Here is a 72089-nt window from a genome sequence, read left to right as displayed (position 1 = left end):
TCCGACTCTTTGCGACCCCATGAATCACAGCACGCCAGGCCTCCCTGTCCATCACCAACTCCTGGAGTTCATTCAAACTCATGTCCATCGAGTCGGTGATGCCATCCCATATTACTAAGCTATTCCTGAGGGTGCCAATACCTAGTGCCACTCTCAGAGTGAGCAGAGGTGGAATTCCCTCCCAGCAGGGGTAAATCCATGGGCTTCAGATTAATCTCTCAAGGAATTGCTCCCAGATGAGTTTACAGGTTATGGACTCAGGACAACTGACATCACTTCACTGATGTTTTGTGAAGCCCAAATCAAAATTTTTTTCAACTATTTTTATTCTTTCAACCGTTACAGAGTTTTTATCATTGCCTTTGGTAACACTGAGTCCTGATTTTGGAGAAAATAACTTTGTCTTGGATATCTGATTTAGGAGCTGTTGTAGCAGCTTGTTTTCTACCTTTTGCAGGTGGGAGTCAATGCTGTGGTAACCTTGTGTGCCCTGATCAACTCTTTGAACTCCTTAGAGGAAGAGCTCATTTCACTTTGCAGGGCTTGTAGGAGCCACACTCCTCTTGGTGAAAGAAGCCCAGGCTGCAGATACTGAGGGAATGTGACTCTGCCCTGACTGTGCAGTGTGACTCTGGCTGAGACAAAACAGAATGAGAAGTTGGGCAGAATAAATTTAGAGTCTAATTTGGATTTTTAATTCACAAGGGTGAGACAATTTGACTTTAGACTTTACCTACGAGGAAATTTAATTTTGGGATTTTAATCTCTCCCTGGAAATTTAATAATGAAGAGATTTTGTATTTAGATTTGGGGCAGTATTCTTGACTGGAGAATCCCATGGACAGATGAACCTGGCAGCCTATGGTCCACAGGGTTGCAAAAACTGATCACATGACTGAAGTGAACACAACTCATTATATGTTGTGGGCACTTATTACTTAAATACATTAATATTGTCACTGAATTTCATTGCAGAACTTCTAAAAATTTGAATACTTTACAATGCTGTGTTAGTTTAGTCTCTGCTGTGTAGCAAAGTGAATCAGCTCTTGTTGTCCAGTCGCTCAGCTGTGTCTGACTCTTTGCGACCCCATGGACTGCAGCAAGCAGACTTCCCTGTCCTACACAGTCTTCCCGAGCTTGCTCAAATGCATCTCCATTGAGTCAGTGACACAATCCAACCATCTTGTCCTCTGTCGTCCCCTTCTCCTCCTGCCTTCAATCTTTCCCAGCATCAGGGTATTTTCTAATGAGTCAGTTCTTCACATCAGGCGTATACATATATCCTCTGCTTTTTGGATATCCTTCCTAGAATGGACCTAGAGATTTTCATACAGAGTGAAGAAAGTCATTGCAGAACTTTTGATGGAACTATATTTGGATAATATGACTAGAAATAATTTGAATTGGAAACAGTATGGAGTTAATTTTAGACTTGATTGTACTGCCATACAACCCAGCAATCCTACTCCTGGGCATGCACACCGAGGAAAGCAGAATTGAAAGAGACACATGTACTCCAATGTTCATCGCAGCATTGTTTATAATAGCCAGGACATGGAAGCAACCTAGATGTCCATCTGCAGACGAATGGATAAGAAAGCTTTGGTACATATACACAATGAAGTATTTTTCAGCCATTAAAAAGAATGCATTTGAATCAGTTCTAATGAGGTGGATGAAACTGGAGCCTATTATACAGAGCGAAGTAAGCCAGAAAGAAAAACACCAATGCAGTATACTAATACATATATATGGAATTTAGAAAGATGGTAACGATAACCCTGTATGCGAGACAGCAAAAGAGACACAGATGTAAAGAAAAGACTTTTGGACTCTGTGGGAGAGGGCAAGGGTGGGATGATTTGGGAGAATGGCACTGAAACATGTATGTTATCATATGTGAAACGAATCACCAGTCCAGGTTCGATGCATGATACAGGATGCTTGGGACTGGTGCACTGGGATGACCCAGAGGGATGGGATGGGGAGGGAGGTGGGAGGGGGGTTCAGGATGGGGAACACATGTACACCTGGGGCGGATTCATGTCAATGTATGGCAAAGCCAATACAATAAAGTTAAAAAAAATAAAATGGATAATCAACAAGGTCCTACTGTTTAGCACAGGAAACTCTGCTCAATGTTATGTGGCAGCCTGGATGGGAGGGCAGTTTGGGCAGATTGGATACATATGTATGTATGACTAGTTCCTTCTCTGTTCACCTGAAACTATCACTATTATTAATTGGCTATACTCCACTATAAAATAAAAAAAGTTTCTTAAAAAAAATAAAAAGTAAAAAAAATAGACTTGATTGTAGCATGGCCTCATAGTAATTTAATTAATCTATTATTCTGGAGCAAAATCTACATTGATTGCCAGCAGTCATAGGAGAATTTATAAAGGAGCATTGGGGATAGCTGCAGCTCTAGTTGGTCACAGGTGTTTTAGTTGAGCCATATAGATTAAAAGAACAAAAAAATACTGGAAGCAGCATTAGAGGTATGTCCCTGGCCTTACTTTCCTTATTCTCCTCCGTCTCCAGGGGAGGAGTCAGTCATGTCCTGCAGCTAGCTAATCAGGCTCTGTACTCAAGTCTGCATTCAGTGACATCACGCTGGCGTTTGAAAGCAGCCCCAGTGGCAGTATTTAAAGCATGGAAACCAGCAAACACTGCAAACCAGGGGCTTTTGCTCCAGATCACTGGTTTGCCAGCAGTATATCGGTCATCTGCTCTGAAGAAATGACTTGTCCTATTAATGACTGCGATAAGGAACTAAGCATATCTGTGCCAGTGCCTTTTCTCTCCTCTATGTCTGTGTGTGTGTGTTTGTGTGTTGAGACTTGGGTGTGTGTGTGTGCTCAGCTGCTAAGTCGTGTCCAACTCTTTGCGACCCCATTGTCTGTAGCTCACCAGGCTCCTCTGAACTTCAGTTTTCATTCAGATTTCCCTGGTTTCCATACTAATTTCCTTTTTCTGTTCAAGGATTCCATCAAGGAAACCACATTACCTTTAGTCATCACATCTCCTGAATCTCACTGGTCTGTAACAATTTCTGGGTTTTTACTTATGTTTCACCACCTTGACAGTTTTGAGGAGTTCAGTTCAGTTCAGTCGCTCAGTCATGTCCGACTCTTTGCGACCCCATGAATCACAGCACGCCAGACCTCACTGTCCATCACCAACTCCCGGAGTTCACTCAAACTCATGTCCATCGAGTCGGTGATGCCATCCAGCCATCTCATTCTCTGTCGTCCCCGTCTCCTCCCACCCCCAATCCCTCCTAGCATCAGACTCTTTGAGGAGTACTGGTCAGGAATTTTGTAGAAAGTACCTCAGTTTGAGGTTATTTGATGTTTCTTTTCTTATTAGACTGGAGTTGTGGGTTTTTAGGGAAGGTTATTTATTTAAAAATATAAACACAATAGATATGTACATACTTATGTACATTTGTAATATTATTTTAAATTCTAAAAGTTGAATATGAGATGACACTTAAATAGCTCTTATAAGCTGCCTTTTTTTATTCAGTTTTAAGATTTAGCCCTTTTGAAATGCATTTTTTTTGCTATAATGTGATATGTGCATTTCTGAAAATCCTCATGTTCTGCTTAACTGTGCACTAAAAATAGCAGGGCTTGTGGGATAATTAGACCCATAGATAATTAGTGGCAGACCACTCAGAACCTATGCAATGTCAGAGCACTAATATGAACAGTAACAATCCCAATCAAATAATAGCGTGGTGAAGACTTTTCAGACACTCTCACCAGTCTCACAAATCAGTCACACTTTAGGAACCTACAGCCCAAGACTCATATGACTGCCTTTGAGATATGTGTCTCTGAGGATGATCACCTCCAATAGATGTTGGTTTCATAAAAACTTATAATCTGATCCCCAGTGCAACTTTAACTATCAGAAAATGTTTTTCAAAGGAAACAAGAGCTGTATCTTGACAGCTTCTTCATAAGCACCACAATATAGTTGGATGCTATGAAATGTATAGCAGTTTCTAAAGCCACTAAAAATACTACACGCACTAATTGCATTTAGGCAGAACTTTCAGCCTTTTCATTAAGATCTCCGTATCTTATTAAGGATTTTCTTTATTTGTGAGAAAGTGTGGTCTTTATTGTTTCACTACATTAGCCAGTTAAGGAAGATGGCATATGGGTGGATTTAGCTTTATATTATTCTAACACTGTTCTTTTAGTCACCGATCAACTACGGTCTAATTCGCATCCGGACATTTGTATTTGTTGCAGAGCAGAGTGCATACATATCTAACTCATTCTTTTTAACTGAGGCATACCATTTCTTCATATGGGTATGCATTTCCCAACCAGTGGACGTTTGTATTCCTATTTTTTTTTCTCAATTACAAACTACCCTGCAAAAATTTCCTTGCACAGGTCTATTCCTACTTTAATCTGCTTACTGGTTGCCAGTTAGCTATCAATGTGAAGTGGAAACTTGAAAAAATTTAAACTGTGTGTTAAAAATGTTCCTTTTTATGATATAAATATCTTCCAAAATTAAAGTGAAATAAAAAGTGTTTCCTGATTCATTCAAAAAGTTATAAAAAGGAACTTTTTATAGGTTATATTCCTATAAGAATTATTTTGTTCATAGAGTTTGAACACATTTAATGGAATGTATGCAGTAGTTTGGGGAGCACTATACCGTCTTGGGTTTTCCAGAATCTGCCTGCAGTGCAGGAGACACAGGAGACTTGCGTTCGATCCCTGGGTCAGGAAGATCTTCTGGAGTAGGAAATGGACACCTACTCCAGTATTCTTGCCTGGAGAATTCCATGAACAGAAGAGACTGGTGGGCTACAGTCCATGGGTTGCAAAGAATCAGATGCGACTGAGCATAGCACCGTCACAATATTGGGTCAATTGATGGGTATAATGTAGGTACCAATTTATTCATTTTTATATCCTTTAACAATACTTTAATTTTTTTTATATAAAAGTGTTTCACATTTCTATTAGGTTTACCTCCAAATGTTATATGGGTTTTATTGCTTTGTGACTGGGATCTTTTATATGCCGTATTTTCCAATTGATCTCTGCTGTGGGAAACTTCTTAAATGCTTTCTATTATGGTTATCTTATATCAACACAAATGTTGAACTTCTATGGAATCTAATAATTTTTGTGTAGATTTTTTCAGGATTTTAAATATAAACAACCATATGTGTAAGTCACTGTACATCTTTCTTCTTTTCTGACCATCAGATCACTTTTTTTTCTTGTCTTACTGCTTTGTGTTGGACGGTGCAGTGGGCTGATTGTAGGCAACTTTCCATGTCCCTGACTCTAAAGGGAAGCTTCTAAAATTTCATTGTTAAGAATTATATTTGCTCTAGGCTTTTAGTAGCTCCTCTTTTAATTCTTACTTAGGATAAGTAAATGATACATTTTCTAAATTCTCTGGTATCTACTGAAATGGTCTTATGAGGTTGCTTTCGAATCTGTCAAAGTCATATAAATTATAAGTTGTCCTAATTTCAAACTATCCCAAATTTCTGAAGAAAACCCTGGACAGGTAAGTGTTAATTATTTTACTGTGCTCAAGATAACCCTTTGGAGCTGGCTACCCGGAAAATGTGCTGGCCCACTGTAAATCTCCATGGAAACCACTCAGGCAACCAATCCTTATGAATTGTAAGGCTTGAACACCTACTCCTCAGTCACGGCAGCATGGTCTCACCATGGATGTATATATATGACTCACCCTTTCCAAGCTTGAGTTAGAGATTTTTAGCTATGACTACAAGGCTCATCCCCCAGCCCCATCAGGGGAAAAACAACGTCCACTCCAGCCATGAATGCTAAGCTGTCACGCCATATTGCCATTGTGTCACTGACTCATCACACCAGGAGGGAAGCTGGTACTTCTCTAGTCAAGCAGCCTCATAACCCAAGGGTAGGGATCCCTCCTTAGAGTCTGTTGTTTTGCCCTGCCAGGTCTCTGACTGTTGTTCTAGAACATGATGGTTCATGCGGGCACAGTTGTGACTGTGTGTTCCCATAAATGGTGCTTCAGCAGGTGGGAATATTTGAATTTGCTGTTGTTTGCTTAGCAACTCTACCTAGTCATGATGTTTAAAACATTTTTATGTAGTTTAATTTGACTTGCATAATTTTTATTTAAGATTTTTGCATCTATGTTCCTAGATAAGATTAATGTCTCATTTTCTTTTCTTGTACTGTTTTTATTTGGGCTATCATGTTAACTTGTTAAAATAAATCAGGTAGCTTTCTCTTTTCTAAAATTCTCTTTTTCTTCACAGTTTTCATTCTCCCTGTCTTCTTTCCTTTCTTCCTTTCCTCCTTCCTCTCTCCCTCCTTCCCTTTCTCTCTCCCCCTTTCTTTCTTTTGTTCAACATCCGTTGCTTCTTAATCCTTTCTAGGATACACACACACACATATGCACACACAAACACACACACTATTTACAGATTTTTCCAATGTTTCTTCTTTTCCTGAGTATTAAGCTCCTTGAAATTGTTAGGCATGGATCTTTTTTCACACGTCCTGCTTGGTTTGTGATTCTTTCAATCTGACCATGTTTGTCATTCATTCTGGGAAATTTTCTATTATTTCTTTGCTTATTTTTTCTACCTCTAATCCCCAATTTTTCTTTATCTGAAACTCTTGTTTTGAGTATCAAAGTTTTGATTCCCAAGATTTTCTTTCTTTTCTTTGGTCTAGTCTTTATATCCTCTGAGTATCTTAATTATGTTTCTCAACAAATAACTTCTCAATCACTCTTAAATCCTGTTTCCTAAAGCGAGTGTTCCTAAACTTGTTGATTAATGCCTTTTCATGGCATTAATTCTTTCAGCTTGTCTGTAGATGCTGTTACTGTCTTCTGTAGCCTGTCTTCAGGGATTATGAGGAAGGAGCAAAAAGTGCTGGCAAAGCATACCAGTAATCGTTCTTCTGGATGTGAGATTTTCGAGTTTCCTCGTGGGTATCTCCAGCCTCCCAGGTCTAAGAATTCTTACTGCCCAGGTTAAGGGTAATGACTTCTGATGCTTAATGCTTGACTAAGAAGGCAGTGGATGGTGAAATTTCTCCACTACCTTGTTCTACCACTTGCTGCCATTTTCCTTTACTTTGGGGCACTCACTCAGAAACACTTCACATTTTCAGAGCAGCTCTCCCAAGCATATATTTTGGGTTCTAATTTCCTCTATGTATGTGATTTATATCTTTTCTGTCTTTCAGAGATCTCCAATGTTTCTTTCTATTCATGGAACTCTTTTTCTGGTACTATGTGGATTTATTCTTTAAGAAAATTTTCTCTATCATTTGTAGGAGTTGAGATGGGAAGAAAATTCTTGTGCTTGAACTCAGTCCACCATTGATTAAATTTAGCAACTTGGCTTTTCCCCTGTAGCTCCTTCTTACATTCCTTGATTATTTCTTTATCTCTTCACCCCACAACACTATTGAGCTCCAAATCTGTGAAAGGCTCTGTAATAGACTGCCTTTCAATAAGGTGATGCCATTGCCCCCAAATATTAGGGTATGAACTTTCTCTCTTTTTGGACTTTCCAGATGACAGTAGTGGTAAGGAATCTCCCTGCCAATGCAGGAGATACAAGAGATGTGGGTTCAATCCCTGGGTCAGGAAGACCCCCTAGAATAGGAAATGGTTACCCATTCCATTGTTCCTGCCTGGAAAACCCATGGACAGAGGAGCCTGGAGGGCTACAGTCCATGGGGTCACAAAGATACGACTGAGCGCACACATACACATATCTTTTTTTCTAACGAAGATACTGTTGCTGTACCAGTCCACGTGCACAATTTTTCTTGACCTTGGGGTTATCTTTCCTAGATTCCTAACTGAGTTTAAAATTGTAGCGTTTGACCACTGAATAAGGGAAACCAACCAGTCTGTGTACTAACAATCAAACCACCTTGACCTCATTCACATAGCATTTGCCATTAAAGAACACTGCTCTCTATAGCTTTGAATTTGATCCATGTTTCATTTCTATCAATTTTTCCTGCTGACTTGCTTCTCAAATATTTCCCTTTCTCTGTAGTCTTATTGATTCTGCCCTGGTTTTGGTGCCTACTGTCTTTAGCATGACTGTGGTACTATGATGTGTAGTAAGAAGTATGTATTTGATCTTTGTTCCCATTTGTGCCACAACCCTCCTAAAACCCTAGGAGAGTGATGAGGGTCTTTTGTTATGTGAATAGGTAGACTACACCTAAAGACAGAGGCTGGTTACCAGGAGAAACAATCATGTGATTCTAGGGTTGGAACTTTCAGTCCCACCCCCATACCTCCAGGCAGGAAAGGGGAGCTGAAGATTGAGTTCAATCACTAATGGCGAATGATGTAATGAAGCCCCCATAAACACCCAAAAGGTGTTCAGAGTTTCCAAGCTGGTGAACATGTGGGGATGTGAAGAGAGTGGTGTGCTCAGAGATATAGGAGCTCTTCACTTTTCGCCATACCTTGACCTATGCATCTCCTCCATCTGGCTGTTCCTGAGTTATATCCTTTCATAACTAAGGGGTAACCCAGAAAGTAAAATGTTTCTGTGAGCCACTTTGGCAGATTAATCAAGCCCAGGGTGGAGGAGGTTATTGGAATCTCTGCTCTATAGCCAATAGGTCTGCAACACAATCTGAGTTTCAGATTGGCATTTGAAGGGAAGGTGAGGGGGGCAGTCTTGTAAGAATGAATCCTTAACCTGTGGAATCTGATACTATCTTGGAGGAGATAGTATTAAAATTGAATTGTAGGGCATGCAACTGATATTGAAGCATTGTTTGGTGCTGTGAAGACACACACACACACACACACACACACACACACACACACACACACCCTGCTTTGCAACATTGGGATTGGGTCCAGAATGATTTTAAAAACTTTCTAGTTAGCTAGCTTAGTGGCTGATTCCTGGTAAATGTTCTAACACGTGTCTTATTGTACTAATGAACTAAAACCTACCAAGGGGGTCTCCCTATTTACCATCTCTCTCACTCTAATACATCCTGCATCCTGCCACCAATGAAAACTTCAAACACAGGTCTATTATTTTCTTGTTCAAGGAAACTTGAAGCCTCTCACTTATTTTGAAAGACCTCAGGCCCAAATTTTCTATATATTGTTTCATTAGCAAGTTTTTATGAATGGTGTCAACAGAGAGGGACGATAACGCTTCACAAATACAAGTGTGGTTATTTTGCTGGCAGACAGAGCAGCAGTACAAATTGTGACTGGTAAGTGGGAGATATCAGGTGGAGAAGGTGCACTGATGAGCCACTAGAGAGAGTAAATAGGAGAGTGAGCTGGCGCAACGGGTGCAGAGCAAGGACATCTCAGAAGTTTGTCTTGCAAACCAATAAAATCTGGGGACTGAAAAGATATTGATTCACTAAAAGGGACTATCATGCACAGAGAGCTTCAAGTAATGTTTTTGGAGTATGTGAATGAAGCAATAGAAAATGAAGTGTGTGGTGACCATTGCTCATATTATTTTCTTAGTCTGAAAACTCTTGCTTCCCTACCTTTGTCTCAGCTTAAATGCTGCCCCTTCCATAAAAAACCTCTACTCCCCTGGGGTGGGAGGGGGATTCCTGTGGCAAGGATGCTAATTGGATATTTCATTTGGGGGCAAGTAGTAATCAGTTTCAGTTCAGTTCAGTCGCTCAGTCGTGTCTGACTCTTTGCGACCCCATGAATCACAGCACGCCAGGCCTCCCTGTCCATCACCAACTCCCGGAGTTCACTCAAACTCACCTCCATCGAGTTCATCCAGCCATCTCATTCTCTGTTGTCCCCTTCTCCTTCTGCCCCCAATCCCTCCCAGCATCAGTCTTTTCCAGTGAGTCAACTCTTCGCATGAGGTGGCCATATATTGGAGTTTGGACACACAATTTTCAGGGGGATTTCTATTTGTGAAAACTCATTGAAACGTAAATATTACACAACCAACTAAAATAAGTAAAAAGAGGGTATATTGGCTAATAGACTTCACTTCAGAAGACCAGAGCTGAAACTAGAAAGACTAGATTGAGAGACTCAAGCATTGTCCTTGGAGGCTCTGCCATCTCTTGGCTCCACTTGGGGATCAAGGACGGAGAGAGGGGAAAGGGAGGACCGCTTCTATTAGGCAGAGAACTTTAAAACTATTTCACTTTTAAAAAAAACTATGTGCCAGTATTCAAGCATTCTGGCACATAATTGTTGTTCTCAGTTGATGAGAAGTCAAACCAAAATCAATGATTAAATCTGACAAGGAAGAGATTTTTGTTTACGTTCGTTTTCCTGGAGCGGTGGAGGCCAAAGTCTTGTTTGCATGGATTGAGGAGAAAACAGGAGATGGGAAAACAGAGACTGTCAGTACACAAAACCCTTTCCAGGAGTTTTCCAGTAAATGAGAACAGAAACAATGAACAGTAGCTGAAGGGGATGTGGAGTCTTGGAATGCTTGACATGTGGAATCCTTCCTCCCTTCTTTTTTCCTTTCTGTAAAAGATTAAATATATTACAGCATGTTTATCTGGTTTTGGGAATTATTGAGTAAAGATGAAGAAATTAATGATGCAAAAGATAGAATACCGATGGAAGCAAAACTCTGAGTGATTAAGAGGGTCTGGGATCCTTTGCAGAAGTACAAAGGTTGCCCTTAGATATATATGGACAGTTCATCCTTTGTCATAAGAGGGCGGCAGAATATGTAAGTAAAGATTCAGAAACACTGGTAGATTTGGAGATGGGAGGATATGTAAAGATATCAGTTTGGATTTTATAGCAGGAAGACCACATTAATAGTTTTGATTTAACAAAACACAGTATATCTCCTTTAAGTAAATATTGGGGTAGTTGGTCTAGAACTGATGCAGTGGTTCCATAGTCAATTATCTAGGCTCCATCTATCTGCAACCTCAAATGTGCATCTCACCCATGGTGGTCTAGAAGTGATACTCCAGCTCCTATTATCATGTCTGAATTCTAGACAGAAGGCAGGGGGGAAGTGGAAAGGAAGAGCACAAGAGAAGTCTGTAAAGGGCACAACCTGGAAAATGTCCTTATTCCTTCTGTTCATATCTCATTGGCCAGAATGTAATCACATTCTCACTCCTAACTGCAGAGGAGGCTGGGGAGTTTAGTATTTGACTGGGTGACCATGTGCTTAACAAACAGTGCTGTTCTTACTGGATGAGAAGTGGAAAATGGGTATCGTGCAGCTGCCAGAAGCCTCTGCTACAAGAGATACAGTGGCTTTTTTCTGTTTGCTTCTAATTTCTCGATAAACAGCTGTGAATGCTGTGTATAAGAATGGATGAGATTCTGGGGGTTTGAGGAGAAAGGATGAGCTAAATAGTCATCTTGAAGACTGGGTTAAATAGGGATCTACAGTAAGATTGGCTTCCCAGCCAATGCAGGAGATACAAGGGATGTAGATTTGATCCCTGGGTCAGGAAGATATCCTGGAGAAGGAAATAGCAACCCACTTCAGTATTCTTGCCTGGAAAATCCCATGGACAGAGGAGTCCATAGAGATTTTCTGTGGACTATGCATCCATAGGACTGTGGGATGCAATCTATAGAGTCGCAAAGAGTCGGACACAACTGAAGGACTGGCCACATCATCTTGACTCTTCCCTGAACCTTAACATGAAGAAACTCTGACATATGGTACGTTTGTGATCAGACACATGTTTCACTGGACCAGAGATTTCTTTGCAATGAAACTCAGTTGGCTAAGAAAAAAATTGTCCTTGGCTCTGTGGACGACATGTTTGTTTTTGGCGTTTCCCGATTTGTGAACCAGAGGCATCTGAAAAGGGTCGGCAATGATGTTCATCTCCAGGAGCTATCCTCCGTGAAACACCAAGACTTGGGCTGAAGTGGGTGCTAGAGTTGCACTACGATATGTTCTCAGATGGCTATGCTTCTATTAAGATTTTTTTATTATTTCCTCAAGATAAATAGCCAAGTGGAACTCTCGGGGAGCTTCTTCATTTTTCCTGTCACAGAGAACTGGTGATCCCATAGTCACAGGAGCTTGTAATAAATAACCAACATTGATTTCTCTGTTTCAGAATTATTTTGCTTCCCTTCTTTCCAGAGCCCTGACACTTGCTGAGAAAGGTAGCATTGGAAAATCATTTACGTGGTAGCACAGACGCCCCCACTGCCTTGGATATAAATCCAGGCAGGATGGAGCAGGTCTTGAGGCAAAGAATCTAAGACTTCTGGTTGCTGAACTTTTAGCCAAAGACGTCTTCTCCAGAAGGGTGAATCCAGATTCTAGGAGCCTTGGCGGTAGAAACTGACCATGGAGAGGCTGTTGTGGTGTTTCCTGGTCTTGATCAGCTTCTCTAGTGTTTCAGGCCAGACAGGTAGGGGCTACTCCAGGCTGTGCCAAGGATTTGATCTGAGTGATGGGGGTAGGGCCTAAGATTATACAAGGTGAAGTCAGAAGAACACCCAGCATGGGTGATTGTGTGTATGTCTGTGTGTGTATGACACTGAGGAAAAATCAGTCTATTTCTCAATCCCAAACTCTATGCAGGAATAGATCTTTGTGATCTGAGAAACTTCTCATCTCTTCTTTGCTTTCTGTCTCACAGACTTGTATAAGAAGGCCTTCGTGTTTCCCAAAGAGTCGGGGAATTCCTACGTATCCCTGAAAACACAGTTAAAAGAACCACTCAAAGCCTTCACCGTGTGTCTCCATTTCTACACAGAGCTGGCCTCAACCCGCGGCTACAGCATTTTCTCTTATGCCACCAAGCAGCAACCTAATGAGATCCTCATATTTTGGTCTAAGGGTAAAGGCTATACTTTTGGAGTGCGTGGGAAGGAGGTATTATTCCAGAGTCCCGGAAACACTGAAGCTCCAACACACATCTGTGCCAGCTGGGAGTCTGCCTCTGGAATTGCAGAGCTCTGGGTGGATGGGAAACCCCGGGTGAGGAAGAGTCTGGAGAAGGGAGCCTCTCTGGGGACAGATGCTAGCATCATCCTGGGTCAGGAGCAGGATGCGTTCGCTGGGGGCTTTGATAGAAACCAGTGTTTGGTGGGAGACATTGGAGATGTGAACATGTGGGACTTTGTGCTGTCGCCAGAAGAGATTAACACTGTCTATGTTGGTGGGACCCTCAGTCCTAATGTCCTTAACTGGCAGGCGCTGAACTATGAAGCAAAGGGCGAGGTATTCGTTAAGCCTCAGCTGTGGTAGTGAGGTTGGGCTATGGTCCTGGAAGTGCTTCCTGGCAATTCCACCTCGTGGCTCTGGACTTCCTCCACCCCCGCACACACCTCTTCAGGCCTGCTCTGTGAACACAGGCTTTTGCTTCCCTGCTCTACCTTCCTCAGCACCAGCGATGGAATTTTTAAGTATCTGACTTAGGAGATTCGAAATCTTTGTCCAACAGGATCAGGATTGCAGATGCTTTGGGATTTGCATCTGTTTTTTGTTAAGTTGATTATCTTAGATTATTTTAGAGATAATCCCTTACCCTCACTTAGATGAGAAGATTAGGACCCAGCAAGGAGAATTGATTTTTTTTTTTTTAAGTCAAAAGGTGAATCTTTGAGCTGAGTCTCGTATCTAATTTCCTACTAAGAACCCCCTAGAAAGTAGGAGAGTCTTCCTCATATTCACAGGGCTCTTCAGTGTCAGAGTTATGACACTGGCCCAGGTCTTCTGAAACGGGAAACCTAGTGATGCAGTTCCCTCACTTTCTCAAAGTACCCTTGAATGGCAATCAGAAAGGCTCAATACAGAAACCCTGTATTATTTCATGGGCAAAGTGGAAGCATCTAGTTAGTTAATTATTACTGCCAAGGGTTTACATAGCCATGTTTTTGTTTGCTCACAGTGATTTCTTCATTTTGTGGTTCTTTTGGGAAACTCTTCTCAAACACCATCTGAACCACGTGGGACTGGGCATCAGCACCTGTTTCCCCAACAGAGCCAGGCCACAGAGTGGGTGCGACTCAGACTGAACTATCAGAGTAGCCCAAACTTGTTTGGAGATTTAGGATGGGGGGATGGTTACGTGCTCCTAGCTGGACAAATTATAGTCTTTCCCAGGACTGATTTATGAACTCTGGGAGTGAGACATCTTTCTGCTGGAATTCCCATCTGAGAGGGTATTAGCTGGAGACCGTGAGCAGCCATCTTGTTTACCACATGGAGAAAGACTGTGAGGAAAGAAGCCAGGCTGGGGCCAGCAGAGCTGAGGGATTGACAGAGCAGTGGAGCCTTGACTGCAGTTTGAATTTCTGGATCTGCTTTGCCTGGAACCAGATCTACACCTGAACTTCCCATGTTCATGAACCAATAAAGCCCCTGTTTATATTAGTGAACCTGAGATGTTATCTGATGGTTGCATTCCAAGGGTGACTAACTTTTCTAACAATCCTCTGAAACCAAGTCCCTGTGAGTTCGGACAAACAATTACCTTGCAGTGACATAGCTAATGGCTCTCTAACCTCCTATAGGGACTTTTTCTGTCGAGTGCAATCCCTCTTTTGTGATAGCTGGTAACTTGTGTGAGGCCAGTTGTGGGGGTGTAAAACTCTCACTCTGGAGAGTAAGAGGTATAAACTATTTTGTGTAAAATAAACTACAAGAATGTACTGTACAACATGAGGAATATAGATGATATTTTATAGTAGCTATAAATGAAGTATAACCTTTAAACATTTTAAGTCATTATATTGTACACCTGTAGCATATAATATTGGAGAAGGAAACGGCAACCCACTCCCATGGTTGGTGGAGCCTGGTAGGCTATAGTCCATGGGGTGGCAAAGAGTCTGACACGACTGAGAGACTTCACTTTCAGCATATAATATAGTACTGCAAATATACTTCAATTAAAAAAATCTCACTGTGTTATTACTCCAATATGAGGAACAAAAACTAAAGATCATTGAGATCCAAGAATCTGCTGTCAGTTTCAATGGCTGGAATGCACTTTCCAAGCTGCTTAAGTCCCTTGTAGAGAAAGACCCCTCAAGGGTGATGGCTGCTGGTTTCTTCCAAAGGTGTCCTTCACCTTGGCCTTTTAGTACTAAGTGAGCTGTTGAAATTACCACACAGAAGTCACACTTAAGTATGAACTAGCCCTGTGGCTATATATCAAATAGTTACTTTGGGGAAAGCATACAGTAGACTAGTTAAGCATAGTTTCTGGAATCAGCCTGCCTAGGTTTAAATCCTGGCTTTACAACTTACTATGTGACTTTTTGTCTCAGTTTTCTTGTCTATAAAGTGAGGAGAAATAATAGTAATTAGCTCAAAGTGTTGTTGAAAGGATCAAGTAAGATCATGCATATAGAGCTCTTAGGGTAGTGCCTGGCGCATAGTAAAAACTCTCAGAATAGTCATCTGCTATTATTATTATTGAGGAGAAGGGAATGACAGAGGGTGAGATGGTTGGATGGCATCACCAACTCAATGGACATGAGTTTGAGCAAGCTCCAAGAGTTGGTGATGGACAGGGAGGCCTGGTATGCTGTGGTTCATGGGGTACAGAGAGGCAGACATGACTGAGAGACTGAATTGAACTTTGTATGATGTCTGCAAACAAAGGTTGATTATACCATTGAAATACAATTTGGTGGAATTGGTCTGGGTTGATTGCAGTTGAAAGTTCTGAATCTTAACCAAAAATTAAGCTCAGTATATTAGAACGATAAGTTTACGAGTGTTGAATTCTGAATATTGATTCCCCTAATTGACTTGGCAACCATTTGAAAGCATAGAAGTTAAGGATAAGGACTTGCCTGGCGGTCCAGTGGTTAAGACTCTGCACTTCCATTGTAGGGTCTCAGCTTTGATCCCTGGTTGGGGAACTAAGATCCCACATGTTGCACAACATGGACAAATAAATAAATTTTAAAAATGTGGAAAAAAAAGAAGTTAAGGATACGTTCCTGGGTAAATATGTGAGTGCAAATATTTTTTGTTGTCTAATTAGGGCAGATCCATATACCCTGACATTCAGCTAGGAAGAAGGAAGAGTTGAATTTTTTTCCCTCCTAGTTAAAGAATCCAGTCAGGAGTTATGTCTTAATTATAGAAGGCTATCCCAGCTCCCCAGGGATGTGGGCTGAGCTAATATTTTTCTCAGAATTCAATTACTGGTACCTTGCTACACATAGTTTAGTGGACAGCCTCTGGTCCTGATCATTTTAGCTAGGGAAATTTTTAAAGCTGGTATTTGCACTCAGTGAACATTAAAAAATCTCAATAAAGCATTTCTGGAATGTTTAAACAATTTAGCTTACCAAAAGATTCTTCGTTGTAATCTTGTTAGAGAAGGTATCCCAAGGTAACTGGGATATTATTGGACTATATAATAATGTTTGTTTGACATAATCCAATTAAATGTTATATGACATCTACCAGAGAGGACGATTTTGGTTTGGGTAAGTTAGTTCTAAGCAATTCTTTGTCACAGCAAATGGAAGGTAAGATCAGTTATTCAGTAAGGCTGATGTTAATGTAGCCATGTCACTTACACTGGTTTTCCTTAATAGCAGGGATCATGCATCCAGTTTGTTCAGAAGTAAAATCAGGTGTTAAGGCTCAAGTTAAGAAGACAGAGGGCCAAATGATGTATAAAACCTACAATAAAGTTACTATATAGGGTTTCCTTGAGAAAAAATGATGTAAACTATATGGAGGGCACATGCTTAAAAAAAAAAGAAGTGAAATTGTTTGCCGATCATTCATGTCTGACTCTTTGCAACCCCACAGACTGTAGCCTGCCAGGCTCCCCTGTCCATGGAATTCTCCAGACAAGAATACTGGAGTGGGTAACCATCCCCTTCTGACGATGTTCCAGACCCAGGGATGAAACCTGGGTATGCTGCATTGCAGGAGGATACTTTACCGTCTGAGGCACCAGGGAAGTGATTACTCCATGAGTAGTAAATGATAAACATTTCTTTCCTTCAAAAGGGGTAGGAGGATAGATTTATACACTTCTATCAATGAAATAAAGCTTAGTAGCATGAAGAGATATTGTAGTACAGTTATAGGCCAAACATTGGGGGTAAACCAATTGCCTATGTCAGACATTGCAAATGTAAAGCCAAAGGCAGTTGCTGGAGGCTGCTACCCAATAGGACACTTTCCTTTGCTGATTGAAAATAACCATGCTGGTAAGAACCAAGTTTTCAAGTCTTGGCTTGAAGTTACTCAAGTGTGAGCATCTTAGCATAAGATGCAACATGGTGATGCACAGATCAGGTATATAAAGTCTCCCTCTGTCAGGGAGAAATTCTGGATCATTGGTCACAGTGACCTTGAGTGGTCTCCAGCCAGATGAATGGATGAGGTCCCTTTCTTGTGGTCCATCCAGAGCGTGGAGGAAAGACTGCAGACTGCCTCAGAAATGGGACTGGGCCTGAAGAAATAGATTTGGAGTCCCAGTTGAGAAAGTGGGTAGGATGATAAGTCAGTGATTTTTTCCCTTATGTTTCTCACTATCACTTAGTTTGATCTCCAGGGAAGTAAAGATTGACAGGGGAAAAGAAAAAGCAAGCGACTCCAGATCATTAAAACAGCAATATCACCAACAAAAGTACCCAGGAATCCCCTGGCAGTTTGCCTGGGTTCAATCCCTGGTCAGGGAACTAAGAGCCTGTGAGCCCTACAGCCAAAAAAAGAAAAAAAGTTACCCAAATGAGGTTTTGAAAGTATAGATTTCTGATCCTTAGACTCCCAGGGAAAGAAGGGAAGTGCTGTGTTGATTTCTAAATAACTTTATCCGAAAACAGCCAACCTCTAGTCTCAGGTGGGTTGACAGAACTTGCCTGGATGCCTCCCTTGTTATTTCTCTTTTCATTTCTACTGTAACAGAAAGTGAGTTGAGTGGGCTTGCTACCTTTCTTCTTCAGAAAATGCAGATTCCTACCTCAAATTTCCTAGATTGCTTGGTCCAGTGATTCTTAAACTGGCTTGCTGATTACAAGCATCATTGTCACCTAAGGTGTTTACTGTAGACTCATTGACCCCAGACCTACCAGATTGGACTCTGGAGTTAGAGCTCAGGAATCTGCCATTCACAGCTCTTTTTCCAAATGTTTTTAGAACCAACACTTTAGTGTCTTCCTGGCAGCTCAGAAGTCTTATCTGAGATACGTTTGGCTCCCAATAACCTTGAAGGCAGGTTGGTGGTCTTTAAAGAAGGATCTAGCACACACTGACTCAGGTTATCTATCCCCTTTGTCTGCCTCTGGTGCAGGATCTAAGGACTCATTCAGTTTCGTGCATCCAACCCATGTCTTTTTATATACATAGATAAGTTTCCATCACCACTCCTAGGATGGTAACTGCTTAGTCATACAGGACAGATCACAGATGGTCTTAAAAATACCTTACACATACCAAGCTCATACCATATACCATTCACTGTTCTAAGGCCTTTAGGTATATTTATTTGCTTAATGACAAGCCTATGAGACAAGTACCATTTTATAGTTCACATTTTACAGATGAGGAAACTGAGGTCCAGAAAGGTTAATTAACTTGCCCAGAGTTGGAATTGAACATAGGCTTTCTGACGCCAGAGACCCATGCTTCGAACCACTGCTTTCTGGCACACACAGTAAAAATTTATATGCTGTACTCACACCCATAGAGGAGGAGTGGGGTATGGGGATGCATACACGTTTCCTCATGAAGAAGCCATTCCAGGATGCCATACATACAGCAGGTAAACTACCATTCTGGGGGCACTGGCACTCTCCCAACTTTTCTTTTTACTATTATATGTTTTCTAGAATGCCTTGTACATGAAATTCCTATTAAACTTTAGCATCAACATTACATTAGACAGATTAAAGCACAGACATCATTTTGCCAGCAAAGGTCCATATAGTCAAAACCATGATTTCTCCTCTAGTCATGTATGGATGTGAGAGTTGGACCATAAAGGAGACTGATCCCTGGAGAACTTATGCTTTTGAATTGTGGTGTTGGAGAAGGCTCTTGAGAGTCCCTTGTACAGCAAGGAGATCAAACCAACCAATCCTAAAGGAAATCAACCCTGAATATTCATTGGAAGGACTGATGCTGAACCTGAAATTCCAGTGTTTTTCCTACGTGATGTGAAGAGCTGACTCATTTGAAAAGACCCTGATGCTGGGAAAGATTGAAGGCAAAAGGAAAAAGGCAGCAAAGGATGAGATGGCTAGATAGCATCACTGACTCGATGGACATGAGTTTGTGCAAACTCTGGGGACAGTGGAGGACAGAAGAGCCTGATGTGCTACAACCAATAAAGTTGCAAAGAGTTGGCCACAACTTGGCGACTGAATAACAATAAAAGCCCTTGACACATTGTCAAAGCTCTTCTTTGACTTGGAAGCTCCCATCTTTGCCAATGTTAGTTGTGCGCTTAGACATCATTTCATGGCCTAGGAAGTATTCATTAAAGGCATGTAATTATATGAGAAATTCTCTAGGCCAGCAATTTTCAAATTTAGTTGCTAATATTATAATCACTTCGGGGAGCTTTTAAAAATCCAGTTTCCCAGGTCACATCCCATATTATTACAGTAGATTCTCTGGTGATGAGATCCAGGCATCAGTATTTTTTAAAACTTTTTATTCTTTTTAACTTCAGTACAGTTGATTTACAGTGTCATGTCAATCAATCTCTGCTGCACAGCAAAGTGACTCAGTTACATACATATAGACATTCTTTTTTTATATATTCTTTTCCATTATGGTTTATCACAGGGTTTTGAATGTAGTTCCCTGTGCTATACAGTAGGGCTTCCCAGTTGGTGCTAGTAGTAAAGAACTCACCTGCCAATGCAGGAGCCGTAGGAGATGTGAATTTGATCCCTGGGTTGGGAAGATCCCCTGGAGGAGGGCATGGCAACCCACTCCAGTATTCTTGCCTGGAGAATCCCATGGACAGAGGAACCTGGGGGCTACAGTCTCTAGGGTTACAAAGAATTGGACACAACTGGAACGACTTAACATGCTCACACGCTACAGTGTAAGGCCTTGTTGTTTATCTATCCTATATGTAAAAGTTTACATCTGCCAATCCCAAATCCCAGTCCTTCTCTCCCCACTCTCTCCTCCTTGGCAACCGCAAGTCTGTGCTCTGTGTCTGTTTTCTGTTCTGTAGACAGGTTTATTTGTGGCATATTTTAGATTCCACATATAAGTGCTATCGTACGGTATTAGTCTTTCTTTTCCTGACTTCACTGAGGCACAATGATAATCTCCAGTTGCATGCATATTGCTGCAAACGACATTGTTTTCTTCTTTTTATGGCTGAGTAGTATTCCGTTGTATACATGTACCATGTCCTCTTAATCCATTCATCTATCGGTGGACATTTGGGTTGTCTCCATGTCTTGACTATTGTGAATGGCGCTGCCAGGACCACAGGGGTACGTGTACATGTTTGAGTTATAGTTTTGTCTAGGTATACAGACATTAGTGTTTTTGAAGCTCCTTAGTTGATTACAATGTGCAGCCAAGTCTCCAACAGTGGGGGCTGGGGAACCAGTGTTCAAAAGGCTGAGTGACAGCTTTGAAAAGGCTACTCTTGTCTCTGACTGGATCTATGGTAGTTTCTGACTGATGTGTCCCTTGTGTTCTCTTTTCCCCATGTTATAGTGGTTTCAGATTGAATTGTGGGGGCACACCAAACTTTCTCTTTAAACACTGGAATCTAGAGTTACAGGTCCTTGAGGATTAAACAAACTGATAGGTCTATATTTACCAAGCTCTTATTTATTCAATAAAGGTGCACTGTGGTAGCAAGATAACAAACATTGTTTGTCTTACAGCGTTTTTCTTTATCCCCGTTGATACTTGGGAGTCTCTACAATGAAGTGTTTTTTCTGATGTACTGGGGCTTTAAATCAGGGAGAAACCAAGGTGCCAAGATGTCTAGAAAAGCTGAGATCCTTAAAAATTTTCATGGGGACATCATGAGCTGTAAAAGATAAGAGAAGACACCCAAGCAAACATATCTGAGCAGGGAAAACTTCACAAGGCAATCTGGTCTACTGCACACACCTCTCTTCTCGTAAAGTTCACCCAAGACTCTGACCCAGATTCCTGGCACTAGGGGTGGCTTGTGAAATGGTTCATGGGAAGGTCTCTCAAATTCTATCTTCCTTTTTCTTTCTATTTCTATAGCTCTCATTCTCCCTGTTTTTATGCTCCTCTCTCTCTTTTTCAATTTTAAGCCTTGTTCAGAATATCCATTATGGACACAGATCTGATAATCTGGTGAGCTCCTTGAAATCAATAACATTTCCAGAGTCCTGTCCTCATCCTTGAAGCTGCCTTCTTTTGACTTAACCTGGGAAAATCAATGCTAATGAGAAGGCAGTTCATGTACTTGGAAAACACTTTCCTTCTTTGTCCTGATCTTCTTACCTATAATTTCTGTTCAAAGTGTGCATATATCTTTAATTGGACAAATGTTTGGAATAAGACAGAAGCTTTTGAAGCAATTACTTTAAGTAAGTTTTACATTTTAAAAATAAGATGCAAAGAGTTTGAGAAAGGGTAATTAAAAGGAATTTTTAACTCATACTTCATTAGAAGAGAAAACTTCCCAGAAATGTACTGTCATTTGTAATAGTTCTTTTCTGTTGTGAGTTTGAATATGCTACCCACATGTCACTTCTTCCAGTCAAATAAGAAAGAAATAATGTCTAATATCGATTTCTCATTGACTTCAGTTCTGTTCAGTCACTCAGTCACTCTGATTCTTTGCAACGCCCTGACTGCGGCATGCCAGGCCTCCCTGTCCATCACCAACTCCTGGAATTCACTCAAACTCACGTTCATCGAGTAGGTGATGCCATCCAACCATCTCATCCTCTGTCGTTCCCTTCTCCTCCCGCCCCCAATCCTTCCCAGCATCAGGGTTTTTTCCAATGAATCATCTTTGCATCAGGTGGCCAAAGTAGGAGCTTCAGCTTCAGCGTCAGTCTTTCCAATGAACATTCAGGACTTATTTCCTTTAGGATGGATGATTGGATCTCCTTGCAGTCCAAGGGATTCTTAAGAGTCTTCTCCAACACCACTATTCAAAAGCAAAAATTCTTCGGGGCTCAGCTTTCTTTATGGTCCAACTCTCACATCCATCCATGACTATTAGAAAAACCATAGCTTTGGCTAGATGAATCTTTGTTCGCAAAGTAATGTCTCTGCTTTTTAATATGCTGTCTAGGTTCGTCACAGCTTTTCTTCGAAGGAGCAAGAGTCTTTTAATTTTATGGCTGCAGTCACCATCTGCAGTGATTTTGGAGCCCAAGTAAATAGTATATCACTGTTTCCATTGTTTCCCCATTTATTTGGCATGAAGTGATAGGACAAGATGCCATGATCTTAGTTTTCTGAATGTTGAGTTTTCAGCTACCTTTTTCACTCTTCTCTTTCACTTTCATCAAGAGGCTCTTTGGTTCCTCTTCACTTTCTGCCATACGGGTGGTGTCATCTGCATATCTGAGGTTATTGATATTTCTCCCGGCAATCTTAATTTCACCTTGTGCTTCATCAAGCCTGGCATTTTGCATGATATACTCTGCATATAAGTGAAATAAGCAGGGTGACAGTATACAGCCTTGATGTACTCCTTTCCCAATTTGGAACCAGTCTGTTGTTCCATGTCCAGTTCTAACTGTTGCTTCCTGACCTGCATACAGGTTTCTCAGAAGACAGGTAAGGTGGTCTGGTGTTCCCATCTCTTGAAGAATTTTCCATAGTTGTGATCCACACAGTCAAGGGCTTTGGCGTAGTCAATAAAGCAGAAGTAGATGTTTTTCTGAAACTCTCTTGTTTTTTCAATGATCCAACAGATGTTGGCAATTTGATCTCTGGTTCCTCTGCTTTTTGAAAATCCAGCTTGAACATATGGAAGTTCATGGTTCACGTATTGTTGAAGCCTCGCTTGGAGAATTTTGAGCATTACTTTACTAGTGTGTAAGATGAGTGCAATTGTGCGGTAGTTTGAGCATTCTTTGGCATTGCCCTTCTTTGGGATTGGAATGAAAATGTGGCCACTGCTGAATTTTCTAAATTTGCTGACGTACTGAGTGCAGCACTTTCATAGCATCATCTTTTAGGATTTGAAATAGCTCAACTGGAATTCCATCACCTCCACTAGCTTTGTTCATAGTGATGCTTCCAAAGGCCCACTTGACTTCACATTCTAGGTTGTCTGGTTTTGGGTGAGTGATCACACCATCGTGGCTATCTGGGTCATATCGATCTTTTTTGTATAGTTCTTCTATGTATCCTTGCCACCTCTTTTTAATATCTTCTGCTTCTGTTAGGTCCATACTGTTTCTGTCCTTTATTGTGCCCATCTTTGCATCAAATGTTCCCTTGGTATCTGATTTTCTTGAAGAGATCTCTAGTCTTTCCCTTTTTATTGTTTTCCTCTATTTCTTTGCATTGATCACTGAGGAAGGCTTTCTTATCTCTCCTTGCTATTCTTTGGAACTCTGCATTCAAATGGGTATATCTCTCCTTTTTTCCTTGGGCTTTTGCTTGTTTTCTTTTCTCAGCTATTTGTAAAGCCTCCTCAGACAACCATTTTGCCTATTTCCACTTCTTTATCTTAGGGACGGTTTTGATCACTGTCTCCTGTACAATGTCACGAACCTCCGTCCATAGTTCTTCAGGCACTCTATCAGATCTAATCCCTTGAATCTATTTGTCACTTCCATTGTATAATCATAAAGGATTTGATTTAGGCTGTTTGTGAATGATTTAGTGGTTTTCCCTACTTTCTTCAATTTAAATCTGAATTTGGCAATAAGGAGTTCATGATCTGAGCCACAGTCAGCTCCCAGTCTTGTTTTTGTTGACTGTATAGAGCTTCTCCATCTTTGGCTGCAAAGAATATAATCAATTTGATTTTGATATTGACCATCTGGTGATATCCATGTCTAGAGTCTTTTCTGGTTTTGTTGGAAGAGGGTGTTTGCTATGACCAGCATGTTCTCTTGGCAAAACTCTAATAGCCTTTGCCCTGGTTCATTCTGTACTCCAAGGCCGAATTTGCTGTTATTCCAGGTATCTCTTGACTTCCTACTTTTGCATTCCAGTCCCTTATGAAAAAAGACATCTTTTTTGGGTGTTAGTTCTAGAAGATCTTGTAGGTCTTAATAGAGCTGTTCAACTTCAGCTTCGTCAGCATTACTGGTGGGACATAGACTTGGATTACTGTGATATTGAATGGTTTGCCTTGGAAATGAACAGCGATCATTCTGTCACTTTTCAGATTACACCCAAGTACTGCATTGTGTACTCTTTTGTTGACTGTGATGGCTATTCCATTTCTTCTAAGGAATTCTTGCCCACAGTAGTGGATATAATGGTCATCTGAATCAAATTCACCCATTCCAGTCCAGTTTAGTTCACTGATTTCTAAAATGTCAATGATCAGTCTTGCCATCTCATGTTTGTCCACTTCTAATTTACCTTGATCATGGACATAACATTCCAGGTTCCTATGCAATATTACTCTTTACAGCATTGGACTTTACTTCCATCACCAGTCACATCCACACCTGGGCCTTGTTTTCTCTTTGGCTCCATCTCTTCATTCATTCTAGAGTTATTTCTTCACTTTTCTCCAGTAATATATTGGGCACCTATTGCCCTGGGGAGTTCATCTTTCAGTGTTGTATCTGTTTGACTTTTCATACTGTTCATGGATTTCTCAAGGCAAGAATACTGAAGTGGTTTGCCATTCTCTTTGACTAACAATGGGAAAACTCATATGAATACACTTAAGATTCTTTTTATGTGAAATTATAATGTTTTGGGATTAAAGTCAAATAGCCACAAGCTGGGTGTCTTAGTCATAAAATGAAACAGTGGTTTTTGAAGCTTCAAAGGCTACTTATCTTTATTCTGTTCTCTCTTTCCTTGCTTCTTAATTACACACATACATGCGTGCATGCAAACACACACACTTTATTTTATAAGCAATATAACTATATTATAAAAATGTTAAACAAAAGTATTCTTTGTAATTTCATTACCATGATAAGGACACATTTTTTGTGGGGGGGCAGTTATTCCTATTAATGTTACTGGTTCGGGCATAGGCTTGAATCACCGTGATATTGAATGGTTTGCCTTGGAAACGAAGAGATATCATTCTGTCATTTTTGAGATTGCATCCAAGTACTGCATTTCAGACTCTTGTTGACCATGATGGCTACACCATTTCTTCTAAGGGATTCCTGCCCGCAGTAGTAGATATAACGGTCATCTGAGTTAAATTCACCCATTCCAGTCCATTTCAGTTCACTGATTCCTAGAATGTCGATGTTCACTCTTGCCATCTCCTGTTTGACCACTTCCAATTTGCCTTGATTCATGGACCTAACATTCCAGGTTCCTATGCAATATTGCTCTTTACAGCATCGGACCTTGCTTCTATCACCAGTCACAGCCACAACTGGGTATTGTTTTTGCTTTCGCTCCATCCCCTCATTCTTTCTGGAGTTATTTCTCCACTGATCTCCAGTAGCATATTGGGCACCTACCAACCTGGGGAGTTCATCTTTCAGTATCCTATCATTTTGCCTTTTCATACTGTTCATGGGGTTCTCAAGGCAAGTATACTGAAGTGGTTTGCCATGGGGTTCTCAAGGCAAGTATACTGAAGTGGTTTGCCATTCCCTTCTCCAGTGGACCACATTCTGTCAGACCTCTCCACCATGACCTGTCCGTCTTGGGTGGCCCCACATGGCATGGCTTAGTTTCATTGAGTTAGACAAGGCTGTGGTCTGTGTGATCAGACTGGCTAGTTTTCTATGATTATGGTTTTAGTGTGTCTGCCCTCTGATGCCCTCTTGCAACACCTACCGTCTTACTTGGGTTTCTCTTACCTTGGACGTGGGGTATCTCTTCATGGCTGCTCCAGCAAAGTGCAGTCACTGCTCCTTACCTTGGATGAGGTCGCCCCTCCTGACCTTGAACGTGGAGTAACACTGAACAGTGTTACTGAACCAGTAACGCTGAAGAAGCCAAAGTTGAACGGTTCTATGAAGACCTATAAGACCTTTTAGAACTAATATCGAAAAAAGATGTCTATTTCATTATAGGGGACTGAAATGCAAAAGTAGGACGTCAAGAAACGCCTCGAGTAACAGGCAAATTTGGCCTTGGAATACAAAAATATGAAGCAGGGAAAAGGCTAATACAGTTTTGCCAAGAGAACGCACTGGTCATAGCAAACACCCTCTTCCACCAACACAAGAGAAGACTCTAAACATGGACATCACCAGATGGTCAACACCGAAATCAGATTGATTATATTCTTTTTTTTTTAAATTAATTAGTTAATTTTTTTAATTGGAGGCTAATTACTTTACATTATTGTATTGGTTTTGCCATACATTGACATGAATCTGCCCCGGGTGTGCATGTGTTCCCCATCTTGAATCCCCCTCCCACCTCCCTTCCCATTCCATCCCTCAGGTTCATCCCAGTGCACCAACCCCGAGCATCCTGTATCATGCATCAAACCTGGATTTATGATTCGTTTCACATATGATAATATACATGTTTCAATGCCGTTCTTCCAAATAATCTCACCCTTGCCCTCTCCCACAGAGTCTAAAAGATTGTTCTATACATCTGTGTCTCGTTTGCTGTCTCGTATACAGGGTTATCATTATCATCTTTCTAAATTCCATATATATGCGTTAGTATACTGTATTGGTGGTTTTCTTTCTGGCTTACTTCGCTCTGTTTAATAGGCTCCAGTTTCATCCACCTCATTAGAACTGTTTCAAATGTATTCTTTTTAATTGCTGAGTAATACTCCACTATGTATATGTACCACAGCTTTCTTATCCATTTGTCTGCAGTTGGACATCTAGGTTGCTTGTACAACCACTATGGAGAACAGTGTGGAGATTCCTTAAAAAACTGGAAATAGAGCTGCTATACAACCCAGCCATTGCACTCCTGGGCATATACACCGAGGAGACCAGAATTGAAAGAGACACATGTACTCCAGTGTTTATCGCAGCACTGTTTACAATAGCCAGGACATGGAAGCAACCCAGATTGATTATATTCTTTGCAGCCAAAGATGGAGAAGCTCTATACAGTCAGCAAAAACAAGACCAGGAGTGGACTGTGGCTCAGATCATGAACTCCTTATTGCCAAATGCAGACTTAAATTGAAGAAAGTAGGGAAAACTACTAGACCATTCAGGTGTGACCTAAATCAAATCCCTTATGATTATACAGTGGAAGTGAGAAATAGATTTAAGGGACTAGATCTGATAGATAGAGTGCCTGATGAACTATGGATGGAGGTTCATGACATTGTACAGGAGACAGGGATCAAGATCATCTCCACGGAAAAGAAAAGCAAAAAAGCAAAATGGCTGTCTTAGGAGGCCTTCCAAATAGCTGTGAAAAGAAGAGAGGTGAAAAGCAAAGGAGAAAAGGAAAGATATAAGCATCTGAATGCAGAGTTCCAAAGAACAGCAAGGAGAGATAAGAAAGCCTTCCTCAGCGATCAATGCAAAGAAATAGAGAAAAACAACAGAATCAGAAAGACTAGAGATCTCTTCAAGAAAATTAGAGATACCAAGGGAATATTTCATGCAAAGATGGGCTCGATAAAGGATAGAAATGATACGGACTTAACAGAAGCAGAAGATATTAAGAAGAGGTGGCAAGAATACACAGGAGAACTGTACAAAAAAGAGCTTCATGACCCAGATAATCATGATGGTGTGGTCCCTCACCTAGAGCCAGACATCCTGGAATGTGAAGTCAAGTGGGCCTTAGAAAGCATCACTAAAGCTAGTGGAGGTGATGGAATTCCAGTTGAGCTATTTCAAATCCTGAAAGATGATGCTGTGAAAGTGCTGCACTCAATATGCCAGCAAATTTGGAAAACCCAGCAGTGGCCACAGGACTGGAAAAGGTCAGTTTTCATTCCAATCCCAAAGAAAGGAAATGCCAAAGAATGCTCAAACTACTGCACAATTGCACTCATCTCACATGCTAGGAAAGTAATGCTCAAAATTCTCCAAGCCAGGCTTCAGCAATACGTGAACCGTGAAGTTCCAGATGTTCAAGCTGGTTTTAGAAAAGGCAGAGGCACCAGAGATCAAATTGCCAACATCCACTGGATCACGGAAAAAGCAAGAGAGTTCCAGAAAAACATCTATTTCTGCTTTATTGACTATGCCAAAGCCTTTGACTGTGTGGATCACAATAAACTGTGGAACATTCTGAAAGAGATGGGAATACTAGACCATCTGACCTGCCTCTTGAGAAACCTGTATACAGGTCAGGAAGCAACAGTTAGAACTGGACATGGAACAACAGACTGGTTCCAAATAGGAAAAGGAGTACATCAAGGCTGTATATTGTCACCCTGCTTATTTACCTTATATGCAGAGTACATCATGAGGAACGCTGGGCTGGAAGAAGCACAAGCTGGAATCAAGATTGCTGGGAGAAATACCAATAACCTCAGAAATGCAGATGACACCACCCTTATGGCAGAAAGTGAAGAGGAACTCAAAAGCCTCTTGATGAAAGTGAAAGAGGAGAGTGAAAAGGTTGGCTTGAAGCTCAACATTCAGAAAATGAAGATCATGGCATCTGGTCCCATCACTTCATGGGAAATAGATGGGGAAACAGTGTCAGACTTTATTTTATTGGGCTCCAAAATCACTGCAGATGGTGACTGCAGCCATGAAATTAAAAGACACTTATTCCTTGGAAGGAAAGTTATGACCAATCTAGATAGCATATTAAAAAGCAGAGACATTACTTTGCCAACCAAGGTCCATCTAGTCAAGGCTATGGTTTTTCCCGTGGTCATGTATGGATATGAGAGTTGGACTGTGAAGAAAGCTGAGCGCTGTAGAATTGTTGGTTTGAACTGTGGTGCTAGAGAAGACTCTTGAGAGTCCCTTGGACTGCACGAAGATCCAACCGGTCCATCCTAAAGGAGGCCAGTCCTTGGTGTTCATTAGAAGGGCTGAAGCTGATACCCCAATACTTTGACCACTTCGTGCAAAGAGTTGACTCATTGGAAAAGACCCTGATGTTGGGAGGGATTGGGGGCAGGAGGAGAAGGGGACGACAGAGGATGAGATGGCTGGATGGCATCACCAACTTGATGCACATGAGTTTGGGTGAACTCCAGGAGTTGCTGATGGACAGGGAGGCCTGGTGTGCTGCAATTCATGGGGTTACAAAGAGTCGGACACGACTGAGCGACTGAACTGAACTGAAACAAATTTATGTTATGTTTTTCATATTATACTATTATAAGCATTTTTTGCGTGTTGTAGGATAAAGTTCACAATCAATACTTGAAACAATTATCCATTCTATTTAGTGATTGTAGATGAATACAGTTTCCTTAAACCTGCCTTAATTTTCTTATTTTTCATGGTCCTAACTTTGGCCACCTCATGCGACGAGTTGACTCACTGGAAAAGAGTCTGATGCTAGGAGGGATTGGGGGTGGGAGGAGTCGGGGATGACAGAGAGTGAGATGGCTGGATGGCATCACCGACTCGATGGACATGAGTTTGAGTGAACTCCGTGAGTTGGTGATGGACAGGGAGGCCTGGCATGCTGTGATTCATGGGGTCACAAAGAGTCGGACACGACTGAGCGACTGAATTGAACTGAACTGAACTGAAGTAGTGTTATGGTCGCCTTTGTGAGTAAAATATCTCCCCCATCCCCAAATTTTTAGCTACATTTCTCCAGAATGGATTCACAAGATGTGACTGTTTTAATTCACGAAACACTGCAATGCAGATCTATTGAGCTCCTGTAGGCACCATGGAGTCACTAATAAATAACCCATGTTGATCTCCTGTTTTGTGATTTGTATTGGTTTATTTGCTCTTAGAGCTTTGATTTATGGTTCCAAGGAGCCGTTTTGGAAAATCATTTACCCATCAGCTGAGACAATCTGACTGTTTCACATATAAAGTCAAAGGGGACAGACCTGAGTCAGAGGGATCTCAGATACCCAAGCCCCAGATAGCCCAGCTGATGCTGCTCTTTCCAGGAGGATAATCCAGATTCTGGGCACAGTGACTGCAGGAAGGAACATGGAGAAGTTGTCACCATGTTTCCTGGTCATCATTAGCCTCCCTAGTGCTTTTTCTCAGGTAGGTAGGTGATGCTTCAGGTGGTAGCTGGGCTCTTGTATCAGTGCTGTCTGTGCAAAGCCAAGTTAGGGGAAATAGCCAGCATTGGGGAGGGATGTGATGCGGTAAAGAGGGCAGTCTGCAGTTTTTAAGTCCAATCTCTTGTACATAGTAAAAGAATGCATCTTTGTGGCCTAACAAAGATAGAAAAGATACAACAGGCCCAGGATGGAATCAGTTGTGTTAACCCCCATGTCAGCAAACCAAGACCTAATACCTAACCTAACTGCAGCTTCAGCCTCTTCCCAAAATGTGACCTTTCACCAGTCAATCTGAAATTACATGATTAGGATTAATGAGGTAATTCACCCAATAAAACCCTTTCCATCCCCCAAGAAAGGTGACCTTGCCTGAAATAATCCACCCTTTGCTAGAAACTTCTGCTTCTTACCGCTTTCTGCCTATGAAAGACTTTTATTTGGATAAGCTGTTCGAAATTCCTTTCTGTTAGGTGGGAGGTTGCCTGCTTCATGAATCATTGAATTAAAGCCAATTAGATCTTTCCATTTACTCAGTTAGTTTACCAGATTTGGAGGCCGTGACAGACTTCAAAGATTTCTTGCAAGAGTTTTTGAAACAAGAGACAGGGGTGTGGTCTCCTCAGAGGTTGTTTGGTTTGGTCGTCTTCAGTGGGACCCTGGGCAAGTTACTCTACGTTCTGAACTCTGCTCTCTTTGTATCAAGCTCCTGGTCTAATTGGCTTACTAGTCAGTTCCCTATTTGATTTGAAATCTCAGTCCTTGCTTCTGTCCTCAGATTCCGTGTTGGGAATGATCGATGGCTCAGTCTGGAGTTCTCCATTGTGTGGAACCTCAGTCTGCAATTCATAGTTGGGGACCTGCTGGTTCAGTTCTTTATCCACCCCACAAATTCCACATCAGGTTAACAGCTGGAGCAGGACTAGGTCCCGCTGAAAAACTAGACTGGGTTTTAGATTGTACTGAGTTCGACTTAAGCTGTACTGGGTCTAGTAAGTAAAGGCTATTGCTAATGAGAATCAGAGAATGAGATGGCTGGATGGCATCACCGACTCTGTGGACATGAGTTTGAGTGAACTCTGGGAGTTGGTGATGGACAGGGAGGCCTGGTGTGCTGTGATTCATGGGGTCGCGGAGGGTCGAACACGACTGAGTGACTGAACTGAACTAAACTCCTTGGAAGGAAAGTTATGACCAACCTAGATAGCATATTAAAAAGCAGAGACTTTACTTTGCCAACCAAGGTCCCTCTAATCAAGGCTATGGTTTTTCCCGTGGTCATGTATGGATGTGAGAGTTGGACTCTGAAGAAAGCTGAGCGCCGAAGAATTGATGCTTTTGAACTGTGGTGTTGGAGAAGACTCTTGAGAGTCCCTTGGACTGCAAGGAGATCCAACCAGTCCATTCTAAAGGAGATCAATCCTGGGTGTTCATTGGAAGGACTGATACTAAAGCTGAAATTCCAATACTTTGGCCACCTCATGTGATGAGTTGACTCACTGGAAAAGACTCTGATGCTGGGAGGGATTTTGGGTCGGGGGAGACGGGGACGACAGAGAATGAGATGGCTGGATGGCATCACTGACTCAATGGACATGAGTTTGAGTGAACTCTGGGGGTTGGTGATGGACAGGGAGGCCTGGCGTGCTGTGATTCATGGGATCGCAGAGTTGGACACGACTGAGCGACTGAACTGAACTGAATGAGAATCATAAAAGTAAAAAAGAAACAAACCCGCAGAATTGGTCAACATGGCTCAGGCAGTTAAAAGCTGTCAGAGTGCTTCTGCCCTCCCAATACAGGTGGCCCAGGTTTAATCGCTGGTCAGGGAACTAGACCCCACATGCCACAGTGAAGATCGAAGGTCTGAATACTACATCTGAGACCTGGTGCAGCCAAATAAATAAGCAAATAAATCTTAAGAAAAATAAAAATAAATAAAGAAGAAAGTTGTATATAAGGTTTGTGGAAAAGGAATTTGGTAAGGGTTTTTATGCATGGTTGAGACTGGCTAAGGTGGAAATGAATTCTAGTGAATAAATTTTAATATCAAAAGGAAGCAGTTATAAAGTTAGAATGTGCTTTTCCCCTCTGTGGAAACAATAAGGTTTTATTGAACTGTTGGTCCGCTCTTGATAAGAGATTGTAAAAGTTTTCTTTTCTCACCTTTTAAGTAATTTGCGTAGAAAAGAAAGATTTTGTGTCTTATCAGAATAATTTCCTGTGCTGTCTTTATTGGGTCTTTTGATTAGTTAAGAAAGCTGAGTCTTCTTTAGTAAAAGAACTACATTTTTCTTTACCATTACTTAACTTCCTGCATTTGCCTTTGAAGTCTTTAATTGCTATTATTGTTAAATGGATAACAGTATTTTTTCACAGTGATCTATGATCCTGCTTGATCAAGGACTTTAAAATATTTTGATTTCTTTGACAAACTTCTCCCAGGTCAAATTCTAAATGAAATCATTTTGACCTCAAACTAACTTTGGGATATTACAGGTCCCCTGCAAAATTTTAAAACACTTGTTCTTTCTTTGTATAAAAGGAAATGTTAAACAATTTGGTTTATTTGATATATTAAATCATATTGGAAGCATTGTCAAATAAGAAGTAATACTAAGCCTTCTTTGTGTGGTATTTGTATAAGTTATAAATTTTGTAAAATTGTGATAAATTCCTAGAAATCTGACATATCCTGATATGATTATCAGTCATAACTCCAGTTATCTTAAAACATTTTATGTCACAGAAATATGCAAATTTCCTTGTCATGGCATTAAAATGTGCTCTCAACAGATTTTTAATGATGGGCATTTTAAAGTTTTTTGTCATTTACAGACAGTTATTGTTTTACTCAGATGCTTTTGCAAAAGTGTTTCTTCAACTGTGCTTCATCTTCAAGAAGATTAGTGGAAAGGGCTTTGACAAGTACAGGTTTCTGTTAGCTTTAAGATCATAAAACTGAATTGAGTAAAAATTTACAGAACTAATGGAAAAGCTGGATTTGAGCAAACATATTAATTACATAGGACTGAATGAATTAAGGCGGAAGATTATAATTTTTTTGTTTGAAATATTGCTGGTTCCTTAATATTTTTTTCTCCAAATTTCAGAAAATCTTTTTTCTTAAGCTGTCTATGACTTAAAGCAATTTGGCAAAGAATACCTTTGTAAACAAAGATGAAACATTGACTTTTTCTCTCTACCTGATCCCTGCCCAAAACTCTTGAATATTCTTTTCATGACGTTAGGGTTAGTCATTTACTTGAATTCAGTAAGAATCTGTTATCCTTGTAACAGTACACAATTACAAATACAGGTTATATTACCAAGGTTTTAGCTGAAATGTCATATTTGAGGGAGATGTGCATAGACTCAGATATGACCATTTCTTTTAAGTTTTTATTTTTAATTAGAGGATAATTAATTCACAATGATGTGATAGTTTCTGCCATACATCAACATGTGTAGTTGTAACTACACATATGTCCCCTCCTTCTTAAACCTCCCTCTCGACTCCCTCCCCATCCCACCCCTCTAGGTTGTCACAAAGCACCAGCTTTGGGTTCCCTGTGTCATATAGCAAATTCCCACTGGATATCTTATTTTACATGTGGTAATGTATATGTTTCAATGCTACTCTCTCAAATCATACCCCACCCTGCTTCCCCACTGTGTCAAAAATTCTGTTCTTCATGTCTGTGTTTGTTTCCTTTGCTGCCCTGCAAGTAGGATTATCAGTATTATCTTTCTAGATTCCATATACCTGTGTTAATATGTTTGTCTTTCTCTTTCTGACTTACTTCCCTCTGTATAATAGGCTCTAGACTCATCTCCCTCATTAGAACTGACTCAAATGCATCCTTTTTATAGCTGAGCAATATTCCAGTGTGTATACGCATCATAACTTCTTTATCCATTCATCTGTTGATGGACATATAGGTTGCTTCCAGTCTTAGCTTTTTGTAAACCTGCAATGAACATTGGGGTACATGTGTCATTTTCAGTTATGGTGTCTGCAGGTTATCTGCCCAGTAGTGGGAGTTTGGGGTTATATGGTAGTTTTATTCCTAGTTTTTTAAAGGAATCTCTGTAGTGTTATCAATAGTGGCTGTATCAATTTACATTCCCACTAACAGCACAACAGGGCTCCTTTTACTCCACATCCTCTCCAGTATTTATTGTTTGTAGACTTTTTGATGATGGGCATTCTGACCAGTATGAGATGATACCTCATTGTAAGTTTCATTTTCATATCACTAATAATGAGTGATGTTGAGCATGTTTTCACGTGTATATTAGCCATCTGTATGTCTTCTTTGGAGAAATGTCTGTTTAGGTCGTCTTCCCACTTTTTGACAGGTTTTGCTTGTTTTTCTGGTATTGAGCTCCATGAGCTGCTTGTATATTTTGAAGGTTAATCTTTTGTCAGTTGTTTCCTTTGCTATTATTTTCTCCCACTTTAAAAATTGTCTTTTCACTTTTCTTATAGTTTCCTTCATTGTGCAAGTTTTGGGGTTAAGTTAGGTCCCATATGTTTATTTTTGTTTTTATTTCCAATACTCAAGGAGGTGGGTAATAGAAGATCTTACTGTGATTTATGTCATAGAGTGTTCTATGTTTTCCTCTAATAGTTTTATAGTTTCTGGCATTACATTTAAGTCTTTAATCCATTTTGAGATTATTTTTTGTGTATAGAGGTAGGCAGTGTTCTAATTTCATTATTTTATACATAGCTGACCAGTTTTCCCAGCACCACTTATTGAAGAGACTGTCTTTTCTTCATCGTACATTTTTGCCTCCTTTGTCAAAGATAAGGTGCCTATAGGTGCATGGATTTATCTCTAGACTTTCTTATTCCATTGATCTATATTTCTATTTTTATGCCACTACCATACTGTCTTGATGGCTGTAGCTTAGTAGTACAGTCTGAAGGCAGGGAGGTTGTTTCCTCCAGCTCCATTGTTCTTTCTCAAGATTGCTTTTGCTATTCAGATGACCATCATTTTTAAGGAATTAAGGTTTACTCTCTGGAGTCAATAAAGCCCCTTGGGAAAATGGCCTGGTATTTTACTTACAAGGTTTCAACAGAGCAGTCTTCAAAAGAGCTTGCATGGTCAGTCACTATCCTTGCTGCGTTTATGTAAATAATCAGGAAAGACTGAGGACAGGAGGAGAAGCAGGGGAGAGAGGATGTGATGGTTAGATGGCGTCACTGACTCACTGGACCTGTGTTTGAACAACTCCAGGAGATAGTGACGGATAGGGAAGCCTGGTGTGCCGGAATCCATGGGGTCTCAGAAAGCTGGACATGACTTAGTGGCTGAATAACAACAACAGCAAAGGCTAAATTCAGTGCAAATAAATTAGTCGCACTGTGGTTGTCTTTGATTTTGAAAAATGGGGGTGACTATAAAATGATTGTAAAATAAAAATGAGAGTGATTGTAGAGAAAAACGTTATGTGTGCAAGTTTGTAGATATTAAGTTCTAATCCTGATGATTATCTTTGAGATTTTGTTATATATCTACAAGTTGGACTGGGTCCTGAATTATTCTATTTTCCTAATGAATTTGGCTATAAATCTCCAAAAATTGTTTCCATTTTCTCCCATTCTGATTTGGAATCACTGAGAAAAAAAGATTGCCCTTGAATCTCTTTGGAAGGAACTCATGATCCTTCTCCCTACCCAAATGGCAGCCAAAATCCAGGGACTTGAACCTTAGGTACACATCTCGTAGTCACAGAAGGCTCCATTTGACTTCTGGTCCTGCATACCAGCTGGAGACATCTCAGGCTAGTCAAAGGGGAGGAGCTGTTGAGAAAAAGAGAGAGACAACTGTTTGGAAATGGAATCACTTGTATTAAACCCTGTGTTAGCAAGTCAAAGTGCAATAACTATTCTAAGTTTAATTTCAGCCTCTCCCAGGAATGTGACATTTACCTTGTCAGTCTGGAGTTACCTGCCCTCTCTAATGAGGTAATCTACCCAATAGGATGCCATTTTTTCCCCAGAAGAAGGTGACCTTGTCATAGGTCTTTGCTAAATAGACCACTGAAATAACCCACTCTTTGCTAAAAAGTTCTCTTCCTATTCTCTTCTGTCTATAAAAGTCTTTACTTTTGTACAGCTCTTTGAAATTCCTTTCTATCTGCTAGATGGGATGTTGTCCAGTTCACAAGTCACTGAATAATGACAATTATATCTTTAGATTTACTCAGTTGAATTTTGATTTTTAACAGAGCTCCACTGTTGACATTTCCCTTCTCTGTCTTTTGACCCCACAGATATGTACACAAAGGACTTTGTGTTCCCCAAAGAGTCGGATAATTCCTACGTGATGCTGACTGCACACTTAACTAAACCACTCCAGGCCTTCATGTGTGCTTGCACATCTATACTGACCTGACCTTCAACTGTAGCCTCTTCTCTTACACCACAAGAAAACAGCATAATGAGATTCTCCTCTTCAACATAATGAGGGACTGGCAGGTACAGTGTATCGTGGGTGGAGCTGACATCTTTTTCAATCTCCTGAGGGTTCTCCTGCACCAAAGCACTTCCGTATGATCTGGGAGTTTGCTTCCGAGATCACAGGGCTCTGGGTGGATGGGAAGTCCATGGTGAGGAGGAGTCTGGAGGAGGGAACCTCTTTGGGGGCAAAGGCCAGCATCATCCTGGGGAAGGAGCAGTCTGTGTTCACTGGGGGCTTTGATAAAAACCAGTGTTTGGTGGGAGATATTGGAGATATGAACATGTAAGATTCTGTGCTGTTGCCAGAAGAGATTAGCAGTGTCTATGCTGGTGGGACCTTCAGTCCTAACATCCTTAACTGGCAGGTGCTCAAGTAAAAAAGAACATGGTGACATGTTAGTCAAATGCTGCCTATGGCCCCGAGACCTTTTTGCTAATCCTGAAGATGCCTTCTGAGATTGCATCTTACATCTCCCTGTTTCTGGCTCTGACATTTCACTGACCTGTACACTGGCCCCTTGTGCCCTGGGCGAGTGTATTTCCTTCCCCTTTCACCACTCTTTTTCTATCAGCGCATGGGACAGTGCTGAGAAGGGGGTCTTAAACATGGTTCCACGTTAGAATTACCAAGCCATACCCCAAGCTGATTAAACCTGAATTGGAAGGCGGGTGTGGGACCCAAACGTCAGTGTTTTTTAAAGCTCTTCAAGTAATTCCAGCTTTCAGGGGAGGTGGAGAGCCACTGAATTTTAATCATTGTTTAAGAGCAAGTGGGCCAACTCTTTTCTCCTAAAAGACTGAGTGTGCTTAACTGTAGTCCTGCCAATATTTTCATTTCCTTTTAATAGGAACACCAACCCCATCTATTGTGTTTTATTAAATTATCTAAAGAATACAGGAATAGAATTTTTGCAGCATTCTGCTTCCACCCTCAGGATGTGGTCTTTAAATATTAGAATTATCTTTATTTCTTTAACCCTTTCAATTTGAATATTCAAAAAGTGAAAAAGATGTTTTTGTTGTTGTTTCTGTTTAATTTGCTCTATTTTGTCTTCAGGACCACCAGTGTTTATTCTGTGAAATTTCCATTATTTTTTCTTCTTGTTTATTATCACCCAGCTCACTTTTATGTGTGACCTTCATCCTTACATTTTGAGCTTTTATTTCTTCAAACCTCTCCTTCATATTTGTGTTAAGGAGGAAGAATTTTTCCTCCATATCTCTAGGCTCTTCTTTTTGGCCTAAGAATTAAATTGACATTAGACAACAGGAGAAAATAAAACAAAAATTTAGTTTATATATAGGAAAAACTTGAAAAATTTAGTAACTTGCCAAAATCGCCAAAATCATCATCTTAGATTGGGACTTGAACCCATGGTCTTCTAATTAGAATCACTCACCTGGTGTCTGGACTTACTGAGGCTCAGGTTATTTTGTGCCTCAGAGCAGAAAGAATTCAGGGAGAAACAAAGTGATAGGTAAGAAATGGGTTTATTTAGAGAGAAACAAACTCCACAGAGTGTGGGCCATCTCAGGAGGCAAAAGGGCCTGAATTATGGTGTGATTAGTGTTCATGGGTTTGGTTATCTCATAAGCTTATGAGTGAGAGGATTATGTCAACTATTTCAGGGAAGGGGCAGAGGTTTCTAGGAATTGAGCCCCTGCCTACTTTTTGATCTTTGATGGTGAGCCTCAGAACCATCATGATGCTGGTGAATGTGTCCCTTAGCTTGTTGACGTGTTACAATTAGTGTATGCTGAGGCTCGGGGTCTACTGGAAGTTGACTCATCCACCATCTTGGACCTATTTGGTTCTAATTAGTTTATGTCGTGTCCTTAGGTTATGTTATTCTTTTAATTGTGCGTTGTCCCCTTCCCTTTTGTTTCAGTAGCGGAGACTTGGCAGGGCTTGGAGACCAAAGCCCTCATTGTGTCCCATTGTCTTTGTATGGCATAGAAAACATTTGTTTTTCTATCTCTATGTGAAATATCTTTTTCCTCTTTAAGGCTCAAATTCCTACCCCATTCTCCTTCTTTCAGTGGCTTATAAGCCACAATTCCCTAACTAATCCTTGTGCCTCATTTTTCTTATGGGACCTTCATTCATACACAATTAAATTTGGTTTTCTCCTGTTAATTTGTATCATGCCAATTTAATTTTTAGACCAGCCAGAAGAAATTAAAAGGGTAGAGGGAACTTTTTCCCTTCCCTTACACCAGCCACAGGGCTGATGTTGTGATCCCTCCTGAGTCCTATGTTTATTGCTCAATTCCTTTAGAGCACACAGGGAAAGAGATGAGATTGTCCTTTCAGAGCTCTAACAGGAAGACAGAAGCTTCTCTTTTGATAGCTCTATATTTTGAGGTTCCACAGCTATAATCAGATCTATAGGAGATCAAACAAGTCAGTCCTAAAGGAAATCAACCTTGAAAATTCATTGGAAGGACTGATGCTGAATCTGAAGCTCCAATACTTTGGCCACGTGATGCAAAGAGCTGACTCATTGGAAAAGACCCTGAAAAGGGAAAGACTGAGGGCAGGAGGAGAAGGGGGCTACAGAGGATGAGGTGGTTGGATGGTATCACTGACTCAATGGCACGAGTTTGGCAAACTCAGGGAGATAATGAAGGACAGGGAAACCTGGAGTGCTACAATCCATGGGGTCTCAGAGTGTCGGACATGACAGTGAATGAACAGTATACAAACAGTAGGAAGTGGGGCTGGGCAGACTTCAGGCTTGAGCAGAATAATGGACAACCTCTCAGAAGACAGCAGAGAGGGTCTGCGGACTTTAGGGACAGGGTTGTAGTCGAATTTGGCCTCTGTAGTCCAACGCTGAATTAAATCTCAGAGACAGAGTTTTGGGTGAAGTAGAAAAGAATAGCTTTATTGCTTTTCCAGGCAAAGAGGAACATGATGGGCTTGTGCTCCTTAAATCTGTGTGTCCATCCTAACTCGTGCAGACTTGGTGACGAGTTTTATAGCAATAGTTCAAGTGCAGAGTTGCTGATAAGGATTAGGGTATATAGGACTTGCCCTTTTAAAATCTGGCTTCAGGTGGTCTCTTGATGAACTTCTCAAAGTTATCAAACTCTGACTTATTCTAGAATGAATAATGCTAACATATTCCATTTGTTGATGGTTTTAGTTCTATAGAGAGCTCAAGTGAAGTGAAATAAAGTGAAAGTCATTTGGTCGTGTTTGACTTTTTGCTACCCTATGGACTATACCGTCTATGGAATTCTCCAGGCCAGAATACTGGAGTGGGTAGCTTTTCCCTTCTCCAGGGGATCTTCCCAACCCAGGGATCCAACCCAGGTCTCCTGCATTGCAGGCGGATTCTTTACCAGCTGAGCCACAAGGGAAGCCCAAGAATACTGGAGTGTGTATCCTATCCCTTCTCCAGCAGATCTTCCTGACTCAGGAATCAAACTGGAGTCTCCTACATTGCAGGTGGATTCTTTACTAACTGAGCTATCAGGGAAGCCCACAGAGAGCTCAAAGATACTGTTATATGTATCCCTCAAGGCAGAACTAGGACCCTGACCCAAGACAGCACGATTGTTTCTTGGCTGCTCCTTGCTGTCTCTGCCTTCCCCTTCCCTGATTAGCAACTGTTTTAAAGGCCAGGAGCGTCATAGGGTCCTGCTCAGTTTCTAATTGGATTTCAAAGCCCAGGGTCTGGGGTAGAGATCCAGTAGGTTGAGGGATTCATCATTGAATAAATACAGAAGAAGGAAGACTCTGACTCTGTGAACAGTTTGTCAGCTTGTGGTGAAGGAAAAAAAAGGAAATTATCACAAACTTAAGGAAAAAGGGAAACGTTGAAAGATCTGCGCCTCGGATGCTTGTGGCTATAGGGAATAGGTTTGCTCTGCAGTGGAATTGTTAGGGAAAACACACTGACTGAAACTGCCCACCCTGGCCAGTCACCATAGTAACCATTTGTGTGAGTTATTTTACCACAGGAGGTCCCAGGAAGGAACACAGGACTAACAAGCCACCACCAACTGGGAGAGTTCAGGAAAGGTCAAAAAGAGACGCTATGTGCCCTACCGCCTCCCAGAATCCTTCTTGCTGTAATCTATCCTGGCAGAGTGATGCGTGAGCAACCAGAAAGAACCCTGAGTCAGAATGACCGTCCAGAGAAAACCCAGAAATGAATCCCATCACCATAAACCTGAGACTGCGAGCCACGTGGCAGAGCAGTCCTCCTAGGTTCCCTGACCCTTCTGCACTCTGCCCAGGTGCCCCTTCCCAATAAAATCTCTTGCATTGTGAGCATGAGTGTCTTCTTGGACAATTCATTTCTGAGTGTTAGACAAGCGCCCACTCTTGGGCCCTGGAAAGAGTCCCCCTTCCTGCAACAGAATGTGGGTGACAGTGAAGCTTCAGAATTTCATGTGTGGTCAGAAATGTTGGATTTTTAGGAGATCAGAAACTCAGGGAGAATGAAATCAACTTAAAGGACAGACTTTATTTTATAGTCAAAACAAAAGTAAGCAGGAAAGGAAAGGGAGGTACTGTGCTCTGCCTTGTTGGTTCTATAGGGAGTAAAAGGAGCAGGGTTAGTGTGAGCAGTTGGCTTCACCTTTCACAGCTCAGCAGTCAGCTTGCTTCAAAAGAACAGAAAGAAAGGAAGTGGGATGTTAGAGGAAGCAGCATCAGATCAAACTTCTGAGGAAAAGAAGGTGGAAAGAAAGGTTTTTGTATCATTGAATAGCCCAAGTCAATTCAGGCCTGGAAACTCTAAATCTTCAGAAGGTGGTGGCTGGGGCGGAGCAGGACTGGAGGCCAGGGTGGGTCACAGCTGACCTCCTGTGAGAGCAAGGCTTTGCAAGCACTAACTACACCTCAAAAATTCAGAGTCCTCCGACCTCTTGCTGGGAGGTCAGGCTCAAAGAGGAAGCCTTGCCACACAGGCTGGTGTTGAGAGAATGATCTTTTCAAATGTAAATAAGACCAAGTCCTCTCCAGAGGAAAAACCTGCAAAGGCTTCCCATTGCACTTAGAATAATCTACAACCCTTTCCCTGGTGCTCAAAGCTCTGTGATTTCAGACTTCTGTTTCCTTCAGTCACAGCGTCACACATCTCTTACTTGCTCCAGGTTCCCAGCCCTTCTGCCATGTTTCCTTTTCATTTCTTCCACAAACATCTTAGGGGAAACCTCTGACTGAAACCATCCACTCTGGTCAGGCACCACCGTAGCCATGTGCATGAGTTATTTTACAACAGGAGGTCCTGATAAGGAACATGGAACTTAACAAGCCACCATCAATGGGAAGAATCCGGTAAAGGTCAAAAGGAGACAGGAGACCACCAGTCCATTTATCCTCTTGGATTCCTTCTGGTTGGCTGAGCCATGTGTGTACCACCAGGAAGGACCCTGAGTCAGAATGATTGGCAGAGACAACCCGGAAACTAATCCCATCACCATAAACCCAAGACTGAGCGCCACATGGCAGAGCAGTCCTCCTGGGTTCCCTTAACCTGTTGCTCTCTGCCTAGGTGGTCCTTCCAAATAAAGTCTCTTGCTTTCTCAGTACATGTGTCTCCCTGGACAATTCATTTCCAAGCGTTAGATAAGAGTACACTCTAGGGCACTGGAAGGGGTCCATTTACCTATAACAACTATACCTGGAACCCCTGTGATGGGACAAACTTAGTCTTGGGATAAGCAGTAAAATAACAGAAATGACAACAATTACACACACAATAGATGAAATCATGGTTACCTGGGACTTATATTACAGTGAGTTTAAATATGCTTGATTTCTTTTACAAGACTTCTGCATTTGCCTTTTTTCCAGATCCTCACGTCTTCTCCTTAGAAAGGACCTTCCCCAGACATTCTTATCATCTGTTGTCATTTTCTTTCTTAAAATGTCTAAATTTTAATTAAATTAATTAATTCTTGGCTGAGCTGGGTCTTCATTGCTGCACACAGGCTTTCCTCTAGTTCTGCTGAGTGGGGGCTACTCTCCCCATGGTGCCCAGGCTTCTCATTGCAGTAGCTTCTTTTGTCCTGGAACACAGGCTCTAGGCACACAGGCTTCAATAGTTGTGGCATTTGGGCTCAGTTGCCCCACAGCATGCGGAATACCCCTGGAGAAGGGATTGAACTCAGGTTCCTTGAATTGGCAGGCAGACTCTCAACCACTGGACCACCAGGGAAGTCCTATTATTGTTTTCTAACCAGATGAAAGTGAAAGAGGAGAGTGAAGAGGTTGGCTTGAAGCTCAACATTCAGAAAACAAAGATCATGGCATCTGGTACCATCACTTCATGGGAAATAGATGGAAAAACAGTGGAAACAGTGTTTCTTTTGGGCTCCAAAATCACTGCAGATGCTGATTGCAGCCATGAAATTAAAAGACGCTTGCTCCTTGGAAGGAAAGTTATGACCAACCTTGATAATATATTAAAGAGCAGAGACATTAATTTGCCAACCAAGGTCCGTCTAGTCAAGGCAATGGTTTTTCCCGTGGTCATGTATGGATGTGAGAGTTGGACTGTGAAGAAAGCTGATCGCCGAAGAATCGATGCTTTTGAACTGTGGTGTTGGAGAAGACTCTTGAGAGTCCCTTATACTGCAAGGAGATCCAACCAGTCCATTCTAGAGGAGATCAATCCTGGATGTTCATTGGAGGGACTGATGCTAAAGCTGAAACTGCAATACTTTGGCCACCTCATGCGACGAGTTGATTCACTGGAAAAGACTCTGATGCTGGGAAAGGTTGGGGGCGGGAGGAGAAGGGGACGACCGAGAATGAGATGGCTGGATGGCATCACCGACTCTGTGGACATGAGTTTGAGTGTACTCCGGGAGTTGGTGATGGACAGGGAGGCCTGGCGTGCTGTGATTCATGGGGTCGCGGAGAGTCGGACACGACTGAGCGACTGAACTGAACTGAACTGAACCAGATATCATTGTCTGAAAAACAAAAAATGGGAGGTAGGAGGAGTTGTTTCTTAATTTTTTGCTCCACTAGTAGATTGTAAATTCCATGAGAAGAGAGACATTATTTCTTATTGTATTCCCAGGTTCTGGAATGGTATGGCTCATAGTATTTTCTCAATAAATATTTGATGAATTAACAAATTCTGGAGGAGGCAGCAGCAGTGAAGAATTGGTTTGGATGTTTCTGAGAATGAAGAAATACTTAAAAGAGTGAGAAATTGTAAAACTGTATTTTTGCTCACAGAATGGTCTGTTACAAATGTGTGATAGCTTGCTTCTTAGAGAAGGGAGGGAATGGCCACGAAGTCTGCATTTGATTCAGCAGTACACTTCTGAGAATAAAGCAGGAATAAGATGGAAATTTAAAAATTACTAAGAATGAATGGGATAGACAGTAGAGTGATCAGCTAACTTTAGGAGAAATCTGTCAATTGCAGACCATTTCAAATCTCCAAAATTTTCAACTGACTTTAAAAAAATATACAACGTGAGACTTGCAAGTTACATTTTATTTGGGGCAAAATCAGGACTGCAGCCTGAGAGACAGCATCTCAGAAAGCTCTGAGAAACTGCTTCAAAGAGGTGGGAGATTAGTGGCAATGCTAGTGATGGGGAGTGGCTGTAAATTCAAATTTTGATCACTTACCCGCTTCTCACCTCTTGCTGTGTGACCTGGTTACTAATAGGCCACAGACCTGGTCTGTGGCCTGGGAGTCGGGAACACTTTCTTTAGAGTGTGAAAGTGAAAAGTGAAAATATTAGTCACTTAGTTGTGTCTGACTCTTTGAGACTCCATGAACTGTAGCCAGGCTCCTCTGTCCATGGGATTTTCCAGGCAAGAATACCGGAGTGGCTAGCCATTCCCTTCTCCAGGGGATCTTTCTGACCCAGGGGTTAAATCCAGGTCTCCTGCATTGTAGGAAGATTCTTTATGATCTGAGCCACCAAGGAGCCCTTAAAGTGTAATTCAGGCAAACAAAGACCTCTTGCATAACCACAATACAACCATGAAAATTAGGAAACGCGAGAGGCGCCGGCGGCAGCGGTGGCAACCGGCCACGTGCAGAAGCGTGGCCAAGAGGAGCTACCCCACGCCCAAGGTCAGGGCGGCGGCCAGAAGAGCTGTCCCACGTCCAAGAGGGGGTGGCTGCATGGGCACAGGAGGGCCAAGAGGAGCTACTCCACATTCAAGGTCAGGAGGGGTGGCCTTGAGGAGATACCAATGCATTACTATTATCTAATTTACAGATCCCGTTCAAGTTTCACCAATTCTCCCGATCATGTCCTGTATCGTTTTTACTGAAGGAAAAATACACAACATAAAAATTGTGAGTTAAGTTTTATTCAGAACCTTACTGGGGACTATAGTCTGGGAGACAGCCTCTCAGTAGCTCTGAGAAACTGCATTGAGGAGGGAGCCAGCCTATGTACTTTTCTTGTTTTCAGCTAGGAAATACAGGTAGTCAAGGATGGAGAAGACTCTTGAGAGTCCCTTGGACTGCAAGGAGATCCAACCAGTCCATTCTAAGGGAGATCGATCCTGGGTGTTTATTGGAGGGACTGATGCTGAAGCTGAAACTGCAATACTTTGGCCACCTCATGCGACGAGTTGACTCACTGGAAAAGACTCTGATGCTGGGAAAGGTTGGGGGCGGGAGGAGAAGGGGACGACGGAGAATGAGATGGCTGGATGGCATCACCTACTCTGTGGACATGAGTTTGAGTGTACTCCGGGAGTTGGTGATGGACAGGGAGGCCTGGCGTGCTGTGATTCATGGGGTCGCGGAGAGTCGGACACGACTGAGCTACTGAACGGACCTGAACTGAAGGATACATCTTGGTAAAAGATTACTGCTAGTCACAAAGAACAGACATCTCAAGCTCATAGTTTTACTACCTTTCTATTTATGGAAAGAGGCAAGCATCTGTAGTCATTGAAATTTTTTCTGAGATGATCATCTAAATATATACGGGGCTGTTTATCCGAAGTACAGAGTTCTTCATCTTGTTTTTTTCCATCCTAAATTCCCCTCAGGGTGCACTGTCAGTGGGCATCTGCACTAAGTTGCAACTTAACCTTTTGTATAATTGGATAGTGAATAACACTCTTTTTCTGCTGTTAACAATAGATCATTGGGTACTATTCAGGAACAGTGTTGCACAGTTGTTTTGTCTTTTTCAATATCTGGAGCAATTCCTATTCTTTTCATAATCTTAACACTCAAAGGTTATAGGCCGGAATATTCCTCAGTTTCGATTTATGTGATCTCTTCTAATGATTAGATTCAGGTTATAAATTTTTGGCAGAAATATCTCAGAACCGAGGCTGTTATACTTCTCACTGCATTCCAACAAGAGGAACACGTTTTTCCTCCAAACTTATTTATAATTGAAGGAAAATTGTTTCACAATGTTGTATTGACCTCTGCTGTACATCAACATGAGTCAGCCATAGGTATACACGTGTCCCCTCCCTCTTTAAACTCCCTCCCACCTCCCACCCCTTCTTATCCATCTAGGTTGTTACTGAGCCCCAGTTTGAGTTTCCTGAGTCATACAGCTAATTCCCATTGGTTATCTATTTTACACATTGTAGTGTGTATGCTTCCATGTTACTCTCTCCATGCATCTCACCCTCTCCTCCCCCTGCCCCACTTATGTGTCTGTAAGTCTGTTCTCCATGTCTGCTTCACTGTTGTTGCCCTGTAAATGGGTTCACCATCTTTTCAGATTCCATATATGCACATTAATATACTTTATTAGTCTTTCTCTTTCTGAATTACTTCACTGTATATAATAGGCTCTAGGCTCATCCACCTCATTAGAACTGACTCAAGTACATTCTTTTTTATGGCTGAGCAAGGAGATCCAACCAGTCTATTCTAAAGGAGATCAATCCTGGGTGTTCATTGGAAGGACTGATGCTAAAGCTGAAACTGCAGTACTTTGGCCACCTCATGCGATGAGTTGACTCACTGGAAAAGACTCTGATGCTGGGAGGGATTGGGGGCAGGAGGAGAAGTGGATGACAGAGGATGAGATGGCTGGATGGCATCACTGACTTGATGGACATGAGTTTGAGTAAACTCCAGGAGTTGGTGATGGACAGGGAGGCCTGGCGTGCTGTGATTCATGGGGTTGCAAAGAGTCAGACACGACTGAGTGACTGAACTGAACTGAACAGTCCATTGTATGTATGTATATATGTCTTTATCCATTCATCTGATGATGGATGTCTAGGTTGCTTCCATGTCCTAGCTACACGTGACCTGCCTCTTGAGAAACCTGTATGCAGGTCAGGAAGCAACAGTTTGAACTGGACATGGAACAACAGACTGGTTCCAAATAGGAAAAGGAGTATGTCACGGCTGTATATTATCACCCTGCTTATTTAACTTATGCGCAGAGTACATCATGAGAAATGCTGGACTGGATGAAGCACAAGCTGGAATCAAGATTGCCGGGAGAAATATCAGTAACCTCAGATATGCAGATGATACCACCCTTATGGCAGAAAGTAAAGAGGAACTAAAGAACCTCTTGATGAAAGTGAAAGAGGAGAGTGAAAAAGTTGGCTTAAAGCTCAACATTCAGAAAACTAGGATCATGGCATCTGGTCCCATCACTTCATGGGAAGTAGATGGGGAAACAGTGGCTGACTTTATTTTTGTGGGCTCCAAAATCACTGCAGATGGTGATTGCAGCCATGAAATTAAAAGACGCTTACTCCTTGGAAGGAAAGTTATGACCAACCTAGACATCATATTAAAAGCAGAGACATTACTTTGTCAACAAAGGTCCGTCTAGTCAAGGCTACGGTTTTTTCAGTGGTCATGTATACATGTGAGAGTTGGACTATAAAGAAAGCTGAGTGCCGAAGAATTGATGCTTTTGAACTGTGGTGTTGGAGAAGACTCTTGAGAGTCCGTTGGACTGCAAGGAGGTCCAACCAGTCCATCCTAAAGCAGATCAGTCCTGGGTGTTCATTGGAAGGACTGATGCTGAAGCAGAAACTCCAATATTTTGGCCACCTGATGCGAAGAGCTGACTCATTTGAAAAGACCCTGATGTTGGGAAAGTTTGGAGGCAGGAGGAGAAGGGGATGACAGAGGATGAGATGTTTGGATGGCATCACCGACTCAATGGACATGGGTTTGGGTGGACTCTGGCAGTTGGTGATGGACAGCGAGGCCTGGCATGCTGCAGTTCATGGGGTTGCAAAGAGTCGGACATGACTGAGTGACAGAACTGAACTGAACTGAACTAAGTGAACACTGGGGTACAGATGTGTTTTTCAATTTTGGTTGAGGAACACATTTTGATGTGTCTCATTACTTCATCATTTAATTAAAGTGGCTTCATTGGCTTTCTCCATTTTAAATTACTCTTTTAAAAAATTTATTTATTTGACTGCACATATGGGGTTTAGTTCCCTGACCAGGGATTGAACCCAGGCACCCTGCATTGGGAGCATGGAGTCTTACCCACTGGGCCACCAGGGAAGTCCCTAAAGTTACTCTTTTTCTCTTTGCAATTAATAGATATGTTGTGAGGAAATACATCAAGAGTATGAAAATACACCTTTCCTCATCAAACTTTCACTCATTAGTTTTAGCAGCTATCAGTGTTTCTTAGCTGAATTATTGCTGTGATAGTTTATCAAATGGTGATTTTCTAATTCCATCATTCCTTCTAGCTTATTAATGACATTCTGCTCTGAAGGAAAAACTCTCCATTCTCTTCATTAATTCATTCCTTTATTTATATCAGTATAGACTCATATATTAGTTTTGGTTTCATTCTACAGTGTACACTTACACTTGAATAGAAATGATAATTGTCACCATCCATTTTCTTGTTCCTAATCTCAAGGGGAATGTTTCAAAGAATTTATGATTAAGTATTATGTTTGCTCTGTGTGTATGTGTGTGTGTGTGTGTGTGTGTGTGTGTTTTAATACCTTTACATCTTCTTATGGTGAAAGAGAAAGTTCAGCCTTGCAAACAGGCCTTTCTAAGTATAACAGTGTCAGGCCTATTTTGCTAACATTTTTCTGTGCAAGCTCATATTCTTTGGGAGCTATCAACTACCTTGATAAGTAACATGTACTTTAATAAGGGATAAGATCCTCTGCCCTGCCTTGTTCTCCTATTGGTGACGTCGAGAGTGGAAATGGGGTATGTTCCAGAGTAGAGAGCTTCTAGTATTGTAATGTGATCTCAACCATTTTCTTTTTACTTCATTCCACCCACAAGGGGACCCTGTCCTTCAACATCCCCTATCTGTTTAATATCTCTGTCCTAAGTACTTGTGTTGCCCAGAGGCTCTCTTCCTCTGTCGTGACTGATGCTTCCATAGGGTGGGGTAGAGGGAAGGATGTGGAAAGGAGTGCTCCGTGATTGACCAGACTCTGTGCACTTCTTGTTACCAACTCTTCACTCAGTTAGAGTCACCCTACTGTGAATCTGCCACTTAGCATTGGAATTAGTATTGGGTTAGTGATGCTGCTTCTTCAGCAAGCCATTGTGAAGAAACGGGCAACAGTCCTCCTGAAACAGGAGGGAAGGGGCCAGGGCACAACCTTTGAAAGAATGACATAGTCTAAGGGTGTGACATAAACTCATTAGAACCAGATGGGTCCAGGATGGCAGATGAGTCAACTTCCACTAGACCTTGAACCTCAGTATACGCTCATTGTAACACAGTAGCAAGCTAAATGACACACTCACAAGCAACAAGTTCTGAGGTCAATCATCAAAGGCCAAAAGGTGGGTGGTAGCCCAATTCCTGGAAATCTATGCCTCTCCCCCCAAATAGTTGGGACAATCCTCCCTCTCATTGCCTATAAAATTACCCAGCCCATAAAAACTAACCACGCCATATTTCAAGATCGCTCTTGCCTTCTGAGATGGCCCATGCTCTGCACGTGGAGTGTGCTTCTCTCTAAAGAAACCCACTTCTTAACTATCACTTTGGCTCTCACTGATTTTTTTCTGCAATGAGACATCAAGAAGGGAAGACCACGGGTTTTGGTCAAGTTCACGTTCCAGTCTGAGTTACTTGCTTTCACTCCTAGGGCAATGTGGGTAAGAGAATAAAAGGCCCCTTTAGACAACTGCTTCCCATCACTCCCCAAGTCATGAGGCATGGCTTCCTTTGGCTCAAACCTTCTTCAGTTTCGTGCTTTGGCTCAGTCATGTCATCTTCCCAACCATTTCTCGCATTATAATTTTGTTCTGGGACCCAGTTACCTCCCTCTCACTTTGGTGGTTTCTCCAAGGTTTGGTTCAAGGGAAAGAGCCATGAGTCCATGCTAGTTTGTCATACTCTGTAGAGCTGTTAATCTCTTTAGGAAGAACCTTAATAGAAGTCACAAGATCTAAATAAAAGAAGAGGAGTGTTATTATTGAAGGACAAGACATGAATAAATTGAAGGAAAAGACATGTCCTGTTCCTGGATGGTGAGACTTTATATCATAAAATCTCAATCATTCCAAGAATGTCAATCATTTCTAAATTAATATATAAATTTAACTTAACTTTAGTAAATGTTCCAGCTTATTTTAATAAAAGAAAATAAACTTGAAATTGATCTTGAAGAATAAACATGCTATGAATGGCAGGAAATATTCAAAAAGAAAAAAATACTCAGTAAAGGAAAACTTCTTTTATAATAGATGCCAGAGTTTACTATCTATAAAAAGTATGATCAAATCAATATGGCATTTGAATAGGAACTGGACAATAGTCCAGTGAAACACAAATAAAAACTTGGAGATGGATCCAGGTATAAGCAGAGTTAAGCAATTAATTTCAATTGAGGAAAGGATGGCTTAGACAGTAATTGTTGCTGGGACTGTTATCTATCCATCTGAACTAAAACAAAGTTAAATCTTGATTTTATATAATACAATTAAAAATTTGGTGGGTTAAACTTTTAATTATAAACAACAAAAGACAAAAAAGTAAAAATATTTGTAAAATATCAAAGTCATGGAGACTTTTCTGAGCAGCACAATAAACCCATGGCTACATAAAAAAAGTTGCTATAGCAAAAGTCAACAACAAATAACAAACAACAAACTGGGAGAATAGTCTCTTTCCTCTCTTTCTCTCTCTCGTATGTGTGTGTGTGAGAGAGACAGAGAGAGAGAGAGAGAAAGACATAAAGGGACAATATCTTTTTTTTTTTTATAATATCTTTAATATACTAAAAGTGCTTACAAATAGATGAGAACATTAATTCACTGGGCAATGGGTACATGTGAAAGGACAATCACAACACATGAATTGCAAATGGCCAGTAAAAATGTGAAATGACACTCAATCTTACTTGCAATCCAAGAAAGGAAATTTAGAGATGATACTTTTAAAATGTTACTTTATAAACATTCAACGTATATTACTTTTTAAATGTTACTAGATTGGCAAAAAAGTCATTAATATCCAGTTATAACTAGGTTATGTAGATATAAGCAGTTTCACGATTTTGTGCATGGAATGTACATTTGCAGAAGTTTATTGGAATTTAATTTGACGTTATCTGTTAAAATTTTGAAATACTCATATTCTTTGAGTTAATTCTGCTTACAGAAATCTATCCTACCTCAATAAAATCAAAACTCCCAAGGAAATATGTAAAAAAATATTCATTACAGCATTCTCCCAGCAAACATTTGGAAAAACACATGTGTTCATCAATGGGGGAATTTTTGGATTGGTTGAATAATTATGCTACAAATATCCTACAGAACATCGTGTAGCTATGAAAAAATAACAAGATATATTCTCATGTGAATGTGAATGAGCTACATTCACACTCAGGAAAAGGGTTTAGGAGGAAAAGTGTAATAGACCAGCATGTGCAGAATAATTCCATTTCACAACACAAAAATATTTTCATGTATATGGGTATACAGATGATAGGCATATAAGCAGATAGAGAAATCAAAGACAGGCAGGTATACTGGGAAACATTATGTTCATGTTGCAATAAACAGGCAAAGGTGGGGATTCTCTGTTTTACTTTATTATAAAAATTTTAGGGTGTTGGGATTATGTCAGTCAGTGCTCCATGTAGTAAAGAGAAACCATTCTAAATATTTCGTGCCCGACTCTTTGTGACCCCATGGACTGCAGCCCACCAGGCTCCTCTGTCCATGAGATTTTCCAGGCAAAGATACTGGAGTGGGTTGCCATTTCCTTCTCCAGGGGATCTGGATTTAAAACAGGTAATTAAGTGTTTGCAAAATCATTGGAATAACTGAAAAAGTAGGTTCTTGGATGGTTTTTGGGAATGGAATGACTCCTAGACCAATCAAAAAGTGACACCTTTGAGGTGTCAAAAAGGGTCTCCTTTGAGGCCATTGCTGGAACTCCAAGTTCAAAAACAAAATCCCACCTGACATTTGTTAGAATGTTTATTACCAAAGAGGTAAGAGATAACAAATGTTGGCAAGGACATGTTTAAGATTGCTTGTATGTTGTTGGTGGGAATGTAAATTGGTGAAGACATTTGGAAAACAATATGGAAGTTCCCCAGAAAACTAAAACTAGAATTACCATATGATCCAGCAATTCCACTTCTGCTTATATATCCAAAGGAAATAAGTCGTAAATAAAAATAAATAGCGACATATTATGCAGCCACAAAACAGGGAATCCTGCCATTTGCAACAATGTACATGTGTGCTCAGTTGCTTCAGTCATGTCCAACTCTCTGTGATGCCATGGGCCGTACCTCACCAACCCCCAGTCCATGGGATTCTTCTGACAAGAATACTGGAGTGGGTTGCCATGCCCTCCTCCAGGGGATCTTCCCAACCTAGGGACTGAACCCATGTCTCCTGCATTGAAGGTGGATTCCTTACCTGTTGAGCCACCTGGGAAGCCTCTGAAACAACATGGATGGACCTTTATACTAAGTGAAATAAATCAGCCAGGAGAAAGGTATAATCTCACTTATATGTAGAGGCTAAAAAAAGAAAAAAAAAACACCCCAAACTCATAGAAACAGGACAGACTAGTGATTGAAAGAATTTGAGAGAAAGATAAAGGTAGTCAAATGGCATAAGCTTCTAGTTATAAGACAGAGTCCTGGGGGTGTTATGCTGTTGCTGCTGTTCAGTTGCTAAGTCGTGTCCACCTTTTTGCAACCCCATGGACTGCAGCACACCAGGCTCATCTGTTCTCCACAGTCTCTCAGCATTTGCTCGAATTCATGTCCATTGAGTCAGTGATGCTCTCTAACCATCTCATCCTTGCTGCACACTTCCTCTTTTGTCTTCAGTCTTTCCCAGCATCAGAGTCTTTTCCAATGAGTCAGTTTGTAGCGTCAGGGGGCCAAAGTATTGGAGCTTCAGCTTCAAAAACAGTCCTTCCAGTGAATATTCAGGGTTGATTTCTTTTAGCATTGACTGGTTTGATCTTGCAGCCCAAGGGACTCTCAAGAGTCTTCTCCAGCACCACAATTTGAAAACATCAGTTCTTTAGCACTCAATTTTCGTTATGGTCCAACTCTTACATTCATACATGACTACTGGAAAAACCATAGATTTGACTATTTGGACATTTGTTGGCAAAGTGATGTCTCTGCTTTTTAATATGCTATCTAGCTTTGTCACAGCTTTCCTTCCAAGGAGTAAGCATCTTTTAATTTCATGGCTGCAGTCATTGTCAGCAGTGATTTTGGAGCCCAAGAAAATAAAATCTGTCATTGCTTCCACATTTCCCCCTTCTATTTGCCATGAAGTGATGGGACCAGATGCCACAATCTTAGTTTTTTTTAATGTTGAGCTTCAAGCCAGCGTAATGTACAGCATGGTAAATATACTTAAGAATACTGCACTTTATATTTGAAAGTTGACAAGAGAGTACAAAATAAAATTATAACTATGTGAAGTGATGGCTACTAATGAAACACTGTGAAATCATTTCTCAGTATATACGTATATCAAATCATTATGTTGAGCACCATAGACTAATACAACAGTATGTCAAATATAACTCAATAAAATTGGAAAGCCTCCCAACAAACAAAAACTAGACAAACCCCTCCAACGTTGTCAGTTACCATCCAAGAGTCAGAGAGCTAGAATCAAGATACAGTGGCAGCTGTTTCTCCATGTCCAGATCACTGAAGAGTGGGCACTGGAATCCTGTCCCCGAGGAAATCTCATGTCTCCATGATTTTGTTAGCCAGTAAAATCTATCTGAAAGAAGGGAAGAAAAGGGCTTCCTTCTGGTAGAACCTTATTCACATCTAGAATCAGAGCTGCAAAGGAGCCTGAGAAATGTAGTATGTACTTCATCTTTCCAAAGAGAAATCAACCGGAGAAATGCATAGGGTCCACCAAGGGAATTGTGCATAAAGTTTACTTTGGTGTGTTTTTCAATATTTTGATATAAACATACACACACATGCATTTAATTTAAAATCAATACCCATATTTTCCCATTTTTTAATAAGGAAAGCACATACATTCATACACAGGTGTATATAGGCTTAGAAAAATACAAAAGGGATTCACACTAAAATGTTCAAATTGGTTTTCTTGGAGGGGAAGAGATTGCAGATAGTTGAAAAAAATCATCAGCATTTTCTAGAATAAATATAACCCGCTTTCTAATGTTTTAGATTCATAGCAAAATTGAGCAAAAGGTACAAAGAGTTTCTGTTTATCCCCTGCCTGCACACCTGAGTAACTTCCTCCACTATTAACATCCTGAACTGGAGTGATACTTTTGTTGTAAGTGATGAACCTACTTTGACACTCATTATCACTCAAAATCTGTAGTTTACATTCAAGTTCACTCTTGGTGTGCATTCTTTGGCTTTGGATAAACGTATGTATCCATCATTATAGTATTATAGAGAGCAGTGTCACTGCCTTAAAAATCCTCTATGCCCTGTCTATTCATCCCTCCCTGCCAAACTCCAATTTCTGGCAACCATTCTGTTCATAGTTTTGCCTTTTCCAGAATATCATACAGTTGGAGTATGTAGCCTTTTCATAATGACATCTTTTACTTTGTAATATGAATTTAAGCTTTATCTTGCTTTTTAAAAAGTGAAATAAACATTCAACATGAACTAAACAGAGAAGATAGCAAAACTACCCCTTGTCAGAATGAATGAACTGGCATTAAACAACAGCATCCAAATTAAAAGCTTTAGGATGTTCTTGTAAACCTATTAAAATTCAGATTTTATTATGTTTAAATGTGAATAAAAATAAAAATGTTTTTTTCTTATATGATATAATCTACACATTCTTTTTCAAAAATTTTATTGGAGTGTAGTTGCTTTAAAAATCTGCACACTCCTAACTTTTGGAGATTCCATTCTAAAACTCAGGAAGAATATTCACATGTATTTATCTCCCCAACTATAATTTTTTCCTCCAAAAATGTACAATAGTTTGTATAGTTTTGCTTTCAAGTTATTTCACTAAAAGTAACTTATTTAGGTTTGACTATATTTTTTACATAGTCATTTGTTGTACTTGAGAAATTTTTGGAAGGGAAAAATTATCCCTCCAAATAATTGACTTAAATTTAAAAAATGTAGCTACATTTTCAGTTTTTGATAAAAGTTATGTTCTAAGGGAAATTTATTATGAACAAGGAAATAGTTTTGAAAGTACTTTTTTTCCCTGCTAACCATATATATTTATACTATACACTAAATTCTTTGGAGAAGATGTAGGTTAGAGTTTATAAATTGAAGATTGATTTATTACTCAACTGTACAGAAAAAAGATGCCCTCCGGAATGGATAAGTAGCTAGACAGTGTGAACTGATTAAATTTTTATCTTAATCATTGATAGAAGGGCTACAAATTTGACTTATCTAACAATTTGTAAAAGCCTGAATGCTCTTAATAAATAACTGTAAGGCAAAACTATTAAAGTTTTTATGGCATATTACAAACATACTAAAATGAAGATGATTTTTGAGATTGATCAAAGAAAGGTGATTGTAGAGACTGAATCATTTGAAACTCCTTATTCATGTGTATGTGATGAAAATGATAACTTTGGTGGTAAAATAAGGAACAACATCATTCCTTTGGGAAATGTTTTCCCCAAATAGTAAAATAAACTGTCTGGTGGACCAGCAGGTATTTTAACTGAACAAATGACAAAAGCTACTTGATTCCTCAGTAAGAAAATATGTTCATCACAATTTCTACCAATTACAAGCTGTACATGTTGGTGGGTTATTGGCAGTTTCCTGATATCTCATCTGGGTGATCACTCAGACATGATAATCAAACATTAAAACAAACAAACAAAGAACCTTTCTCCTCATATAACCCCCACCACCAAAAGCTGATTCTATTTGTATCTACATGAGTGATCCTACACTCTTGAAATATTATGATAACCAGACAGGCAAGAGCAATTGCCTGGTTGCTGAATTTGATTTATCAACTGCCAGTTCAATTCAATTCAGTCCAGATATTAAAAGTGACTTGCTTAGTACATCAACTTCTTACCTGCAGGGAAGTAAGACAGGTGGGACACGGTTGGGTTGTTTAATGTGATTTTGAGTAATTTTAAACCTAAAATGAATATGAAAAAAGATCAATATAATAGAAATTAGAGTACAAAATATGCACTCATTTTAGGAAAAAGCACAAAACTAGTATATTTCATGTTTGCGGCAGGCTTGTTTTATGATGCACTCCTGGGGCTCCTGAGGATATGTGTTTACTCTTACCTATTTAAAGGTTTGGGCGGATGTGCATGTGTTGAATGTACAAGCCAAGTTCTCTGGGTTGGGTGTTCTGAAGTTGAAGCTGAGAAAACTAGTCTGAGGCAAGTCCACAGTCAAGGGGCAAGGTACACATAAGAAGTAAGATTAATGGACAAGAGAAGAAATAAAAAGTAACACACTGGGAAGGAGAAGCAGTCTTCAGGAGGTGACAGTGTTAGAAAAATATCCTCCATCATCCTTTGTTGTCTAGTCGGTAAGTCATGTCCAACTCTTTTTTGACCCCATGGACTGTAGCCCATCAATCTCCTCTGTCCATGGGATTCTCCAGGTGAGAATATTAGAGTGGGTAGCCTTTCCCTTCTCCAGGAGATCTTCCCAACCCAGGGATTGGACTCCTGTTTTCTGTTTTGGCAGGCAGATTCCTTTCCACTGAGCCACCTGGGAAGCCCCAGTTCAGTTCAGTCGCTCAGTCATGTCCGACTCTTTGTAACCCTACGAACTGCAGCGCACCGGGCCTCCCTGTCCATCACCAACTGCCAGAGTCTACTCAAACCCATGTCCATTGAGTCGGTGATGCCATCCGACCATCTCATCCTCTGTCATCCCCTTCTCCTCCCACCTTCAATCTTTCCCAGCATCAGGGTCTTTTCAAATGAGTCATCTCTTCGCATCAAGTGGCCAAAGTATTGGAGTTTCAGCTTCAGCATCAGTCCTTCCAATGAACACCCAGGACTTATCTGCTTTAGGATGGACTGGGTGGACCTCCTGCAGTCCAAGGGACTCTCAGGAGTCTTCTCCAACACCACAGTTCAAAAGCATTAATTCTTCAGCGCTCAGTTTTCTTCACAGTCCAGCTCTCACATGCATACATGACCACTGGAAAAACCATAGCCTTGACTAGACGGACCTTTGTGAACAAAGTAAGGTCTCTGCTTTTTAATATGCTATCTAGGTTGGTCATAACTTTCCTTCCAAGAGTAAGCATCTTCTAATTTCATAGCTTAATGTGTGCTTATTTCTTGTTCCAAGGTTGGGTTATTCTTATATTGGGAGTTTGGGCTCATAGATAAGGCCCAGACAAAAGTAGGATCTTGATTCTCCCACAAGAGTCTAGAGATTTCCAGTGTTGATTATTATGGGATGATCGTAATTCAAAGGAAGATGAAGGTGGAGCTTAGCAGGAAGGAGAGGGAACTCATTCTTATGTTAGGCCATCACCCATTGGGCCTAGACTTGAGTGGAAGAAGATAGAAATGTGTCAGGTTATTCCTTGGCTCTTTCCTGGGGGCATCATTAGTTGAGAGATCTTTTTGGGTTTCTGGACCACATTCCAGTGTGTGTGTGTGTGTGTGTGTGTTTGTGTGTGTATGTGTTCCCCATACCAACAAGCAAAGCTCAGGACTCCAGCTGGGTGTCCCACAATTCAAAACAGTTCTGCTCAGGTCTGAATTTCATCTACCTGGAGAAAGCATCTGATCCTCCAGGTTAGGGGAGATAGTTCCATAAGACTTCCTCTCCCTCCCTTTAGAAAACAATCACAAACTCAGGCTGTTACCTGTGCTTCTGACCAATTGGCTATAAATCAGAGGTTCCCATGACCTGCACTTTGAATTCAATTAATTTTCTACAGTGGTTGACAGAACTCAAAGGAACATTTTCATTACTCATTCCCAGGTTTATTATGAAAGGACATAACTCAGATGTCATTGATAGAGATGCATAGGGAAAGGTATGTGGAAGGCGCCTGGAGCTCCAGGGGTGATACTCTCCCCAACCTCTAAATGCTCACCAACCCAGAGTCTCTCTGAACCCAGTCCTTCTGCTTTTTTTTTCCTTTGGAGGCTTCATTACATAGGCATAATTGATTAAATCGTTGACCATTGGTGATTGAACTCAACCCCAAGCCCCTTTCCCCTCCCCTAAGGTCATGGTGTGGGACTGGAAGTGCCACCCCTCCAATCATCCCCTTGGCTCCAGTGGCAACCTGCCCTTATCCTTAGGTGAGGTGCAAAAGTCACCTCATTAGCATACAAAGGCACCTTTATTCCTCTCTTCGAGAAATTCCGAGGAAATGAGACAAAACCAAATATACATTTCTTTTTACAAATCACAGTATCACAGGAGAAAAGTAGACTGGGGCCATCTGAGAAGCATAAACCAAACCTGTAGGCTCTGAGAATGTTCATATCCAGGTACTAGATCTAGAACTTTGAGTAATTTTGCATTACCTTTGAGGATTTAGTAATGTTTTTCTAAATATAACAGTATGGGCTTAGTTCTGTTATGGAAGATTGAGGGAAGGATTTATGTCCATTTTGAGGGGTTCAGTCAAAAGGTGGAGAGAGGGAGCTTTGAGAACATTAGGCAGTGATGATAGGGAGCCTCTCAGGAAAGTGAATTTCAGGGAACCAGAGTTAGAGTTACCAAATCCAGTGTCCTTGCATATAACTTTTTACAATTTTTTTGTAGTCTTTGAGTGATTTGAAGAGATGAGAAATGTCATACACTGGTAGAACAACTTAAAGTGTCGCAGCAGAAGTACCAGGAAGAAGCAACCCAAGAATGGAAAATCATTTTTTGGAGGTTCTGGGAAGTTATTTATTTCTTTGTTTTTTTAAATTATTTAGTTAATTTATTATTATTTATTTATGCAGTCTTCCTTGCTGTTCGAGGACTTTCTCTACTTGCAGCAAGCAGGGGCTCCTCTTTTCTGTGGCGCACAGGCTTCTCACGGTAGCGGCTTCTCGTGTTGCAGAGCACAGGCTCTAGGCAGATGGGCTTCAGTAGCTGCAGCATGTGAGCTCAGTAGTTGTGGCCCACAGGCTTGGTTGCTCTAAGGAGTGTGGATCAAACCTGCATCTACTGCATTGGCAGGCAGATTCTGTGCCACCAAGAAAGTCCTTATTTATTTCTCAATTGACTGTGCCACCAAGAAAGTCCTTATTTATTTCTCAATTGACCATTTCTTCTTTTTCCTCAGGCAAAAGCTAGTCATTTAATGTCTCCTAGTGAGACAGAGGCCTGATACAGTGCCTGGTACGTAGTGAAACCAGATATAAATGAATGAATGAGTGAAGGTGACGGAGCCTATGTCCTTGTGCCTTACAGATGAGGAAAGCACGCGTGAACAGTGATATTCCGAAGAGAAAGGCAATATATTAGTAAATAATGAGCTAAAGGAGATAAGAACTAATAGAGGGATTTATTTTTCTTTTGAAATGAGGGAGGGAAAAGTTGTGGATGGAATGTGGGTCAATAAGGTATTCAAGGGTGGTGAGATTTTGAATAGAGCTTGAGGACAAACGCATTTTTTTTCTTGTGAGGATTATTTGAGGAAAAGCTATAATGAGCAGGACATGGCTTCTTAAAATAAATGAGTCAATATTTTGTGATCAATTTACATAGAAAGTCTTGAGGTTCTGAGATATAATTTGTTTTTTTTTCGGCAATTTGGCTTGCAGGAACTGTTCGACAACCATGGATCAAACCCTTGCCCCCTGCTGTGGAAGCATGGCGACTTAACCACTGGACAGCCAAGGAAGTCCCACTGATATGTAGTTTTTAGATCACTTCATTTTGTCCAATTTTGTATAAAGGACCTACAAGAGAAAGACTCATTTGACAGCTTTAGAATTTTCCACAGAAAGGCTAGATGATAGAAAACCACACGTACTCTGCAAATATCAAGTAAAGTTTTGGTAAATCTTAGGGGATTCTGATTGTCAGAGAAGACTGTTACTTCTGTGTCTATAGTTTAGAAATAGATAGAGATAGATGGTTGGGACTAGAGAAATAAAAACAAATGGTCTACAATAAAATTAGAGCAAGTTATAGCTTTCTTGTATAGCAGAGATTGTAAAATGGAATTAGGACATATCTAATAAAACTGAAACAGAACCCGAAGTTAATTTGCCTCAGGAATTTTGCTCCTACAGAGAAGAGACAGTATTTGCTTGGGATATTTGGGGAACAACTGGAGATGGTAGGACAACTGGAGATGGGTGTATATGTCAGATTATTTTTCTCATTGGGTCCATTGATCCATTCTTGAGCATTTTGGAGATTTGGGGTGATGGTTAGAAACCGAATAAGCTATAGTTTTGAAGGACTCAACCTTATGGGGGACAATCAAAGAAGATTTGGCTCTCTGTTGAGCTGGGGAGATATCAATTTCCCCTACTTCATGGGGACAGGTAGCAAAACTTTGCTGCCTTGAGGACTGAGGAGAGAGAACCCAACTTTGGCACCTGGTGAGGGCAGCTTTGGAAGCCCTGGCATCCTTGGAATAAATATTGGTCTTCTCAAAGAGGATAGAGTTTGCAGCAAGAGCAAAACTCAAGAGAGAGAGGTTTGGTGAGCTTCAGAAAAATGAATGATCATAGAAGTCCAAGAAGGAACTAAACTCCTACAAGCACCACTAGGACTCTCAGAAATAACTGAGTGTAGCTCTGGGGTTAGGGAAAGGGTCACAAAAAGCTTTCAGTTAATGAGATTCAATTCTCTTTCCCAGATTGATGAGGTCTGGGAAAGGCCAGATGTTTCAGATAAATCAATAGAGAACAAGCCTTCCCAGGCTTCCTTTTGAGCAGGTGTGTAAGCACATACTGAGACTGGATAATCAAGTCATCAAAATAAAGTAGATCAAATTGTATGGGGTTTTGGAATATCAGGGGATTCAAGAAAGAGCATTTCGATGTGACCAGGACAGATGATAGTTGATTATCTTTCAGGGATTAAGTGTTCTCTTATTCTTCAGTAAGAAGGTGAAACAAAAGAGAAAAATCATTACACGTGGTCTAACCTGAAAGGCCAAGTAGTTATAACCAATAAACATATTGTTCTCATCATAGAATGTGAGTTTAGTCAGTCTCAGTGGATCCATTTGCCATTTTTCTGAAGATTTTTGAAGATCTTTTAGGAATTCTTGTACTGAGAAAGCATGACAGAATGGATCCAGATTTTTAGGTTAAAATAATGGTGTTCAGAGAGAATATAACCAGGTAATAAGCACCTTTGATAGAACTTTGTCATTGTGAGGCTTATTTCTCTTTGGGTATGACACTGTTACTTTGAATGACTACTTATTTCATCCATCATATGTAGGTTGTATAAATCATCAAGCCATTCATTTATGTTGTGAATATAAATCTTATTCAATAAACTCAGGTGAGCAAGGATGTCACATCTCTATTTGCTTTAAATCAAATTAAGTAAGTCCCTGGGCTTATGTCCCGTAGAGTTATTGAACACTCTGACTTAGTCATTATTGGTGCTCCCTTTCCAATGACCCAAGGTCAGGTAAAGGTTCTGAGAGTCTTACATTAACACTCAAATGTCAGGAAGGTCCACTGAGTACTGCAGAGATGCCCATTGTTCAAGCTCTCCTTGAAGTCTGCAACTCTGCTACTTTTGCCAGATGGATCATGGGCATCTTGGTCTAGGATGGGAGTCCCCAGGATCTAAATGTACACTTAGCATACATCCTCTCAGAGATTCTGCTCCCTCTGCAGAGAGCTCACAGACAGCAGAGCCAGGGTCCTTGGTATACACTGGGCCTGCCAGTCTCTAACCCTCTCCTAGCCTGGGGTTCCCTTCATTCTCCTTGGATGCCTCCATGTGTCTGCCTCCCTCAGCTCTCAGTATAAGCAATGCAAGAGCTCAGGATTTTGGTGAACACGTGTTCCGTAGGAGATCATCTCCAACAGTGTTGGTTGCTCACTGTTATGACCCTTCACCTGACACAAGGAAGCTTTATGCTACTTACTTAAAATAGAACACGCTCAGCATCAGCAGTGGCAAATTACTACCTCAGGGGGTATCCCAGTATTATTTACTCAGCAGTGAACGACCCATAACTATTCAGCAGTTATCTACAGACTCTGGACTAGGCACTGAGACATAATAGCACACGCTACAGAGACTTACTTCCATTTTCAAGGATGTTGTCATAGAGAACAATACATTCAAGTCAACAGCCAATGACAACACAGTTGATAAATTTGGGAGAGTCATCTTGTTTAGAGTTGGGAGGTGCAGAAATCATTCTTGGAGGATGTTTCATTTAAGTTGAAAATGGAAAAAGAGCGAGTGTTAGCTGGTCAAACGAGGATGTGAGTCAGAATCAATAACGCGGAAAATAAAAAGGATGAACATGTGCAAACATTGGGGTTAAGAGAGATACCAGCATGTTTTAAGGATTGAAAGATCAACCAACATTGGATTCTAGGGTTCAGGGTGGGGTGTGGAGAGAAATGAAGTTAGAGGATTAAACACAGCTCCAATAGGTGAGGAACTTGCAATGTATGCCAAGGTCCTTAGAGTTAAGGGAGTTGGCTCACATAACACCCATCCCAAGCTTATTTTTTCTTGCCTTATTTTTCTATTATGACTGGAAAATTAAAATACAGGGAGCTAATAATATGTTTTAATTGTGAGAATTGATGTTTTTGTTTTAGACTGATTATTCCAGCTCCGTTGTGAAAGCTGCTTTCAAGGGGGATGAGAGTACCTTTGAGAACAATAAGAGCATTGTTGGAAATCTAGGTGGGAAGTGATAGTAGCTGGCGTATGTCTAAGACATTCATGTTGGAGAGACCCAGGTATATCTGAGTAGGACTTAACGGGGAATGTTAACTGGTGGTTAGATATACAAAGCAACCGAGAAATTTGTGGCTTGAATCAGTAGGCAGAATAAATATTTGGTCTAAGTGCTTATTTCTCTAAATAATATGTGTGTTAAAAATCTTTTTCGTATTTTGAATGATTCCTTTAAACTGGCAGATAGAATGAATTTTTCCTGAGTTTTCAAGCATGACTATACAGATTTGAAGCTCCAGGAATGCCTGAAGTCTCTAATAGAAAACTTGTCGTTTTCTTGACTCGGGAATGTTCCTGTTCCCTTTGCCACCAAAACAAAGCCTTCAGAGGTAGTTTTGGAAAGTGTTTCACACATTAGCCAATATCTGGAGTTGAGGTTATCTAAGACATTTAAGTTTTGAGAACTCAGCCATGAACATCCTCACTGTCCAGAACAACATCAGGAAGAGTGAAACTGGCAAAGCTCTCACTGTTTCCTAGTTCTTATCCATGCCCTGGGCCTCTAACCAGCAGCCAGTTTGCAACCCAGGCCATGCCTGAGCTCTGGTCCACCAGGCTATGACTTTAATAAACTTTACGTGGGCACAGGAGAGAGTGAATGGAGCTGAGCATCCACAGAATTGTGACGTGAAGAGGTGGAGTAAATTTCTAGTTTACATGATTTTCCTTAATACATATAATAGATGATTCAATTTCTGCTTTTTTTTGTAATTAATTTTTTTCTCTTTTGAAATTTTTATTCTGTATTGGGGTGTAGTCAATTAATAATGTTGTGATAGTTTCAGATCGTTCAATTTCCTATTTCTTCCTTTTTTTTTTTTTTACTTCCACAGACATAGGCACAAAAGGCTTTTCTGTTTTCCAGGGAAAGATAGAGCTTTCTCGGGGGTTCAGATGGTAAAGAATCTGTCTGTAATGCAAGGGACCCAGGTTCAGTTCCTGGGGTCAGAAGATCCCCTTGAGAAGGAAATGGCAACCCACTCCAGTATTCTTGCCTGGAAAATCCCATGGACAGAGGAGCCTGGTAGGCTACAGTCCATGGGGTCACAAAAAGTTGGACATGACTGAGAGACTCTCACTTTCTTTTTTTTCAGAGAGAGAGAATGACAGAGAGTGTGTGAGAGAGAAATCCTATTTAACCGGATAAGCACAGATAAAGAAACCAATGGTCTTCTCTATATATAGAAAACTATAAAACACTAATCAAAGAAATAAAACATAACACAAATAGAAGGAGAAATATACTTTGTTCATGGCTCAGAAGAATCAATATAGTGAAAATGAGTGTACTACTCAAAGCAATATATAGATTCAATGCAATCCCTATCAAGTTACCAATGGTATTTTTCAGAGAACTAGAACAAATAATTTCACAATTTGTATGGAAATACAAAAAACCTCAAATAGCCAAAGCAATCTTGAGACAGAAGAATGGAACTGGAGGAATCAACCTGCCTGACTTCAGGCTCTACTACAAAGCTACAGTCATCAAGACTGTATGGTACTGGCACAAAGACAGAAATACAGATTAATGGAACAAAGTAGAAAGCCCAGCAATAAATCCACACACCTATGGACACTTTATCTTTGACAAAGGAGGCAAAAATATATAAAGGAGAAAAGACAATCTCTTTAACAAGTGGTGCTGGGAAAACTGGTCAGCCACCTGTGAAAGAATGAAACTAGAACACTTTCTAACACCATAAACAAAAATAAACTCAAAATGGATTAAAGATCTAAATGTAAGACCAGAAGCTATAAAACTCCTAGAGGAAAACATAGGCAAAAGACTATCTCATATAAATCACAGCAGGATCCTCTATGACCCACCTCCCAGAGTAATGGAAATAAAAGCAAAATAAACAAATGGGATCTAATTCAATTTAAAGCTTTTTCACAATGAAGAAAACTATAACCAAGGTGAAAAGACAGCCTTCAGAATGGCAGAAAATAATAGCAAATGAAACAACTGACAAAGAATTAATCTCAAAAATATACAAGCAGCTCCTGCAGCTCAATTCCAGAAAAATAAACAACCCAATCAAAAAATGGGCCAAAGAACTAAACAGGCAGTTCTCCAAAGAAGACATACAGATGGCTAACAAACACATGAAAGATGCTTAACAGCCCTCATAATCAGAGAAATGCAAATCAAAACCGCAATGAGGTACCATCTCATGCTGGTCAGAATGGCTGCTATCCAAAAGTCAACAAGCAATAAATGCTGGAGAGGGTGTGGAGAAAAGGGAACCCTCTTACACTGTTGGTGGGAATGCAAACTAGTATAGCCACTATGAAGAACGGTGTGGAGATTCCTCAAGAAACTGGAAATAGAACTGCCATATGACCCAGCAATCCCACTTCTGGGCATACACACTGAGGAAACTAGAATTGAAAGAGACATGTGTACCCCAATGTTCATTGCAGCACTGTTTATAATAGCTAGGACATGGAAGCAGCCGAATGGATAAGAAAGCAGTGGTATATATATACAATGGAATATCACTCAGCTATTAAAAAGAATATTTTAGAATCAGTTCAATGAGGTGGATGAAACTGGAGCCTATTATACAGAGTGAAGTAAGTCAGAAAGAAAAACACCAATATAGTATATTAACGTATATATATGGAATTTAGAAAGATGGTAATGATGACCCTATATGCAAGACAAAGACACAGATGTAAAGAACAGAATTTTGGACTCTGTGGGAGAAGACGAGGGTGAGATGATTTGAGAGAATAGCATTTAAACATGTATATTACCATATGTGAAATAGATCGCCAGTCCAGGTTCGATGCATGAGACAGGGTGCTCGGGGCTAGAGCACTTGTATGACCCTGAGGGATGGGATGCGGAGGGAGGTGGGAGCGGGGTTCAGGATGGGGAACACATGTACAACCATGGCGGATTCATGTCAATATATGGCAAAAACCACTACAATATTGTAAAGTAATTAGCCTTCAATTAAATAAAATTAAAAAGAGAAACCAGTGGTCATCATTCACTCAGTCCAGGTCTACACTGTCTGCCTGGGGGTGCAGCCTCTTTGTGACACCTGGGCGCAGGCTAAAAAGACTCCCTCATAAGGGAAAAGACTGATGTCTATAGCACTCACTGAGTGGGGTGGCAGCCCTCTTTCAAGTCTCTAGGCCATTCTTGCTTTGCTGCACATCTGGAAGTTGAGTGTCTCTTTGAGAATTACAGAGCTCTGGGTGGATGGGAGGCCCATGGTGAGGAGGAGTGCAGAGAAGGGACAATTTATGGGGATAGAGGCAAGCATCATTCTGTAGCAGAAGCAGATCACTTTTTTGGGGGAGGGGTGATCTTTGATAGGGACTAGTCCTAAAGGAAATCAAGCCTGAATATTTATTGTGAGGACTGATGCTGAAGCTGAAGCTCCAATACTTTGGTCACCTGATGTGAAGAGCTGACGCATTGGAAAAGACCCTGATGCTGGGAAAGATTGAAGGCAGAAGGAGAAGGGGACAACAGAGGATGAGATAGTTGGATGACATCATTACACAATGGATGTGAGTTTGAGCAAACTCCAGGGGATAGTGAAGGACAGGGAAGTCTGGCATATTGCAGTCCATGGGGTCACAAAGAGTCAGACATGACTTAGTGACTGAACAATAACAATAGTCTTTGTAGGAGACACTGGAGATGTGAACATGTGGGACTTTGTGTTGTCATCAGAAGAAATGTCTGTCATCATGGAACATCAGTCTTGATGTCTTGGGCTGGGTGCTGCCAATATATGGGGTTCATAGTGGAGTGTTCTCCAACCCCAACTGCAGTCCTGGGGCTGTGATCCTGTCTGACAGCAGCAGTCCTGAGTGTACCTACTGGAGCTGACACCTGAGCAGCGTCCTGTCTCAGACTGAGGAATTTTTGCTTTATATCTGGAGTCACTAACACCACAAATGCACAATGCATTCTTCATTAACACCACAAATGCACATTTCTTCTTAAGTGAAAAGTAGTCTATATGTGTTCTTGCCTGGAGAATCCCAGGGACAGGGGAGCCTGGTGGGCTTCCGTCTATGGGGTCACACAGAGTCGGACATGACTGAAGTGACTTAGCAGCAGCAGCAGTCTATATGTTGTGTTTTTTTTCTAGAAGGAATCAAAATTATGGAATTTATTTTTTACATTGGGAAGGAGTTTAGACACAATCCAGCATCCTTATTGTATTGGTTTTCTATTACTGCTGTAACAAATTATTACAAATCTAGTGGCTTAACACAGTACCAACACAAATTTATTATTTTTTTAAAAAAATATTTATTTACTTATTTTTGGCTGTGCTGTGTCTTTGTTGCTGCAGTGGCTTTTCTGTAGTTATAGTGAGAAGAAGATACTCTGTTGCAGTGCTCGGACTTATTACATTGGCTCCGTTTTGGAGCATGGGTTCCAGAGCATGTGGGCTTCCAGAGCTGCATGTAGTTGCAGCTCCCAGGCTCTAGAGCACAGGCTCAATAGTTGTGGCACAAGGGCTTAGTTGCTCTGCAGCATGCGGGATCTTCCTGGATCAGGGATCAAAGTGGTCTCCTGCATTGGCAGGTGGATTCTTTTACCACTGAGCAACCAGGAAAGCCCACAAATTTATTATCTTACAGTTCTGGAGGTCAGAAGTTGAAGGTGGGTAGGCCTACAGGACTGTGTTCTTTCTAGAGGTTCTAGGGGTGAATCTGTTTCTTTGCCTTCTCTAGCAGCTAGAGAGCACCTACATTCCTTGGCTTGTGGCTCCTTCCATCTCCAGAGGCAATGAAATAGCATTTTCCCTTCTCTCCAACTTCCTTCCTCCCTGTCATTATATCGAGCCTCCTGGACACCAGCATAATCTCTCCATCTCAACATCCGTAGCTTATCTGCAAAGCTAATATATTCACAGGTTTCATAGAACATAGACAGGCTATTCGGCCTATCACATTCATTTTACAGAAGATGTAACAGACTCTAAAGGAGAGGAATTAAAAAAGATAATTCACAGGGCTGTTCTGGGCTGTGGCTAGTCCCTATATTTTTGTGGAATGGGGTGTCGATGCTGTGCTGGGTGCATGGCATGGTGAGCGGAATGCGGGGAGATGACAGCCCACACTCGGTCCCTCGGCTAGACAGATGTGTGCAGCGGAGAGCACATGGGTGTCTAGTGTACAGTTCCCTGTGGTGTACAGTGTACAGTAGTCCTGAAGTATTCAGTCCATGCTGCCTTTCAACCCTGTGTCTGAGTGAGACAGGATGAGACCAGGGATCTGAGACCCTTTTTGCAGTGTCAAACCTGGACAAACATCTCTTTGAGCAACAAAGTATTGAATACAAAACTATAGGGACTGAAGATAACTGTGCATGTGTCACTGGGGCAATAAACAATCAGATGCAAAAAGACCAAAAACCCAACTGCCTCTTTTGAGGAACTGGGAACAAAAGTAGGATACTCCCACCTTGGGGAGTGAACAAGGAAACCCGTTACTTATTTTTGCTGCAGTATGAGTTCTGATGAAGCCTTGCCTGAATTCCCTTCTGGTCTCATCAATTTCTTTTGATTAAGGAGGCCAAGAACTCTGGTCTGGAACACAAATACCTTCCATTCAGCTTGTATATGCCAGACTCATTTATCAATATTTCAATGACTGCTTTCCTGTTCCATCTCACAGTCTCCATAAGTGTGTACATCCAAGTTAGTGCCCCTTTTATATGTGGCCTGCTTGCATCTTGTTTTATAGTACCAAACATTTTAACCTTGCCTAAAAGGGCAAGGCATTTTGGCTCCAAATGTTTCAAATCCTCTGTGGCAATGTTACCTTTCTATTCCATTATTACAAAGGGGCTTTAGTCAGGCTTGACTTAAATGAAAAGCCCCCTAAACCAACACTGTCCAGTAGAGCCTTCTGCAGTTATGGTGGTGGTTTAGTCACTAAGTGGTATCCAACTCTGCAAACCCATGGACTGTAGCTTGTCAGTCTCCTCTGTCTGTGGGACTTTCTAGGCAAGAATCCTGGAGTAAGTTGCCATTCCTTCTCCAGGGGATCTCCCCCATCCAGGGATCAAACCTGTGTCTCCAGCACTACAGACAGATTCTTTACCAACTGAGCTACCAGGGAAGCTCTGCAATGATGGAAAAGTTTTAATCTACACTGTCCAGTATGGCAGCCACTCGACATATGTGGTTACTGAGCCCCTGAAATGTGGCTTTAGTGTGACTGAGGAATTGCATTTTACATTTTAATTAAATAAGTCATATGTGGCTACTGTATTGGATAGCACTGCTCTAGATTCTTTCCCTGAGATAAAGGGAAATAAGTGTAGCTTGTAGGATAGGGTATAATCACAAAAGTTTATAATTAGGAGAAAAAAGGAAGTAGAGGTCTAAACTTGAATAAAATGAAGAAAACTTGAAAGGTTTAAAGATTGCCTTCCATCAAGCCAGGGACCTAATTTTCTCTTGTTTCTGCTAGAGGGTAAATAGGCTGTTATCAAATAGTTTAATGTATTCTGGGTGCAAATCTTTAGAAGTGTGTGCTTTTTGGTTTTATTCCTTCTTTTGTGTTCAGTATTTTTCTTAGAACTTATTTTCTCCTTTACCTTTTTCTCTTTCTCTTTCATAGAGGTGAGTTTATTCATGCTCGCTATTTAGAACATCTTTTGATTCTGATCCCGTGTATCAGAGGTAAGGCTTCAGTAGTAGTCTTTCTCTTGAGATGTTAAGTGGACTAAAGGCACCCTAGGAGCACTAGCTTATAGTGGCATTTTATGTATTGTTAGCTCAAAATTGTAAGTTCAAAATTGTGCCCAGGATGGTATAGAGGCCTTTTACTTGAAAAAAGAGAAAATACAGCCTTGGAAGAATGTTTGGGATTAGGATTCAGGTCTAGTATGTTCATCAACAATAAGCCTGCAGTTTCTCTGACAGAAAGTTAAATGTGGCTTTTCCTGAGAGGCAAAGAGTGTGTTCTGTGGCCTCTCTTTAGAGTGGGAGAGGTCAGTGTCTGGGGGAGGTTCCAGGACTGAGGAAGGGAACTCAGGATGTGTCTGCAAAAGAGGGGCTTTATAGGAGACAGAAAAACACTGGGAACAGGCATTCTCCTAGTTTTTGCAGGAGGGAGTATAGAATTATACACAGTTGGTGTCAAGGGCAGGATGACCTTCTGTCAGTAGACCCAGAGAGAGCTGAACTAGAGTCAAGCTGTAGGAAGCAACAGAAGAGTGAAAGAAAAGAAAATGACAAAAAGGAACACGAAAGGCAAAATGATGGGGATAAATATTAGTGTGGAAGATGCCTCATTCCATTTCAGCTCCATCCACTGTGAAAAACACAGGGGCGCTCAAAGGATGGTGAGAAAAGGAAGCAGTTTCTAGAGGCATCACTACAAGACGTTAGGGCATACTGACAAGGGGTTGCTTTCTCTGACATCTGTAGTGCAGAGGAGATAAGCAGCTGCCTACAGGAGATTACTGTGGTAGGAATCCCCACTGTAAATGTGGCCGCACACCCAATACAAAGAAGACATTGTAAGTTACAGATGAATACAAGGATATGATGTGCCTGTGAGGAAACGTTAAGAATGAGAGCAATGAAAGCTGGAATGCATTTTGAATTTTTCAGGAAACCCTTCACTCTTTTATCCACTTACCCATGGTGTATCACCTCCTTTGAGATCCACTAATCTAGAGTGACCGTCTCACTTTGCAGAGTTTACCAAGCTCAGGAAGGAGGATGGCTTTTCTAAAAGTCGTATGGTCAGATTCAGATGTGGGGTCCTGGTCTCAAGTCTTATTTGGTGTTTTTTTTCCTCCCCTATGTTAACCTGCTAACATTTTAGGAATTGAAAGAACAGTTTTATTTGGGAGTTGCTAGGAAACTCAATCGGAGAAGGCAATGGCAAGCCACTCCAATACTCTTGCCTAGAAAATCCCATGGATGGAGGAGCCTGGTAGGCTGCAGTCCGTGAGGTCGCTAAGGGTCAGACATGACTGAGCGACTTCACTTTCACTTTTCACTTTCACACATTGGAGAAGGAAATGGCAACCCACTCCAGTGTTCTTGCCTGGAGAATCCCAGGGACGGAGGACCCTGGTGGGCTTCTGTCTATGGGGTCACACAGAGTCGGACACGACTGAAGTGACATAGCAGCAGCAGCAGCAGGAAACTCAATACAGTTATCAAATGATCCATTCTTCCCACTGTGATCCTTGAAGAAAATAATTGTTTGAAAGATTATTCAGTTCAGTTCAGTCGCTCAGTCGTGTCCGACTCTCCGTGACCACATGAATCACAGCACGCCAGGCCTCCCTGTCCATCACCAACTCCCGGAGTTCACTCAAACTCATGTCCACAGAGTCGGTGATGCCATCCAGCCATCTCATTCTCTGTCGTCCCCTTCTCCTCCCGCCCCCAACCTTTCCCAGCATCAGAGTCTTTTCTAGTGAGTCAACTCATCGCATGAGGTGGCCAAATACTTCAGTCTAAATGATCTCATATTTACTAGTCCTGTTCACATTTTTCACATCTGTATGAAACCCTAATGCCCAAAACCTCACAAATATGTGAAGTAACACTTCCTTTAAAATTTAATGGATATATTTACATTTTATCCAACTAATATATGCTTGTAATTAAAAGATAAAAGAGTGTAGAAGAGTTTTAAAGAAAAGCAATGGTCTCTTGCCTCACCATTCTATATCCAGTCCCACTCCACAAAGGCAATCAATTTGAACTTTTCAAACTATTTAAGTTTTTATGGAGGTAGCCTCTATTTCTATATAAAAGTCTTATATTGCTATTTCTTATTTTATCAATTTTAAACATTATCTATAGACTCCCTTTTAAGATAGAGTCGAGACTGCACATATTCACCACTTCCCCCAAATGAAGGTACATCACCATTTTAGTTAGACTGTTAGCCAACAGTAATATTTACTTTGTAATATTTACTTAGAAATTCTAGTCAGCAGAGATACTATACACATTATTTCTTTACTCCTTACTTTATATTTTACAGGATGAAAAAATTAATATCCTTACATTCCTTTTACTTCTTCCCTCCTCTTTTCACTTTCATCTTCCATACTTTTAGGTCACTAAATTTTAATAATACTTATAGTATATTGACATCGGGG

At 40.9% G+C, this 72089-nt stretch overlaps 1 protein-coding gene and 1 pseudogene across 1 annotated transcript; both read left to right on the top strand.

The window, feature by feature from the left end:
- The first annotated feature begins 12334 nt into the window (after positions 1-12334).
- Positions 12335-13240, top strand: LOC129541698 (C-reactive protein-like). Its single transcript, XM_055403805.2, has 2 exons — positions 12335-12398; positions 12630-13240. The coding sequence occupies exons 1-2, from the start codon at positions 12335-12337 to the stop codon at positions 13238-13240; spliced, it is 675 nt and encodes a 224-aa protein (XP_055259780.2).
- Positions 13241-30135: 16895 nt separating this feature from the next.
- Positions 30136-44275, top strand: LOC129540447 (C-reactive protein-like; annotated as a pseudogene).
- Positions 44276-72089: the final 27814 nt, after the last annotated feature.

This window comes from Moschus berezovskii, chromosome 4 (genome assembly GCF_049115385.1).
Source record: "Moschus berezovskii isolate FMDL1 chromosome 4, NW_MosBer_1.0, whole genome shotgun sequence".
In the NCBI taxonomy this organism is placed as follows: Eukaryota; Metazoa; Chordata; class Mammalia; order Artiodactyla; family Moschidae; genus Moschus; species Moschus berezovskii.
This window is presented reverse-complemented; position numbering and strand designations above follow the sequence as displayed.

Bases quoted from the DNA above. Each gene is read 5' to 3' on its own strand.
- LOC129541698 (XM_055403805.2), top strand. From the start codon at position 12,335: ATGGAGAGGCTGTTGTGGTGTTTCCTGGTCTTGATCAGCTTCTCTAGT. The intron at 12,399-12,629 runs GTAGGGGCTACT...TCTGTCTCACAG, and splicing joins TAGTGTTTCAGGCCAGACAG to ACTTGTATAAGAAGGCCTTC.